General features: G+C 33.3%; 6 protein-coding genes and 1 pseudogene across 7 annotated transcripts; 4 read left to right on the top strand and 3 right to left on the bottom strand.

Annotated features, from left to right (window-relative positions):
• Positions 1-19,348: 19,348 nt before the first annotated feature.
• On the top strand, positions 19,349-21,862 carry LOC143613876 (shikimate O-hydroxycinnamoyltransferase-like). Its single transcript, XM_077087475.1, has 2 exons — positions 19,349-19,829; positions 20,841-21,862. Exons 1-2 carry the CDS (start codon positions 19,410-19,412, stop codon positions 21,720-21,722), a joined length of 1,302 nt encoding a protein of 433 aa, XP_076943590.1. The 5' UTR covers positions 19,349-19,409; the 3' UTR covers positions 21,723-21,862.
• Positions 21,863-26,952: 5,090 nt separating this feature from the next.
• Positions 26,953-28,959, top strand: LOC143613886 (uncharacterized). Its single transcript, XM_077087481.1, has 2 exons — positions 26,953-27,417; positions 28,762-28,959. Exons 1-2 carry the CDS (start codon positions 26,953-26,955, stop codon positions 28,957-28,959), a joined length of 663 nt encoding a protein of 220 aa, XP_076943596.1.
• Positions 28,960-31,494: 2,535 nt separating this feature from the next.
• LOC143613878 (OVARIAN TUMOR DOMAIN-containing deubiquitinating enzyme 5-like) lies at positions 31,495-35,103 on the top strand. Its single transcript, XM_077087476.1, has 3 exons — positions 31,495-31,550; positions 33,846-33,944; positions 34,035-35,103. The coding sequence occupies exons 2-3, from the start codon at positions 33,856-33,858 to the stop codon at positions 34,894-34,896; spliced, it is 951 nt and encodes a 316-aa protein (XP_076943591.1). The 5' UTR covers positions 31,495-31,550; positions 33,846-33,855; the 3' UTR covers positions 34,897-35,103.
• An 819-nt stretch (positions 35,104-35,922) lies between these two features.
• LOC143613884 (uncharacterized) lies at positions 35,923-37,309 on the bottom strand. Its single transcript, XM_077087479.1, has 4 exons — positions 37,265-37,309; positions 36,705-36,775; positions 36,250-36,616; positions 35,923-36,174 (listed from the first exon to the last, which is right to left on the bottom strand). The coding sequence occupies exons 3-4, from the start codon at positions 36,565-36,567 to the stop codon at positions 36,016-36,018; spliced, it is 477 nt and encodes a 158-aa protein (XP_076943594.1). The 5' UTR covers positions 36,568-36,616; positions 36,705-36,775; positions 37,265-37,309; the 3' UTR covers positions 35,923-36,015.
• Positions 37,310-39,940: 2,631 nt separating this feature from the next.
• LOC143613875 (serine carboxypeptidase 24-like) lies at positions 39,941-47,054 on the bottom strand. Its single transcript, XM_077087474.1, has 9 exons — positions 46,814-47,054; positions 42,590-42,697; positions 42,388-42,483; positions 42,122-42,214; positions 41,555-41,640; positions 41,066-41,463; positions 40,603-40,698; positions 40,182-40,287; positions 39,941-40,088 (listed from the first exon to the last, which is right to left on the bottom strand). Exons 1-9 carry the CDS (start codon positions 47,052-47,054, stop codon positions 39,945-39,947), a joined length of 1,368 nt encoding a protein of 455 aa, XP_076943589.1. The 3' UTR covers positions 39,941-39,944.
• Positions 47,055-49,251: 2,197 nt separating this feature from the next.
• Positions 49,252-59,093, bottom strand: LOC143613874 (serine carboxypeptidase 24-like). Its single transcript, XM_077087473.1, has 9 exons — positions 58,840-59,093; positions 56,180-56,287; positions 55,992-56,087; positions 55,749-55,841; positions 51,861-51,946; positions 50,788-51,191; positions 50,588-50,683; positions 49,506-49,611; positions 49,252-49,414 (listed from the first exon to the last, which is right to left on the bottom strand). The coding sequence occupies exons 1-9, from the start codon at positions 59,090-59,092 to the stop codon at positions 49,271-49,273; spliced, it is 1,386 nt and encodes a 461-aa protein (XP_076943588.1). The 5' UTR covers position 59,093; the 3' UTR covers positions 49,252-49,270.
• Positions 59,094-69,720: 10,627 nt separating this feature from the next.
• LOC143613880 (early nodulin-like protein 15 pseudogene) lies at positions 69,721-70,518 on the top strand (annotated as a pseudogene). The gene is made up of 2 exons (XR_013150198.1): positions 69,721-69,910; positions 70,148-70,518. The product of XR_013150198.1 is annotated as an early nodulin-like protein 15 pseudogene (transcript).
• Positions 70,519-72,089: the final 1,571 nt, after the last annotated feature.

Here is a 72,089-nt window from a genome sequence, read left to right as displayed (position 1 = left end):
TATTTTGTCTTGAGCAATTTCTCATCATCCAAGTTTCAAGTTTAGATTATTTGTCACTCAGTTGTCTGCACTCGCATAGAAACATTTTCTTTATTATTAAAAAAATATTACGATAAAATACTTTAAAAAAAGTGATTTATTATGACAGTTATGTTTGAATTTAATTTGTAAAGATAAGTCAAAAGTCACGACAACGTAGAAGACTTATGTGCATAAAAGTGACATAAAATTGAAAAAGAGTGATGACCCAGACGTTGATAGTCGCTATTTTGTTACAGACAAGTAGTTACAAACCAGGGGCAATTTGAACTTAGAAATCAATCCCCAAAAATAAGAACACAAAATTTAATCTCAATCAAGATCACTATTTTTGTTTATTATAATTGTTAGGCACACACGATTGCTTAATCCTAATAATCTATTTATATTAATAACTTTCTAAACATGTTATAACTCAAACTCCTAATATCTAATTATTAAAATAAATAGTTAAACTTGCAAAGCATTAAAAACTAAATAGATAACTATTTAAACTTTTCAAGTTATTAGGCTGAGGGGTGTGGGGCTTCAACGGGGGCGCTAGAGCCCCTCTGCTCGCGCCCTCAGGCGCTAACACCACACCACCAGGGCGCTAGCGGGGGCGCTAACGTGAAAAACAATGCAGGCGTGAGCCGGTTAGCGGAAGAAGAGAGAGGGCTGCACAACTTTTGATGGTTTTTTGACCGTTGGGAGCCGAACAAACAAAAAAAAAATATTTTTTCTTTATAATTATACCCCATTTCACCCATTTTTATACCAAAACTTCAAACCTTCACCCAAAATCAATTCATCTTCTCAACTTTTTTTAAAAAAAAATGGCTGGAAATTGGTTCCCAAACCTTGATTCAGATTATCTTAACGATGATTTATGGTCGTCACCGCACCAACCGATGTTTTATTCGGAGCCGCAAGAATCATCCGGCTTTCAACCATCCAACACACAACCGTCTCCTAACTTTGTTGTTCCGGAGACACAAGAATCACACGGTGAAGCTACGGGACCAAAAAGACGAGTCTACCGGAAAAAACAAGTTGCAACGGACGGGTCGGGACCGGCTTCGACTCCGAGGACGAAACGGAAAGCCACTCCGTGGTCATCGGATGAGAAGGAAGCCTTGTGTCGGGCTTGGATAGTCATTTCTGAGGATCGGCGTTGCGGTAATTGTTTTAACGTTTTTAAAAATGATTTTTAATAAAAAAGTTAAATAAAAAAGTTAAATGGAAATCTAATTTATTTAGTCATTTTGCAGCCGACTACCAAAAGAGCAAGATTTTTTGGACAAAGGTTAGGGAGACGTTCTACATGCTCGTTGGGAGTACAGAGCGGAACGCCGATATGATTTCGGGTCGGTGGTCCGAAATCAGAAAATTTGTCGGCTTGTTTACTAATCTTTCAACAGGAACAGCGGTCGTATGAGACCAAGTGGCAGTGATGATTTGGCGGTTTACAATTTCACGGTCGAAGAGTGGAAGCAGGAGTGTTTGCGGAGGTATGGGATGGTGAAGACGTGGGACGATTTATAGTTGTGGGAGAGGTTGAAAAGGTGTTCCAAGTGGGTTGAGCTGGTGGCGCCGGACTTTGATGCGGAAGTAAGGCCGAAACGGACTAAAACTAGTTCGTCTGGAGCGTATAGCACTTCAACCGGGTCAGATTGCCGCGTTGGATTCGACCTAAACATTGCGGAGGAGGAAACGTCTTCACCGCCGAGGAGGTGGCCATTGGGAAGGGACGCCAGGGGGAAAAAACCGGATGAGGGGGAAGCCGTAAACATCACCAATCTTGTTGAATCCCTCAATAAATTCAACAAAACCATGGATGTGGTCTCTTATGACAAAAAGGAAAAAAGTCGAATGAGAGATTTGGACTTTCTTACTAGAGACTTCAGTAACCTAAATCCGGTCGATCAAATGCTAATGGAAAAGCAAAAGGAACGTATCCGAAAGAGGTTGATCGAAGAAGACCAAGCCGAAGAATAATAAGAATGTTTTTTTAGTACTTTAATTTTTATTTTATTTTTAGATATTAATGTGTTTTTTTATTAATGTGTGTTTTTTAATAATTTATGAGTTTTTTTAATAATACGTTGTTTGAATATATTTATAAAAAAATAAAAAAAAAATTCGCTGGAGCCCCTCCACACCAGGGCCAGAGACTCCAACGGGGGCTCCAACACCCCCCTTATCCAGTTTCTCTCTCTGCCACACGTCATAATATTATTGGTTGGAGCCCCCATTAATGCCCCCCACACCCCCCAGCCTTAGTTACATCATGATTAATTAAATTCTTTTGAAATACCACTTCATCTTTCATTTTCTTTCAAAATTGACTCGTTAACTTTTTTGATGACGCGTTTCAAGATTAACTTCCAATATTGAATACCATAAAAACAGGATTAAAACTATTTCAAGGATTTGTTTTAATCTAGCCAACAAATTTACTACATTTCATAACTCATTTAACATAACCATCTAGAAGGATTCATATAGTGAAGACTAGAGTGGTTAGGTACACATTTCTCATGTTCCTTTTTCTTACAATAAAGACAAATTCTAATTTTATACTTGAGAATCAACAATAAAATTGCCGTATTAATTGTTTATTGGTTACATCGAAACGAGAGTGGCCGTCACGTCTCCATACTCAATTTAATTATGATGCTGACCTTATGTAGAAATAATTGTATTTAATATACTAAAATACTATTAACCACATAATCAACTCAGTGTAAATTAATAAATTATATTTATTTTCCGTCATCCCGCTGTTTGGATCCTTGATTTAATGTTACTAAATTGATCACCATATGACAAGATAATATAAAAATATAATAAACTATTATTCAAGTTATTTTTTTTAATATTAGAACACGTTAAATAATGCTAATTTTTCTTTTGTTTTCAATATCTTATTTCATATAATAATTTGGTTTATACTGGGGGGACATATGTGGAAATGCCTCGAGTACGATTTGCTATCATTTTTTAATTTATAAGTGATTTATTATAAGTCAACCGTTCTAGAAGGCTTCCAATGAAAAAGAGGTTATTATATCAAACTATATTTAACTTTTTAAGATATTTATATGAAGAAACATGTACCGACTTACTTGTATTCGATCTACGTTCCTCGGGTATGAGTGTGCTATATCACCGATGGTTTTCCGAGATACGAGTTCTTCCACCTACAAAACGAACAGCACCGTGAGCTTACCCCTCAGAAAGGGACAGAGGAGTCCTCTTTGGGGTAACCCTCCGGTGTGAGAATAAGATATTGCAGGAGAAGATAAGAATCTGAAAATGAGTAAAGGATTCAGAATATATTTCTTGCCTGACCTCAACTGTGGAGGTGGTGTGGTATTTATAGTATTAGGGTTTCCAATGATTGGGCTCAGACCCAATTAGGGCCTTTTTGGCCTCCTCCTATTGCTTCGCGCCACGTGTACTTAGGACACCTGGTGCTTTTTCATTGATTATTCTCTGACCAAGGTATTTTACCTGACCCATGTGCCATCACGTGGTGGCACATGGGTTTTGCTGAGTTGTCCACCCTTCATTGGCAGCTGTCAACATCAGCACATTCTTTATTCCTTAAAAGATACCTTCTGGAAGGTTGTCTGATTAGTACAATCATGGTTGTCCTTATCCTGATTTGGATTAGACTATTGTCTCATTTGTTGTGTTGTCCTTTATGCGCCTATCCCGGGGATGCGCAAGGTATTCTCTTTATTCTCACGCGCAGATGTTTCATGCGCAGATGTGATATGCGTGAGCATGTGATATGCGTGAGCATATGTGATATGCGTGAGCATATGTGATATGCTCCACGCGCAGATGTGATATGCGTGAGCATATGTGATGCGTGAGCATATGTGATATGCGCCACGCGCATAGGTTTTGGTTTTGTGTCTTCATGACATCCTGATTTCAAGCCTCTTGTCTATATCTTGTGGGTTGACCCGCCCCACTCGATGTTTGGATCCTTGATTTAATGTTACTAAATTGATCACCATATGACAAAATAATATAAAAATATAATAAACTATTATTCAAGTTATTTTTTTTAATATTAGAACACGTTAAATAATGCTAATTTTTCTTTTGTTTTCAATATCTTATTTCATATAATAATTTGGTTTATACTGGGGGGACATATGTGGAAATGCCTCGAGTACGATTTGCTATCATTTTTTAATTTATAAGTGATTTATTATAAGTCAACCGTTCTAGAAGGCTTCCAATGAAAAAGAGGTTATTATATCAAACTATATTTTAACTTTTTAAGATATTTATCAAATCTATAATGTCTGTTATTTATTTTTTAAGTGACTAGGAAAAAAATATATAAAAACCATATATATTTTTTTTCTGTTCAGAACTTTAATAAAATAAAACTATTATTAGAGGACCTTCAATTCAATTGAGATTCTCTATCATTTATTATTATTATTATTAAAAAATGTTGGAAATGAAAATTGAGGTATTTTCAAATTAAGATTTGTTGCCATGAATAACGCGGCATAAGAAGTAAAATAAAAGTCTACTTAAACGATAGTCGGAATGCGAGGTGATTCAAGCTATTGTGTCGATAAAGTGTTGGATGATTTGGTTGACGATAAATGATATGGTGTTTGACAAGAAGGTCTTCTCAATGGTGAAAGTGATAAATGACATTTAAGGTCATGCCATTTATTTAGATGAGCAATCGAAATAAGATCTTGGGCCTAGATTGAGAGAAAGGAGTCATTTTAATTTTGTGAATTTTCCGTTGTAGCATGGTTGTATCGTTTAGATGTGCCGTTTTGTCGTTTCTTTCTTGTATCTTTGCTTCATTTAAGTGGTCATTTTTGTTTCTTTTATAAAATTTGGCCTTTCAAAACTTAAAACTATAATCAATAATCATTTAAAACAACGTATTAGTTTTCAAATATAAGTACATCATCAAAGAAAAAACTCTTAAAAGTTGAAACTATTTTACATGTTTATAAGACTTCATAGCTTCATTATACGACATATGGCAACAAACTCGTTGGATCAAACAAGCATCCTAAATGAAATAGGTTATTTTCTGCCAATTAGAACTGGAAATCAATTTAAAAACAATGTTTTTATATTACTAAGCCTGGAATTAATCAAATATATCAATTTAAAAATTGTTGATTCAGTAAATATATATATTTTGAATGACCATTGTATATACTATTGATGAAATTACAATATTATAATAATACAATTATAATTTTAAAAAATTTACAACAATACTTTATAGAATATTAAAAAGGTGGCTACGACAACCGAGGACAGAATCACAGAGGTTACGGCAGTTCTGTTGTAAACTGATTATGAGGTCCATGTTTTGTGTATATTCTGTTATGAGTTATGATATTAATTATTAAATAATATACATAAAAAAAATGGTAAGAAAAGAAAATTACCAATACATAACATGTCTCTATGTTACAATACGCAACATTTTATTAAATTACATTTAATTCATCACTCGCTTCATAGTCATACATTGAAAATTGTGTATTTTTTTTGGTAAAGAATCCCTTATCGTCTATAATTGTGTATTTCTGTATTTGTTAAGTCTAGCATGTCTCTCTATGTCAACATATTACAATAACGTACTATGAAAATTGTGTAAATTATATTATCCTATCTTACGTGTCTATAACTGTGTATCTTATCTTTTTAACGTTTTTTGTCAACATATACATAATTATGTGTGATTATACACATAACTTTAGGCATTATATACATAGTTTTTAGTTATTGTAAAACACATATCTCGCATAGTTATATTTTAGAACATTCATATCAGAATCAATTCATTGGGAGTATTGTAGGTCCTCTAGATGGATCTCACAACTTGACTCGGATCAATCCGTGTTGTTGGTTAGCGGAAATCACCAACGACACTCGGATCTCGGATCTTAGTTTGTTTATGTAAAAGAGAGAAAAAGGAAAAGTGGAGAGAGAACTTCTTTATTTCCAAAGGAGTTTATCTTGAATTGAAAAAGTTGGAGTGTTGGAGAGTTGGAGAAATGGGTTAAGTGACCCTTTTATAGGGTGTCCATTTCTTCAATACTTACAAAATAAATGTACCGAGTACGCACTATACCGACTAAAGCAAAATAAAACGACATATACAATCCTAAAAACAATATAGAATATTGGCCCTACAATCTCCCTCTAGGATGGAGTATGTCGAGGAACCTTCGTCAAGTTCTTTGCTTCGTCTTTATTTCTTTAAACTTAGTACTTGTCTTGATCCAGGATCTTGAACCAGATTGGATCTTGAACAGTTCTTTATTTTCCAGTCTTATAGACTTGAACTTCATTCTTATTTTCTGGGAAGGATCGGCAACAGCAAATTTTAGAAACATCAGATGCGGGAGGCTCGACATCTAATTTTCTCTTGTTGACTTTCTTGAGCCGGCTGATTTCATTCCTTGTCTTCAGACACAATCAGTTCATCTTTAGGTTCAACCACCAACTTTCACGTTCTCGTCTTCTTTTAAGCGCTTCAGCATCTGCAACTCCAAGCAGACTTGATCTTGATCTACCTGCCCATCTACACCTGCAGAAAACTTAGAACGAATAAGATTCGTTTACAGACCCTCTCAAGGGTCAAAGAAGAATTTTCCTTTTCAAAACAAGCACTTGGTTTAAAGTGTTTGCAGAATAACCTGAAATTTTATTTTCAATCTCTCAACTTGTAAATGATTTGTTTAAGTCCCAGGTTTCCAACAAACATTGCATGAACGACCTTGACAACAAAACACATGATTTTGAATAAAACAACGTTTAATAAAATATGTACGAATATAATAAAAACTTAAAATCTTTTTGGCATTTCATATATTTTAATATTACGAAAATATATACATAATATTTTGAAGTTGAAACAAAAAATAAAACAAAAATAAGATAGGAGTAAAGATGAAATTAATATTATATATCAAAAATATTTACTTTAAAAGTTTACTAAATTATTTTTCTGAGAAAGATCACAACATGGAATCACATTATCTGTTAACGTTCTAGATCACACTTCTATTTTGATATTATTATGCCAAGAACCCAAAGTCGATTGTAGATATAATTTGTCCACTTTAAACTTAACAAGTATTTTGATGTTAACATGATACGTTAAGGTACAATTAGGCACAATGCTTGTGTGGTCCCCATTTAATCCGACAAATTACAGACTCCATCATACATCGGGCTTAATTTGCTTTCACATGTCACCTCAATTTGACTTAAACCTTTCTTAGTTGATCACATAAATCTTATTAACACACTTGACACTTTGACTTTGTGCACTTGAAACTTTGTATGCTTAACTCGATCTAGAAAGATTAAAATAAAGCAGAAGTTCAGGCCATAACAATCAGGTCGGATAGTACCATATTATCACGCAAAGAAAGTCCAAGGCTTGAACAAAAGAAAGAATATAAAACAAAACAGAAGATTCATGGCCTTAACAATCAGGTCGGATAATACCATATTATCGCGCAGGAGAAAGTCCAAGGCTTGAATCAAAATAAATGAAGAAATAACGCAGAAGTTAAAATTCCTAGAACGGACTCTTTTTCTGACTCTTTTTCTTGATTTTTCTTTTTCTTTTCTGGCTCTTTTGTTTTTCTTTTTCTTGCTTTTCTTGACTCTTTACCTGACTCTTTTCTTGACTCAATAAAAATTAAAAATGACACTGATTTTTCATAAGACAACTGTGATAAGGTAAAGAGAGGCTTGGGTATGACATGTTTAATTGCATTTCAGCCTTCATTAATATGACTTTAGTTGGATTCGGCAACCGCTTCATAACGTGTAACCACTAGCATAGGCAGATATTTAAGTTTATATCACTATGACACTTACTCATTTGTCAAGCCTATCTACTCATCAAGCAATGATCTTGTTGGCTTTTGATCTACTCTTTTCATGTGCTAAAATCGTTAGAGATAATTTCTTATCATTTTCCAATGGTCGGATCAATTTCTCAAAATTTTAAAAATTTTAAATATCCGACTCCCTCTAAGCAGGAGCTCCCTCTAAACGGAACAATTCCTTTTAGATTTTCTTAAAAGTAATATAAAATCTTTTTGGTAAATCAAATGATTTTTTTTTTGCTTTTCTTAAGATGAATTGAAAATCTTTTTGGTGAGTTAAACTTAACTCATTTTCTCCCACTAAAATTGTGACATATTTGAAAAATATTTACAATTTTATATACAAAAAGATAGATAGTTTGTTTTAATAAAAATTGATCATGCCGATCCATTAGACCCGAAATTCAAATCGAGCATGATCGATGGTTTTAGTGAAAAGGTCAGCAAAGTTGTTGTCAGATGGACTATCTTAAGCAAACATTATCACATTGTATGACAAAGTTGAGGAGATTCAAATCGAGATCCAACAGCTGATGCTGGATCCATCACTTGAGAGAAGCAGTTGGACGAGATTGGTTTGAGAAACGCTCGAAAAGTTGTTGTTGAACCATTTAAACAAGGCTTCCCTTCCATAACGTTTGTCCTCCCATGTCGCTTATGAAAGACTCGCATCCGCCATCAAATGGTTTAGCATCAAATAGCAAGGGTTCGTATCCCATCATATGCCGGGTGCAATCACTATCTAAGTACCTAATACTATTGATAGTCCTCCTTAATTGACCTTGCATGCACTAAGCTTTCAAATAGACATGGGTTCCCGGGATACTTTTGTCCCGGGAAGGTCAACCGTAAATTGACCAAACTTGATTTATTTCCTGAAAACCATTTATTTCTTGGTGGAGCCTCACTTGATGAAGAACAGTCCTTAGGAATCCAAGCAAAAACTTGTTCCTTGATTTTGTCAGTTTTGGACTTTTCTTTTCTTGATTTTGAAACTATTTTTGGTGAATCCTCAGACTTTATAGTCTTATGATCCTTTTTGATTTTATCCTTTTTGGATTTCCAAAAGGGTTTCTTTTTGTGTTTTGTTTTATTAACTTTGGATCTCACATCCATTTCACTGGGTTCACTATCAGCTTGATCAGTCCTTGAATCAGGGCTACTGAAAGCTTCTTTTGGGGACTGACTAAACCGCCTTTGAATATCAATTTGTTGCTTGAACCAGTGCTTGCAATGTCTTGCATGCAAGATGAGAAGAGTGACCACACATAAACAACACTTTCTCCTAGGAGTGCCATATAACTCATCTGAACTGTAATGTGGTTGGTGTGGTGGGAAAGTTGATCCTTGGAAAGGAACATGATTAAAAAACGCATTTGTATAATATGGATCAACAAAATTTTGTTGATAATGACCATAGTAGTTGTTGTCATAGAAGTTGTATGGCTGAGGATTTCTAAATTGATTGGTTCATGGCCTTAACAATCAGGTCGGATAATACCATATTATCGCGCAGGAGAAAGTCCAAGGCTTGAATCAAAATAAATGAAGAAATAACGCAGAAGTTAAAATTCCTAGAACGGACTCTTTTTCTGACTCTTTTTCTTGATTTTTCTTTTTCTTTTCTGGCTCTTTTGTTTTTCTTTTTCTTGCTTTTCTTGACTCTTTACCTGACTCTTTTCTTGACTCAATAAAAATTAAAAATGACACTGATTTTTCATAAGACAACTGTGATAAGGTAAAGAGAGGCTTGGGTATGACATGTTTAATTGCATTTCTGCCTTCATTAATATGACTTTAGTTGGATTCGGCAACCGCTTCATAACGTGTAACCACTAGCATAGGCAGATATTTAAGTTTATATCACTATGACTCTTACTCATTTGTCAAGCCTATCTACTCATCAAGCAATGATCTTGTTGGCTTTTGATCTACTCTTTTCATGTGCTAAAATCGTTAGAGATAATTTCTTATCATTTTCCAATGGTCGGATCAATTTCTCAAAATTTTAAAAATTTTAAATATCCGACTCCCTCTAAGCAGGAGCTCCCTCTAAACGGAACAATTCCTTTTAGATTTTCTTAAAAGTAATATAAAATCTTTTTGGTAAATCAAATGATTTTTTTTTTGCTTTTCTTAAGATGAATTGAAAATCTTTTTGGTGAGTTAAACTTAACTCATTTTCTCCCACTAAAATTGTGACATATTTGAAAAATATTTACAATTTTATATACAAAAAGATAGATAGTTTGTTTTAATAAAAATTGATCATGCCGATCCATTAGACCCGAAATTCAAATCGAGCATGATCGATGGTTTTAGTGAAAAGGTCAGCAAAGTTGTTGTCAGATGGACTATCTTAAGCAAACATTATCACATTGTATGACAAAGTTGAGGAGATTCAAATCGAGATCCAACAGCTGATGCTGGATCCATCACTTGAGAGAAGCAGTTGGACGAGATTGGTTTGAGAAACGCTCGAAAAGTTGTTGTTGAACCATTTAAACAAGGCTTCCCTTCCATAACGTTTGTCCTCCCATGTCGCTTATGAAAGACTCGCATCCGCCATCAAATGGTTTAGCATCAAATAGCAAGGGTTCGTATCCCATCATATGCCGGGTGCAATCACTATCTAAGTACCTAATACTATTGATAGTCCTCCTTAATTGACCTTGCATGCACTAAGCTTTCAAATAGACATGGGTTCCCGGGATACTTTTGTCCCGGGAAGGTCAACCGTAAATTGACCAAACTTGATTTATTTCCTGAAAACCATTTATTTCTTGGTGGAGCCTCACTTGATGAAGAACAGTCCTTAGGAATCCAAGCAAAAACTTGTTCCTTGATTTTGTCAGTTTTTGACTTTTCTTTTCTTGATTTTGAAACTATTTTTGGTGAATCCTCAGACGTTATAGTCTTATGATCCTTTTTGATTTTATCCTTTTTGGATTTCCAAAAGGGTTTCTTTTTGTGTTTTGTTTTATTAACTTTGGATCTCACATCCATTTCACTGGGTTCACTATCAGCTTGATCAGTCCTTGAATCAGGGCTACTGAAAGCTTCTTTTGGGGACTGACTAAACCGCCTTTGAATATCAATTTGTTGCTTGAACCAGTGCTTGCAATGTCTTGCATGCAAGATGAGAAGAGTGACCACACATAAACAACACTTTCTCCTAGGAGTGCCATATAACTCATCTGAACTGTAATGTGGTTGGTGTGGTGGGAAAGTTGATCCTTGGAAAGGAACATGATTAAAAAACGCATTTGTATAATATGGATCAACAAAATTTTGTTGATAATGACCATAGTAGTTGTTGTCATAGAAGTTGTATGGCTGAGGATTTCTAAATTGATTGGTTCATGGCCTTAACAATCAGGTCGGATAATACCATATTATCGCGCAGGAGAAAGTCCAAGGCTTGAATCAAAATAAATGAAGAAATAACGCAGAAGTTAAAATTCCTAGAACAGACTCTTTTTCTGACTCTTTTTCTTGATTTTTCTTTTTCTTTTCTGGCTCTTTTGTTTTTCTTTTTCTTGCTTTTCTTGACTCTTTACCTGACTCTTTTCTTGACTCAATAAAAATTAAAAATGACACTGATTTTTCATAAGACAACTGTGATAAGGTAAAGAGAGGCTTGGGTATGACATGTTTAATTGCATTTCTGCCTTCATTAATATGACTTTAGTTGGATTCGGCAACCGCTTCATAACGTGTAACCACTAGCATAGGCAGATATTTAAGTTTATATCACTATGACTCTTACTCATTTGTCAAGCCTATCTACTCATCAAGCAATGATCTTGTTGGCTTTTGATCTACTCTTTTCATGTGCTAAAATCGTTAGAGATAATTTCTTATCATTTTCCAATGGTCGGATCAATTTCTCAAAATTTTAAAAATTTTAAATATCCGACTCCCTCTAAGCAGGAGCTCCCTCTAAACGGAACAATTCCTTTTAGATTTTCTTAAAAGTAATATAAAATCTTTTTGGTAAATCAAATGATTTTTTTTTTGCTTTTCTTAAGATGAATTGAAAATCTTTTTGGTGAGTTAAACTTAACTCATTTTCTCCCACTAAAATTGTGACATATTTGAAAAATATTTACAATTTTATATACAAAAAGATAGATAGTTTGTTTTAATAAAAATTGATCATGCCGATCCATTAGACCCGAAATTCAAATCGAGCATGATCGATGGTTTTAGTGAAAAGGTCAGCAAAGTTGTTGTCAGATGGACTATCTTAAGCAAACATTATCACATTGTATGACAAAGTTGAGGAGATTCAAATCGAGATCCAACAGCTGATGCTGGATCCATCACTTGAGAGAAGCAGTTGGACGAGATTGGTTTGAGAAACGCTCGAAAAGTTGTTGTTGAACCATTTAAACAAGGCTTCCCTTCCATAACGTTTGTCCTCCCATGTCGCTTATGAAAGACTCGCATCCGCCATCAAATGGTTTAGCATCAAATAGCAAGGGTTCGTATCCCATCATATGCCGGGTGCAATCACTATCTAAGTACCTAATACTATTGATAGTCCTCCTTAATTGACCTTGCATGCACTAAGCTTTCAAATAGACATGGGTTCCCGGGATACTTTTGTCCCGGGAAGGTCAACCGTAAATTGACCAAACTTGATTTATTTCCTGAAAACCATTTATTTCTTGGTGGAGCCTCACTTGATGAAGAACAGTCCTTAGGAATCCAAGCAAAAACTTGTTCCTTGATTTTGTCAGTTTTGGACTTTTCTTTTCTTGATTTTGAAACTATTTTTGGTGAATCCTCAGACTTTATAGTCTTAGGATCCTTTTTGATTTTATCCTTTTTGGATTTCCAAAAGGGTTTCCTTTTGTGTTTTGTTTTATTAACTTTGGATCTCACATCCATTTCACTGGGTTCACTATCAGCTTGATCAGTCCTTGAATCAGGGCTACTGAAAGCTTCTTTTGGGGACTGACTAAACCGCCTTTGAATATCAATTTGTTGCTTGAACCAGTGCTTGCAATGTCTTGCATGCAAGATGAGAAGAGTGACCACACATAAACAACACTTTCTCCTAGGAGTGCCATATAACTCATCTGAACTGTAATGTGGTTGGTGTGGTGGGAAAGTTGATCCTTGGAAAGGAACATGATTAAAAAACGCATTTGTATAATATGGATCAACAAAATTTTGTTGATAATGACCATAGTAGTTGTTGTCATAGAAGTTGTATGGCTGAGGATTTCTAAATTGATTGGTTGTTTGAGAAAATAATCGTTTATATGATGGAACATATTTACACGAAGTACTTGCCTTTTCATTTTTAAAAACTTTGCTTTTACTTGAATTATCCTCTCACAACTTGATATGTTCACCTCAACAGGCCTACTTTCGTTGACACATTTTTCAACAAAAGTTTCATCACAAATGGTTTCAGAATCTGAGTCAGAGGAAGAACATTCATTTTCATTGCAAACGTTTGTACAACTATCATCACTTGAATTTTCACAAAATACATAATTTGACCATGATTTTAAACTTCCCAACATGGATTCACAAACTTTATTACAAACTGGACTGTTAATAGTTTTGGTTAGATCAACACATGATTCAAAACGTGGTTCTAACTTTCTTTTTAGCTTACAACCCAGGTTAACCGTCCCACATTCACCACCATTTACATCACCTGCTACACAAGACACATTGATGTCAGATTTATCAGATGATGAGACTGGAGCCGCAGTTTGAGAGGCAGCATGAACAAATTTCACAGGCTCTGGTATTCTACCAACCCCGTATTCCATTTCCTCGTCTGGAAAAGTATTATAGCTAAAGTGAGGCAGGCTGGTGTAGTTATCATTGAATGGTGGTGGTACGGCAGTGTAATCATACCCCAACCCCGCTTTAACTTTAGAACTTCTATGGGCTCCAATAAGATCATCTAATTTCTCAGATGATGCTTCAAATCTTTCAACTTGCTTTTCTTTTTCGTTTTTGTCAGAAACTTCAAGTTTTAACTTTTCAATTTCATCTTTTAAATTGTTAATTATGTTCTTGTAATAGATGACATTGTGCTCTTCTTGAAAGATTTTAAGTTTAAGATTTGCAACATCATCGTGATGAGTTTTAATCTTTTCAACATAGATCTTGTCAGCTTTTACATATTCAGCATTTAACTGACGAAGTTTTGCATTTTCTTTCAAAACTTCGTCTTGATGATATCTATAGTATGTGACTTTGTTGATGCATGCTTGAGAACAAAGATTGAGATTTACCTCATCAGCTGGTGATGTGTCGGGAATGATAGGACATGCATGACTACTTTTACCGGCAGCACTTGTCCCAACTTTATTTTCTTTAGACTGATTGTTCATTTGGAGCTTATCTTTCATTATTTCAAAAGACTTGATGGTAGAAGCCAACTCTGTGAGTGTCAAGGTATACAGGTCTGTGGTTCTTTTAATGGTAACCACATTGATGTTCCATGTGTAAGGCAGTGAATTCAACAACTTCATGTTGATCTCAAACAAACTAATGATGATACCGACACTACTCATTTTGGTGATGAGTGACTCAAATCTGTTGATGAGAGAGGCAACCGATTCTCCTTTAATGTGTGTAAACATGTCGAATTCTCCATTTAACATTTTTCGGCTTTCTCCCATAACCAGATTTCCTCCAAGTTTAGGTTCGTAAGACATTTTTTTTAACTCGATAGAATTTTTTATTTTAGGGAAAGAGAAAAAAAATTTTAAGTTTTTTTTTTTGCTACAGTGCCGAGTCGCTACAGTGTTTCGAATGAGTTGCTACAGTACCGAGTTGCTACAGTGCATGCGAAATCCCTTTTTTCACATGAGTTGCTACAGCGCCAAGTTGCTACAGTCCCCCCCCCCCCCCCCCCCCCGCGCGTGATTGCTACAGTACCTCGGAAGCGACTGCTACAGTACCCCCGATGCGATTTTTTTTTTTAGAATATAACACCCAAACTTCCGAAAAGTCAAAAAGACTTTAGTCTAAAAATCAATAAATCGGCCTAGATCTTAGTTTTTAAGCCGAATTTGAGCTCGAACACAAAAACTTAAAACTCTAAAAACTTATATTTGGTGATTCTCGTGTATTTTCAAGGTGTAAGGGACTCCAAAAGAGATGAGTAACACGAAATCAACCTCAAATCCAACACAAACTAAGATTAAAACCCGAAAAGTTTGACCCGAAAACCACAAAAAGTCGAGCCGAAAGCTCTGATACCACTTGTAGGTCCTCTAGATGGATCTCACAACTTGACTCGGATCAATCCGTGTTGTTGGTTAGCGGAAATCACCAACGACACTTGGATCTCGGATCTTAATTTGTTTATGTAAAAGAGGGAAAAAGGAGAAGTGGAGAGAGAACTTCTTTATTTTCAAAGGAGTTTCTCTTGAATTGAAAGAGCTGGAGTGTTGGAGAAATGAGTTAAGTGGCCTTTTTATAGGGTCCTCATTTCTTCAATACTTACAAAATAAACGTACCGAGTACGCACTACACCGACTAAAGCAAAATAAAACGACAAATACAATCCTAAAAACAATATAGAATATTGGTCCTACAAGTATGTATCATCAACATCGATCTATTCCCTATATTTTTTCTCTTTTGTAATTAGTTACGAGATTACTTGTTGTGGTTTAACTAAAAAGGTATTAAACCATGTCACGTAAACAATAAATTTTAATTGTCGCACTGTTTAATTCTCGTTGCATGGTGTAGTGGGGCGGTAACATCATGTGTCGCTACATGTACAACGGCGTTGTAGCCTTGTAGGCGTTAACCTACAATGAATAGTATGAGTGGTGGGTTATAACACCGACTCTTTAATGATTACGAATTTTAATTCTTTTAATGGATTATAATGTGTTATTAAGTTATGGGAAGATCAATTTTCACATGTAACCATCACATTATAATTTATATTATTAATATTATATTTTACAATATCGCCTGATTTTTAAAAAAAATAATACCGTGCACTAAAAAATGTGTGGCCGCTTTAACAACCGTTGTTTTTATAGAAAGTGGTTTTGATAAACATTTTTTTATTTATAATTCTAGAATGTAGATGACTCTATTGTTTTAGAATATACGTAACCGAGTTAATTGTTTATAAATTATAAATTACTTTATATCGGTGTACGAAAGCTCAAGTTGAGTGTAATTGTGGTGAAGGTCATTTGACCATATATATTTTTATCAACTATCAACACTATTTAAGGGTGAATTTTATAGTTACATAAACCGTATATAACTTTGAATGCTAAAGCTTATGTGAACACAATTAGTTTTTTAATTAACAAATAAATCTATCTACCTATTCTAATAAAGTAAAATAAATGGGGACACTTGCCATGTTTTGGTTAATTCTCACATTTTTTTCCCTCCAAAACTAACATACCCTAATATATGTAATAAATCAATAATTATTCACTTTCCTTTTACACTGTATTTATATTTATATAATATCTATATATTTTTATAAATATAAATATTAACATACTATTTTACTATATATTTCAAAATACTTGATGAATTCCAAAAATTAACAACAAATCATGTTTCTCAAATGAAATTGTTTCGGGTTTTTTGTGGAAGTTAAATTTGATTTTATGGGTCAAAAGTTGGTAAATAGATTATTTGATACAAGTTAACTACATTTAGGTCAAAATTTGTTACGGGTCAAAAATGAAAATTTTGAGTATTTTTAAAAGTTTGAGAATGCAAAATAGATTTATCGTCAAATTTGTTATGGGTTCAAAGTGCTGACTTTAAAATGTCAAAGGTATGAAAGTTAGAATTTTAAACATGATTCGGGTTTCAAATTTATTTTTAAGGGCATTTTTTGAAATAATCAAAAGGTTCGGGATTTGGCAAATTGACTATTTTTCCTTCAACTATTAAAATTTAAGAAAAGATTGCAAACACTCTCGACATGCCACCCCCATGCCTATCATTCCTTCTAACTTTTATCAAATTTGAAATATTTATGTTAACATTAATTTTTCCTTCAATAATGATCAAAACGTTGTATGAGAAGTATGTCATTCAAAACTATGCTCAAATGAAACAAAATATTCACAAAATTGAATGGGTTAACATATTATTTTTTATGTTGTCGTTATGACAAAGTCAAGAAGCCCTCTGAAACTTATCAAAATATTTTTTATGGTGTAGCTCAGAAAAACATAGTACTTGAAGAACATCCATTGCTACAATTTAATATCATACTTTCCTTTGATGGGTGGTAAATTGATAAATATATCAATAAAGGTAACGTCTCTTTTGTATTTAGGCTGAGTGGTTAGAACTACTATCATATGAAAAGTCTTATTTTCGAAATTGGTTCATAACCAAAATTCTTTCAATTATACATATATGACACCGAGAATGAATTTTTCAATAGAATAAGCATTCTCGGGTACGATTTTGCACGGACATTTTTTTTATTAAGCTCATTTAAAAAAAATCATTTTGTGATATAAATTAAATTAATTTATGTACACATTTTATAGATACAAACATAGATGTAATACATTTTTTTTTCATATACGCTATGTAATTATTTGTTTATTTTATAATTTGAATTATCCCGTGTGTAGCACGGGCTCTAAAACTAGTAGCTTATAAATTAAACTAATGATTACAAACTTTAGTATATAAAATATTAACTATTTCACATTCTATACGTATTTAATAAATATACTTTTTAAAATTTTTTAAATGTATTTAGAATACATAATATCTTATCACTTATAAATATATAGATAACTCGCAATTCGGTTCGAATTTGAATATCAATTTCAAATTCAACTTTCGAATTCAGATTTTGAGTTTAGTTTAGTGATTTTGGATTCGATTGGAAATTTGAATTGTAAGATTAACTTTTTATATTTGTTTCAATTTAAAAATCTAGCTCTAAACAATATTTATGAGAATTTTTTTATTTTTTTTAAAACAAGCTATTGGTATGTTTGGCAAAACTAGCGGGTGGTTGGTAGCCGGAAGCTGTAGCTTTTAGATATATTTAAGTGTTTGGCAGAGTAGCTTGAGCTTTTAATAAAATGTATAAATGACCAAAATGGGCATAACTAAAAAAAATAATATTATTAAATTTAATTATTTTGGAAGGTTATTTAAGTAATTAAAATACTAAAAGCTTGTTGCTCTTTCTAAACGCTACTAGTTGGAGCTTTAAGCTTTTTTTCATGACCTAAAAGCTTCAAGTTCCTTTAATCAAACAAGGCTTTTAATTGAGTATGAGTTTTTTCTTAAAAGCTTGAAGCTTAAAGCCTTTAAAAGCTCCTAAAAGCTCCTTACCAAACATACCCTATATGTTTTTTGTAAATTCAAACCGAATCATATAGAATTAGTATAGAATTAGAATATACTTTTCTCAAATTTGAATCAATACGTATTTCAAATTCATTCATAGTTATGTATAAAAGTCATCTTGAAGTGTATATTACTTGCAACTATTTGAATTTATTGTCTTTTTAAAGGATATAATCTTGAATTCATATATGAACGTTGATTAAAATAAACAATAGAGAAGTATAAGCCGTGCATCGAATAAATAGTTTATAGATAGAAAGAAGATAAAGATTAGATAATAGTTAAATGGTTAAATTACTATTAGGAGATAATTGTTAGATTTATAGATAGAGTATAAAGTTTATTTTATTATTTTGTTTAAGTATTATTAGGAATTAAAGTTTGAGTAAGAAACAAACTAATGGTGGTATATATAGAGGTGTACAATATTACCAATGGTTGTGGCCTATGGGTTCTGGTCATATTTGAGACATGAGGTAAAACAAATGAAAAAAATTTATTTGCTAAAAAAAGTATAAATCAATAGAGGTGTAGGGCTATCTTACTCCGTATGATTTTTATTTTTATAATAATACTGAAGTGAGTCGAAAAATTGTTGTTCAAATATCATGTTACTTTCAACGTTTTTTTTACTTATAAACATATTCAAATGAATGGCAGGATATATATTTCATTAGAAAACAGTGTTACATCGATACAAAAAGCAAACGAGCAACAATCTGCGCCGCTAGCTCTCTTTTGCTTGCAAAACAAAGTCTTTAAAAATAACATTATAAAACGTGATTCATGATATAAGCATCAAAACCATCAATATGGCTAGCCACGAGAAACATTTTTCTTAGCCTCTTTGGCAGGTCTCATATTCAAACCCCATGAAAAACATTTTTCTTAGCCTCTTAGGTAGGTCTCGTATTCAAACCTTTATAAAAGATAGACTTTAAAATTATCAATGAAGAAAAAAAAATATTAAAATGCTCAGCTGGACACTTTACACCCCTCCAACTCTATATATATGCCACTACCAATGGGATAATACTTGTGAAACAAAACCCAATCCCTTGTGTTCCTTAAGCAGTTACCCCCCAATCACACACATATCTTTGTGTGTAACCTTAAAAAAACATGAAGATGAACATCAATATAACAAACTCATCAATCATTCCTCCATCAGAGACCACACCAAATGCTCCTAAACATCTATACACCTCTAACTTGGATCTTATTGTTGGCAGGATCCATCTATTAACTGTTTACTTCTACCCACCGAACGGATCGGCTAACTTTTTCGATCCGAATGCTATGAAAAAGGCGCTAGCCGATGTACTCGTCTCGTTTTACCCGATGGCAGGGCGGTTGGGTAGAGACGAAACGGGTAGGATCGTTATTAATTGTAATAACAAAGGTGCTTTGTTCGTTGAAGCGGAATCGGATTCGAGTTTGGATGATTTTGGGGAGTTTACGCCGTCACCCGAGTTTCGGAGTCTTACGCCGAATGTTGACTATTCGGGTGATATTTCCTCGTATCCGTTGTTTTTCGCACAGGTAAACTTTTTCTACGAAGACACCTTTTTTTTTGGCAGACAAATTCGTCGGGTGAAAATAAAACCTAGACACGGGCACTTGGGGGGTTACATTTTTGCTATGTTTTTAGGTTTGAATATGTGACCACTAGTACAATGCATTAATTACATGTGACATCAGAAACTTGGGTTAAAAAGTACATATTACTAAAAACTGTCATTTTGATTCAACAACTGAACAAAGTACAAACTTTTTATCCCTAAGTTTATGAGATCTAAATTCACTATCATACTTACTAAGAGATTTTTAGAAAAGATATATTGTATACAACTTGCAGTAGCAATGAATGATAGATCCAACTTGATTATTTAAAAACATATATGGCTCAATAATTGCCTCTAATGTGTCAGTGTGAATTATATATAAAGTTTTTATATATATTTTTTTTCTAAAATATGTCTAGATCCATAAGAGTATCATGGTTGAAATAGTATGAAAGTAACAGATCTGGTTATCACATGCATTTTTAATTTTTACCATAAGACTATGTAATTCATTTATTTACAGTATGTATATATTTCACAGTTAAAACTTAAAACCAAAAACAATATGTTAAAATACATTATGTAATTTTAACACTTCTATGCTAAATTGGAATCATGTGTTACATGTAACTATGAATATTATTTGCCATAAACTTTATTAGGTCAAAGTCATATGTTAGGCTGCTATGCACATTCAAATTTCTATTATGTTATGTGGGTCCAGAGACTTTTATTTGTGTAGAATGAACGGTAGCATTAATATAACAACAAAAACTAAAATTATATTGTGTGACTTAGGTGGCTGTAGCAATATTAAATTGTGAAGTTAAATGTAAATGGCCATCAGCATCAGTTAGATGAAGAGTAGGTAAAACTGACTTTTATTGAAGTAAATAACCAATGTACCAAATTTTGATGTTTTTTTTTTGACTTTTTGAATCAAGTTGATAAAGAAAAATCACTCAAATTAATTTATTTTGTTTTATAGGTAACTCATTTCAAATGTGGAGGAGTAGGTCTTGGTTGCGGTGTATTCCATACATTATCCGATGGTTTATCTTCCCTTCATTTCATAAACACATGGTCTGATATGGCTCGTGGGTTGTCCGTAGCCATCCCACCGTTCATTGACCGGACCCTACTACGTGCACGCGAGCCACCCACCCCAACCCATGGCCATGTCGAATACCACCCACCACCCACTATGGTCACAAAAAATGTGGGTTCGCTTTCTAAGTCCTCCACCGCCATGCTAAAACTCACACTAGACCAACTCAACACTCTCAAAGCCAAAGCCAAGAATGACGGTGGACCCAACCATAGCACGTACGCTGTCCTAGCCGCTCATATATGGCGGTGCGCGTGCAAGGCTCGTGGGCTCTCAGATGACCAGTTGACCAAACTATACGTAGCCACAGATGGGAGGTCGAGACTTAGTCCCCAACTCCCACCTAGCTACCTTGGGAATGTGATCTTTACAGCCACCCCAGTAGCAAAATCAGGTGATCTGACATCACGATCATTGTCGAGCACTGCAAAACTTATTCACACCACATTAAGCAAAATGGACAATGATTATTTGAGATCGGCTATTGATTACCTCGAGTTACAACCTGACTTGTCAGCTCTTATTCGTGGACCTAGCTACTTTGCTAGCCCAAACCTGAACATAAATGCTTGGACTAGACTTCCTGTCCATGACGCTGATTTTGGGTGGGGTCGGCCGATTTTTATGGGGCCCGCGATCATATTGTACGAGGGGACCGTATATGTTCTACCTAGCCCAAACAATGATAGGAGTGTGTCTTTGGCTGTTTGTTTAGATGCAAATCAACAACCACTTTTTGAGAAGTACTTGTATGAGATTTAAGGTTTTTGAACCAAACAAGTTGTGGGCTGTTTGGTTTGAGTTTTCTTTTTTTTTTTTGTGATAATAAGAATGTATTAGGACTTTAGGAGCCCATGATGATTGTAAATTATGAGTGATTGAGTAGAAGTTTATTAACTTGTGTTTAAACAAGATCTTGAAAGTAGTCTGGTTAAACAAAATGGCATTACTTTCTTCATTATATTTGCAACATTCGGCAATGATTACAATAGTGAGACGAACGTATAAAGTTGGATGTATCGGTTTGATGAACCATTATATGCTGGTGATTACTAAGCATGCAAAAGTTGGATATGCCATTTTAATCTTTTGATGCACTCAGGCATGTAAACGAGTGTTCGTTTGGTTTGCTTAATTGAGCAAACGACCAAACACGAACAATTGAACGATCAAGATTTCATTTTGTGTGTCCGTACATTAAAATGAAGCATGCATATCAAAAAGAAATTCAATTATGCAGTTTTATTTTATTGTAAGGTTGTTTCGGGTTCCTCCACATTTTGTATTGTGATTTGTAATCAATATTAATGAAAATCTAAAGTTTATTGTTATGCTTTAATTTTGTGAACGCTGGTTCCACATATTTACAAGACCCGTATGTAGTGGACTAGTGGACGAAAAAATCAAAGTGGGCTGTAAAGTTTGAAAGGGGGCATAAAATTGGCCTGCTAATACATAAAATTTAAAATCATTTTTTGTTTTGCATTTGGGCTTTGACATAACAAGCCTGAATATATGAAACCAAAATATGCTTTGAATTAATAATAGTAAGAAATGAACTTGAATGGGTTGTCCAACAAACATAATAGATGTACATAAGTGAATGCACACGAAGGTAGATGGACGAACGATATATGTATTATTCATGTGTGTTTGTTAAATAAATGAACTTGAACGAACTTTTTGTGGAATAGTTTATGACAAATGTTATTTAAACCCAATTATATTCCTAATTCTATAAAAGCTGATTTACTTTTACTATATACGATATAATATATTAATATATTATACCCAAAACTAACATGTATGCTTGATGTCTAGTGAGTAATTACCAATCGATACCCCACTTATCTGGGACAAACTTTTTATAATCAAGTATAGACTTGGGATGATATATGTATTTGTTTCAAACCCGGTTCATTATAATCTCTAGGTAGCGTTTGGTACGCATGAATGGAGGGCAGAATGGAATGATCCATTGTGAGGGAATGGAGAAAAATATGTTTGGTTGACCAAAGGAATGGAATGACTCATTACCTAGTTCATTCCATTCCCTCCAAAACACCCTAAGGGTATGTTTGGTTGGAGGTAATGGAATGAAGGGGGAATGGAATGGGAGAAGGAATGGAATGGACAATGGAATGAAATGGATCATTGCCATTTATTTGTTTTGTTTGGTTAACCTATAGGAATGAAATCAATTATTAATTTTTATTGTTTGGTATCCAAAAAAATTGTAGAAATGAAATAGAAATAATAAAAACACTCATATCTCAAAATACTTTTTAACCAAAAAAAATAACCCCTACAATGGCGACGGTGGTAGCTCCAGCGACGAAAATGGTGGTGGCGGGTGGCGATGGTGGAGGCGGCGGTGGTGGTGTCAGCGGAGTTGGTGGTGGTGCCAATGATAGTGGTGGTGGTGGTTATTAGGTGGTAGTGTTGTTGAGAAGGTAGGGTAAAGGAGGAATAGAATGAAAACAAAGAATAGGGTGGGAATGAATGGTTTTGATGGAATGGGATTCCATGTGTGATGGATGATTCCATTCCCTTGAGCAACCAAACACCACTTTTTTCATTCTCACGTAATGAATCATTCCATTCATATTGTCATTTCTGCATACCAAACACTACCTAATTTCATTCCATCTATACCCCATGTTTTTTTTTTCATTCCATTCTCTCTTTCACCCTACATCACCACCACCACCAACCACCGCCACCACCAACCACCACCATTGTCATCCACCGCCGCCGTTACCGCCACCATCGCCACCAACCATCACCATCAGTGCCAGACGCCCACCACTGCCACCCGCCCGCCGCCACCATCAACTGTCGCCCCCGCCCCTCACCACCACCACCTGCCACCCACTACCCATCGTCACCGCTACCTACCACCGTCGCCCACCACCGCCTGCTACCTCCACCGTTACCGCCACCGCCCACCTCCAACTACCATTATCTCTTGTCACCCACCTACCTCCCACCACCACTGCCACTCACTACCATTTTAATTTAATTTAATTTTTTTTATCATACCTACCAAACAACACAAAGTAATCATTAATTTCATTTCCATGTGGTAACCAAATATCTCATTGGAATGGTAATAAACCATTCCATTCCTTTGTCCATTCCATCACCACGTTCATTCCATTCCTTTGTTCATTCCATTACCTCATACCAAACAGACCCCTATAGTTTTTCGTATTTTAAATATAACTTACTAACTTTAGAACCCATATAATACACGAGATTTGTGAAATGTTAAATAAGATGAGTGATTTGAAACAAACTAACAAAATTAAAGGTAAAATATAAATCAAATATATATTTCAAATAATAAAATGTCTACAATATAAAACTTATAATTTTGAGAAAATCGTTTTATATACAACACTAGGATAGTTACCCGTGTAGCACACAGATTAGAAAAATAAATTTATTTAAACAATAACACAATGTAAAATATAAAGAATATTATAAAAGATATAAAGATATATTATATGGTAGAATAAATTACACATTACATAATACGGAAATAAAAAGTTAGAAAATTTACAAATCTTTAAATATTTCTTTATACACAATATTTGTATTTTTATTTGTAATTTTACTTTCTATATAAAAACTTAGTAGTTTCACGCTGTTTCTGTTTACAACTCTAGATAATGCAACACATATCTTACAATGAGTCAAAATACATTGTCTATAAAACAAATCAACCATTTATAAATGATTGACCTTAGCTTTTATTAATCTTAAATGCAAAATAAAAAAAAGTGAAAATTTCATACTTTGAAATTAATCATTTTATCTAATGGTAGAGGATTTTTTTTATTAATCTTCCGGATATGATTTCGGCTTCTATAACGTGGTTATCATATTGTATGTTCACATATAGTTTAGTTTCATTGCATAAACCAGTTTTCAAGTTAATATTTTAAGCAACATCACTTCAACATCAACTTTTACGACCTATCTATAACTTGATAACCTTAGATTTTGAGGTCATTTAAAATATCAAGAAGCTAATACTTTTATTTAATGTCTAATAGATACCGTATGAAGAATGATAATATTTTTTTTATCTCCCAGAAACATTGATAGCAAACGCTTGCTAATTTCTTGAACAACCTCATTTTTCGGTGCAAGTATACCTCGCTTACTAAAGAAATCTATATTTTTGAAATCTTCAATAGTAGAAGAATATACAAAGTCAGTTTATCATATGATTAATAGTGTGCTAATGTCTAACATTTGTACTCCAAAGATAGGCTGTTTTATCCACCTGAAAAACCAAAATATGTAGTCTAGTGTTTATATTTTTGTGGATTTTTAAGATGATGAACTTAACATAAATGATAAATCGATTACATAGTAAATTAAAAAAGAAGTTGTAAATGTCTATTTTTTTGAACCAACCCGTGGACCGAAACTCATTCAAATCATAAACTGCTTTGACCTAAACCATGTTTGATATTTTTACTGGTTAAATAAACCTGCTCGTGTAAGTTAACATAAACACTTATAATACATTAATAGTGAATTTGTCTTTTCAAATAATCCTATACATATTTAATAAGTTAAAGTTTACTGAAATTTATTCTAAATTAATCTTGCCTCTTCATCTAATAATATCATTTCTTATAAAACCTTAATTTTTGCAATCATTATTCAAAATCAATGTAAAAATTGGTTACTTATAAAAACCTAATATTAATAACTAATATAATATATTTATATAATACAAAATAACATATTTATATTGGTATTAAATTGTTAAATCATGAAATACTTATTAAAAAGATGAAAGAATAAAAAGTAAAAAAATGAATAACAAAATTATTAATAAGAAAAAGAAAATGCCAAACTTATTTAATATGAGAGAGAGAAGGGAAAATTTTTGTAAGTATTAATTTGGTGATGACATGTGACACTTAGTAAGTTTTATTTATTATATAGTATAGATTTGTTGGTTTATATCTTTATCAAATATCAGAAGTTTCAAACAACGTCTGCTAGTTATTCTGGGTGACGTAACATATAGTTGTCCATACGAAAAAATTTGACATCAAAGTAACAAACCAATCTAAAAAAGATATTGCCCTCAACAATCGTTTATTGTCATAGCAAAGCACATCAAAAAGGAAGATTATCTTCTTTGTAGTTTGAATAGAAAGTTCTTGTCATGATACAGGAACATAAAAGGAAATAAATATCACTCATCTTTAAGATTCAAAATCATCTTCAATATGGCAATATCCATGTAGTAGGGATGAGGGTACTGGTACCGAAAATTCTTATACTGATTTTCTTAAATTATTGGAAATGGTATTGATGTCGAAATGTTTGTTCGGTATCAGTATTTAGGGATACAAACGAGTCAAGTTGCTCTCGACCGGCTCTTAAGAAATCTCGTTCCAGCCAAACTTAAACGAGCCTGATCTCAGGCCTAAAAGTAAGCTCGTTTAATAAACGAACCCGAGTTTCACTTGTCGAGCTCAATCCAGCTACTATATATATATATATATATAAAATTCCTAATTAAACATATAATATTATGATAAAAATAACTAAATAATATATATTATGTTATATATAGAACTATAATTGAAAAAAACATATAAAAATAATTATAAATACATAAAATTAATTAATAAATAGTAAACGAGTCGAGTCCGATTCAAACTCGAGCTTTAAAAACTACTCACGAGCTAAGCTCGATCTTCATAAATGAAAATCGAAACGAACCGAACTCAGTTCCGAAAACTCAAAAATTTGTATTAATCAATGCCTTATCGATACCGGTATTCGTTTTACTCGTCTATATATCCTATCCATCCACGTATCAAAAGCTTACAAAATCCACGTCACCTTTATTTCTGGCAAACACCGATATCCAACGCACACCACTATTCAAATTTCAAACCTTCAATAATATAATAATCTCAACAGTCACCACAGTAAACCCTACATCAACCACTCAATGGCCTTCAATGTCCATCGATTCAACACACACAGTCACTACCACCACGTTCATCCCATCAGTAAGCTTACAGTAGAACCAATTGTAACTTGCGACGCCTTACGGCGAGAGCTCGAGAAAGAGATAATCCGAGAGGAGATTCTCGCCGGAGAAATTGAGCGGCGGCGGCGCGAGATTTTGGAACTGGAAGTGCGTAGGGAGATGATATTAGAACGACGTGAGGTGACGTCATTGCCGAGAATTGGTGGAGTTGGATTTACGTCGTCGGCGTTATGGTTAGGGTTAGGTCAGGCTGTGAGTACTCGTTGTTATGAGTATGAGTCGGAGATGTTGCCGTACGGTGGATTTGAGAGGCGTGACGTCAGCGGAGGTTGCCGTGGTGAGGTCGGTGGAGTTGAGGCGGTTCGGTTGCAGCGGAGAGTTTGGTCTCTGGAGAATGATGACAAAAAGGAAATGATCGGTTTGGTGAGTATTAGTTTTTGATTGTCCCGAGCTTGAATAGGCTAGAGCTCTGCTTGTTTTGATTTACGAGTAGGGGTGGCAATGAAACCCGAACCTGATGGGAAAACCCGAAACCTGACATAATTGGGTTGGGTAATACCCGACCCATTAGGGTTTGGGATTAGTTTCGAAAATTTTCATGGGTTTGGGACGGGTTTGGGATTTGTAATATATCCGATTACCCGACCCGATAACCCGATAATATTGACCCATTTATCCGATTATATACCTGATGTACCCGACATAAACTTTTTTATATTTATTTATAGTATACTCTAAATATTTTAAATATATTATTTGTTGAAATTTGTTTATGGCAATTATGTGAGACAATTTATTTTCATGCTAATCATTATCTGTAGTCGATTAGTTATATTTTGTCAAAACCCGATAGAAACCCAATGGGTTTTGGGTCAAGTATACCCAATGGGTCTTTTGACAAAACCCGATTGGAAACCCGAAACCCGATGGGAAAACGTGAAACCCGACGGGTAATTACCCGATTAAAACCCGATGGGTTTGGGACAGACTTTCATAACCGGGTATGGGTTTGGAAATACCTAAACCCGACCCAAACCCGACCCATTGCCATCCCTATTTACGAGAGCTTGAGCTTCGCTAGTTTCAAGCTTCTTTTGATTAAACTATTCTGTTTGAATGTTTATTAGTTTTTAAAAATTAAATTACATCGAAACAGAAGGCAAGCGGACAATAAGCTGTGCCGCTGTCCCCTTTTGAATTGCAAAGGGGCTATTTTTATAAAGCTCGAGCTCGTCTTGTTTTGAGGTTTTCTTTTTCTTTTCTTTTTAATTTCTAAAGCTCGAACTCGGCTCGTGAGTCTTTATTTTCATGCTCAGCTTAGGTTCGGCTTGTTTATTATTTTTACTTGTTTTTTATATGTTTTTAATGCTCAGGTTTATGTTTAATTGTTTTTTATATGTTTTTAATAAATGCCTTAAACGAGCTTACAGTTGGCTTGAGCTTGTGCAGTATGTTAAACGAGCCAAAGTTCAACATAAGCTCGGCTTTGTAGTGTGAAATACATACATAGAAAATGAGCTTCCCATACAAGGCTTTATCTGAGGCTCGATAATTAAACAAGCTTTATTTGAGAAATGGTTTGGGTTGAGTTTTTATTGATTTGATCTCAAGTAGCTCGCGAGTGGCTTGGCTAAATAAGCTTTCCATACAAGGCTTGAGCTGAGACTTGGCTGGACTCCAGTAGCTTGATGCGGCTCGTGTATTGATATATAAGAGGTAATATAGGGGATGCGTTTATACTTTATACGAAACAATTGTCTTTTGTAGGGGCTTCCCTCTTGCTCAAAACGGAAGGCACCATCACCACGATTGCCTTCAAATAAGGAGGATTTTAGGTGTGCGGATTGCAATATCAAAGCTCCATCCGCGAAAGGTTTGGAACAACATTTAAAAGGAAGGAAACACCTTGCTATGAGAAAGAAAATCAAGAAGAGGCCTAAGCCTAAGAAAGGAAAGAAACATTAGTGTTTGGTTTGTGTTTGTTGGAATTTGAATGGGGTAGTAATTAATCAGGACTATAATTATGGTTTGGTATGTTTTGTTTGAAGACAATGTGCTCATGGTTTCTTGATGTGAACGTTCCTTGTTCATAAGTAAATATGAATAACTTGTGATTTCCACCTCAAATCTAGTTTACTGTCTTACAATGCATATTAATAGTATATTAAAATTAGCTTGTCTACTGACACCAACTCTAATACTTCAACATGAAGAGACATGCGTTGTCTAAACAACAAAGATGGTTCGAGCTAGTGCACAATGCATCCATGGCGACTTCTTAGTGTTTGCGCTGGGCGCCCAGGTACAATGGGTGGGTTGTTCACAACTTACGCACTCATAAAGACAAGTATGACGCGTTTTGATTACCAACTTCATATTTTCTCTTATAAATTACTACACCAAACGTTTCAGAGTTTTACATCAAATAATGGATGTTATACAGACACCACCCCAAGGTGTTTGTAAAGACCCATCAAGACCGGCCCTTACGTTTAACCAACCCAAGCACTTGCTTAGGGCCATCACATTTTAAAGGCCTCAAAAACTAGGTCCAACCCTTACCTAGTATTGATACGTGTGGTGCATGTAAGGATGAGCAAATTTTGATTTATTTCGTACCCTTCGCTCAATGAGAAAATGAGTCCAATTCTAAGGGATCAAACCTATGGGACTTAAGGAATAATATAAAAAAAGAGAGGGAAAAATATTCATATTAAATAAATCAAAATCAATCAAATAAGTAAATAAAAATGAAGTAGAAGAACTCAGATTCCAAATGAACAAATTCAAACTTGAAAAGGATCTTTCTGATTCTCGAAGAATGAGGGGCAAGGGGATTGATCGAGAAAGATCTCTTGTTCTTATTATAAGATCGTGATTGGATCCGCATATGTTTGGTAAAGAGAATAATCTTCTCCTTTGAGAATACTCAAAAACGGAAAGTGTTCAATTGGAACATGAAAACGTGACTAAATTGGTCCTAGTTACTCTTCGGGACGGAGTGGAAGAAGGGAGGGGATTCTCGAACGCGGAGAGGAATCAGCAAAGAAAAGAAAAGAAGGGTGTCAAGACATCTATATGACCAAGATGGCCATCTCACGAAGTGGATTCGAACCAATATCAAGCCCTCCCAAAAAACCGACCCGAGAGCGCTTCCCTTTTTTCTATTCCATCTCATTCCATTCCGGGGCAGGCGGCACCGGTGCGACCACTAAAGAATTGCTTATACACTAAACAGCTGCTTATACACGCTTACTAAAAGACTGACTTTTATTCATATTCAATTCATTAGGCCAGCGTGAAACTAAGAAAGATAGATGTGCCTAAGGCGTAAGCAAACTGTGCACGACTTTGTTGCCTGCTTGACTGCTTTCATCTCCTGATGTCAGAAAAGGTGTTCTATCGCATTCTTTTAGCTGCAAGGGGACCGTCAGGTTGTAGTGGTTGAAGTAGAGCCAAGCAGCTATGGACTAAGCGAGTCAAATAACGCTGGTGCGAACCATGTTGGATGACGGGTGAGGGTGAATGTCATTCAGCTCGACTGAAAGAAAGGAAAGGGACAAATCCGCCTTAGCCTCAGGTAGTTGATACTTTCAGGGGGAGCAGGATCATCATTTCCACTAAAGTCGTGGAACCGGCTTCCATCTAAAAAAAGATGATTAGTTTCATCTATGAGAATGTATATAACCCTATTCCGGTCTGGTCCGGTATGAAATGAACTTATAATCATAGAATCGACTTGATCATCAGATTATAGATTATAAGTTCATAACCCAAGCCCATTGCCATTTTGGGCGGAACAGATCTACTAATTCTTTGATTCCAGTTAGTAAGAAGGATCTTGAACTAAGAAATAGACCCTAGAAACTAAAAAAGTATTGGTACCGATTCGTACTAGTACTGAAAACGGTACCAAATTTTGAGTTTTTGGTATAGGTACGGTACCGGTACCAGTACCGTACAATACCTGCATTTCCCGAATTTTACCTTAAATACCAATACCGAACCGATATCGAACCGAACATTCTCGAATTTTACCTTAAATACTAATTATTTTTCACGAAAGGGCCCCGATTTTAGAATTTGTATTCTGTCACAAAAATCATTGAGCCGACCCTGAGACTTAAAAAAATAATATAATATAAATTAAAAAATGTTTGTATATTCAATACAAGTTACATGTGAAATCAAACATGAAGTATATGCCATAGCATATGAAACAATTACAATTTTTAAAAAAAATATCCGAATATACGACCCCCATATAAGCTATGCGACCCATATAGACATTGCGTGTCTGAGATATATACAGAGAAATCAGAGTCACAACTTTTTGCGGCCTATACGACTCGTACAAACCTTCCGATTTCCGAACATCTCATGCCTAAAATAACAGTTCACAAAATGTACAGGGTCTATTTAATATCTTTTATAAAACTCAAAGGACTCCCAAATAAAAACTAAAATACGCCGGATCGCTTAATAAAACCCTGCTTATCGTGTGCACAGCATAGCTTGCTTGCTCTTCAGTACGCCATTGAAGATCCATCATTACGGTAATAATAATTTCATATTATTCTTAATTTTCTTTCAATTAACCGATTCAACATGTTACACACGCTTTTAATTCTGTTTGAATCGAATCTGTAGTACTCGATTGATAGTGTATTGATGTTAGGTATTCAATTAGGGTTTATTTTAGTTAAATTGACTGCAATTCGTAATATTCATTGATTCGCCTCTAGTTTGATGGCGATTGAATGCGTATAGTGGAAGTTTAATCGGTAGAGATTGAATATCACTTTTGTTGTTCGGTCGGTGTTCGTGTTCGGACGTTAAGCTTTTATCGGAAAATAGAACGGTTCATGTATAGTTAACGGTTGCTCGTTAAGAAAATGAACTTGTTCGTGAACGTTTAATTACGTGATACTTATGTTTAGTTTTGTTTTATAGTTAATAAGTTTGGTTTAAGTCTATATGATATTATAAACAAATTATGAATAAATGGTAACGGATGTAAATGAACGTAAATGAACACGTTATTGAACGCTCACGGGCACAATTAAAAGTCATAATCTCGTTTTCTTCTTTCGATTCCTTCAATCGAATCGAATCTGTAGTACTCGATTGATTGATGTTAGGTATTCAGTTAGGTTTATTTTAGTTAAATTGATTGTAATTTATAATATTCATTTATTAAGAAAATAAATTTGTTCGTGAACGTTTAATTACGTGATACTTATGTTTATTCTTGTTTTATAGTTAATAAATTTGCTTAAGTCTATATGATAAGATTAGGAAAGTCATAAAAAGATATTAAAAACAAATAATAAATAAACGTTAATGGACGTAAATGAACACATTATTGAACGTTCATGGGCACAATTAAAAGTCGTAATCTTGTTTTCTTCTTTCGATTTCTTCAATTGATCGATTCAACATCCTAAACATGCTTCTAATTCCTATCTCTGTAGTACACGATTGATGGTATTTTGATGTTAGGTATTCAATTAGAGTTTATTTTAGTTATTTGATTGTAATTCATAATATTCATTGATTGCCTCTAATTTGACGATGATTGATTGTGTTTTGAATCTGTAAATGAACCGGACGAGGCCTTGTTCATGTTCGTCTGTTAAGCTTTTATTGGACTAGTGAACGGTTCACGAATGGTTAACGGTTGTTCATTAAGAAAATAAACTTATTCGTGAACGTTTAATTACATGATACTTATGTTTAGTTTTGTTTTATAGTTAATAAGTTTGGTTAAGTCTATATGATAAGATTAGGAAAGTCATAAAAAGATATTAAAAACAAATAATGAATAAATGGTAACGGACATAAACGGGCGTAAATGAATAGATTATCGAATGTTCACGGACACAATTGAGTGGGCATGGCCTCTGTTTGTGTTCGTTTGATTAGTTAAGCAAACGGAAATCCTTGGTCATTGTTGTTCATTTATTAAACGCACGTAAATAACTGAACTTCTCACCGAACAATTCGCTGAATGTTCGGTTCGTTTGCGGCCCTATTCAAAATTACTATTTTTGACATCTGCTGAATTTCACTTTTGTTATTGATCTGCATGATTGCATTGTGTACTCCTGTGGAAAGTTTCTCAAGTTTTTATCATCTAAATGCAGAAAAGTATATAAATTGCTTACATATTTGACACACATGTTAGTCTATGTCCTTTTTCTTTTCTTGAAATTATATGTAAGTTTTGAAAAATCAGTTTAGAAGTTGTATGTAATCCTACAAAGTCAAAGTACACATTCTTTGTATGATTGTATCTGTATCCATCTTCAGACTGTGAGTTCACCAGTGCATCCTATTTTGTATGAACTAATTCACTGTAAACAACCACTTGCGGACTAATGCTGTTTAATAAAAGCTCTAAAACAACTAGGTATTCTTGTATGGCTGTTTAATTTGACAGAACCAAATTTGAACTATTTGGCTGTTAAAATCTGTCTGATCATGATAGATTAACCATAGTCCATACAATATGTTTTATACTACTAGCTAATATTTATTGGAAACAATTTTTGAGTTTAAGGGGAGTCTTTTCATGGTGTAGAATAATTGATGTATGATTTATGATGGTTCTTGTGATATTACATGGCCGACACCATCAAACTATGCTAGTGTTTTCCTGAAGATGCTTATTGTTCGGTTCAGTTATTGCTAAAACGAGCATTTTTTGTTACAGAACACTAAATTAGTGCAATAAGAAAAAGAACAAACCTAAGTCATTTTTTTATCGTTGATTCATACTTTTTTCTTTTGGTACGTTCTACATGCAATTACGCATGCTATGTACATAGTTGATAGTTATATATTTACAGAGTTCCTAGAATGGAAAATACACAAGATTTGGAGGAAACTCAGACTAAGGAGATCCAAGCAGAAAAAGAAACGCGTGAGGAGATGCTTTCAAGGCACAGGTATAATAGCAAAAGTATATAACTACTATGATAATCTTGTCTTTTTAACAAGTAAATTATGCAACTTGATTTTCAAAAACATACATACAGGAAAGAGATCACTCAGCTACAAAACAAGGAAATTGCACTAAAAAAAGCAGCTGCAAAAGGAAGCAAAGCCGAGCAGAAAGCCAAAAAGAAACAAGTGGAAGAACAAGTAACTCAACTCACTGCCGAACTTAAGGAGAAACAGCTAACCGAGCTTACTTCTGCAGGTTATGCTAATAGTATAAGCACTAGTGGAAACAACAAAGAAAGTAATATTGACATTTTAGCAAAAGCCATTGCCGGGGTCTCGGTTACCAACCAAACCGAGCACGCAAAGCCCACTAAGAGTGCAAAACGGAAAGAAAAACGGGCCCAACAAGAAGCAGCCCGAGAGCAAAGAATACAAGAAGAACAAAACAATATTGTAAGCGATCGAATGGTTGAAAATGAGAAATTAGAGAAAAAGCTTGAACCTTTAGGTTTAGTGATTAACGAGATTAAACCAGATGGCCATTGTCTCTACAGAGCAGTTGAAGACCAGCTAAAAGTCAAAGGTTTCACCTTTTACACATTTCAAGAACTTAGAAACTTAGTGGCTGATTACATGAGGAAAAACTCATCCGATTTTCTTCCGTTTTTTCTATCGGAAACCGTTGCAGATGGAGATATTGATGACCCTGAAAAGAGGTTCGAGAGTTATTGTAACGAAATCGAATCAACTGCTGCGTGGGGTGGTCAACTTGAACTCGGCGCTTTGACTCATTGCTTGAAGAAACATATCATGATATATTCAGGGTCTTTTCCTGATGTGGAGATGGGTAAAGAGTATAAATCTGGCGAGTCTTTGGGTTCAAGTATCATGCTGTCGTATCATAAGCATGCGTTTGGGCTCGGTGAGCATTACAATTCTGTTGTTCCTGTTTGAAAAGAGGTTAAAACCGGTCGGATATCGTGTCATACTTTAAGTCAATACCTTTTTTTCTCATAATTTTGTTTTGTAATGGCAATAGAAATCATGGTCAAACTTTTATATTAGTTTGTAACAGAGGATTGCTTTGAAATATTTTTGAATTTGAACTTGTATCATCCAAATAATATTTATTGATGTCATAAATCTTGGATGGTATGTCAGGTTTGGTGTTTGATTTGAATTTATAATATATGTGTTTTGACTTTGTTTCAACATTGACCGGTTACTTGGGCGTTACTGAGTCACGTCGAGCTGAACTTCTCTAAGCTTTAATTTGACTCGTTTAACTTGATAGTGGCTTAATCTTAGCTCGCGCTATATTTTTGAAGCTCAAATTTGGCCTGTCTTGTTTCAAGGTTTATGCTTGAACCTCGAGCTTAGCTCTTTTCAAACTAGGCTTAGTTTGTGAGCAATAATAAAATTCGGGTCTGGCTCATATTATTTAATTCACACACAATTATTTTTATACTGTATGCAACATTATATTACATAATTATTTTTATGTTAGATCGAAATTGTTATATTTACGAAAAAAATAAGCATGCTTAGTCTCACTACCTTAGTTAACCTCAATATATGAAGCCTAGGTACAAGCTCGTTTATTAAATGAGCTTCCGTTTAGATTCAAACCCGTTAACATTAACACGATTCAAACTCTCATCGACCCTACCCGCGTGAAGACATTTAATGGTAGAAGACAGACTTGTTCATCAATATTATCAACCTAGACTTTAAATAAGTTGATGAAAACAACATGCATAGTAGAAAGCATTACTTTTTTAATGACAGAAGACAGTTTTGTTTCTTGTTCTTACAAAAACAAAAAAACAAAAAACAAAAAAATTATAAAAAGATCAAATTCATATTGTTTTCTAGTTAAAAACCAAAAAAATAATAAAAAGATGACTAATCTCACAAACCATTATTTACACAAACTTCTTTGAAACCATAGTTTCAAACTTTCAATGTCAAAAGTCAACATATAACCACAACCAAATACCAAATCAAGATCAAAGTCTTGTTCTTTAAGTATATAATTATAGATTAACCTAATTTATCTAATTAACCTTTAATTCATACCCGTAACGCCACAGGATCTTGCCACGAAATCTTCCTCTTCCCGGACCGATTCGTTGAACCATCGCAAACGTTTCTACATATCGATAGCATTAAATCATTTTGGTGTTCTTTCCGTTGATCATCGAAGCTCTCTTGCATTTCTTCTTCTTCCATCTAAAAAACCACAAACAAAACTTTAACAAACTTTTTAACCATTTCAAAAAGAGTTTAATAGTTAACCAAACTTACCGATATCTGGTTCAAGTCGAATATAGGAGCACGGGCTCGACCTGACACTTTCTCGCCACTTAAACCGCCATCTTTCTGGTTGAATTCGGTCATTGGAGACGAGTTGTTTCCAAGAAATCTTTGGTTTAGATTGGCAGCATGCGAATTTACATTTTTGCCCAAGTCAACCGCAAGAGGTGGTTGACTCGGAACTATGTTTTTCTTCTTTGCATACATTTTCCCTCTTTGATATAGGTTGGGAACCAAGGGCAAATTGGGCAAAGTTGCAGCCTTTTTCACGTTAACCTTCTCGTTTTTCCTGTATTGGATTGTTTCCATATTCTATGATTTGGTTTTTAACAAAAATTTGCGCCTTCGCCTCAAGAATCTGAAATTATCAAGAACAAGAATTAAAATTTTTGATTAATATTTAAATTTCTTGAATGCAAAATGCACGAACTGAACCGATTCTTTACCTAACTTCAGCATCTAAAGTTTGTTTCTTTTGCTTCATAACCTCCAACTGGTTTCTTGCAGCTTCTGTTTCCTGTATATATTTAGAAAAATATTCAATAACACATTTAATGGTAACTCGAACCGGTTTGCGGGCTTTGTAGCTTTAAGATCACAAAAAATTTACCAAGAAAATTGGGAAACTAAACAAGATTACCAAGAATATTATACAAAAAAGTGATCTTTTTTTTTTTGCATCTTTCAATCCAAATTCAAACCCTAACCCTAAAAATTTGTGATCAATTGAATCAACCAACAATTAAGAGGACAAAATACATCAAGAAAATCATGGGCAAGCATAGATCAAGGATAAAATTCAATAATTGCAAAAAAAATCTTTTTTTAATTTTTTTTTATGTAAATCTTGAAGAAAACAATAGATCTAATAGATGACATAAAGATTCAAGAAACACATAAGATATCATAACAAACAATCAAACCAACAAGAACCCAATAACAAATCAAGCAATAACATACCAAAGATCCAATCTTTAACCATAAAATATTAAATCAAGAAAGTTACCTTTTGCAAGACATGATAATCTTGAACAAGGGTTTGATGCTCAAAAACAACTCCTTTCATCTTCTTACTCATCAGATCTCAACTTTCTTAAACCCCACTAAGAAAAAGATTAAATTTTTATAAAAAGATTAAAACTTTATAAAAAAGATAGATGGGAGAAAGAAGGGTGTGGAAGAAAGTGTTTAATAAAAGAAAGAAAGAAGATTAATGTGTGTGGGGGAGAGAAGGTGAAGGTGAAGGTGAAGGTGAAGGTGAAGGTGAAGGTGAAGGTATTTACTTTTCCTGTTTTCTCTGTTGATGTTGATGAAACTGACCAAAATGAAATCCCCAAAAGGCCCATGGATTTGGGAGACAATGGAGTGATGAAGATGGAGAATTTTGGGGGGTTGCAGAAGGGTATTTGGGGAATAAACATAATTAATTGGTCTGTATGTGAGATTTGTTTTTGTGTGTGTGACTGTGAGTGTGAGGTGGGTTTGGTTGGAGTTTGAAGACATCTTCCTTGTTTCTCTCTCTCTCTCTGATGATTTCTTTCAAAGGTTTTTTTTTTAATTATTTTTTTATGATGATGGTATGACAAATCTTCCATTTTTCTTGACTCTTGTTTGTGGGTGTTGTATGTATATTACAAAATACATAAATAAATAATAGAAAAATAAAAATTTCTAGAGAGAAAGGGTATGAGAGAGAGAGACAGGTGCTTTCTGATGAGTTGCGGTTGGTGGTGGTACCTTATTTTAGGCCTGGGTTGAGGTTGCATAGGTAACCCTTGTGAAATTACAATTTTAGCCACTACTTCATCTTTTTAAAATATTCCTTATTTTTTTTAACTAAAACCCATAAATTATAATAAAATATAATGTTTATAAAAGACATAAAACGAACAGGCAATAGGCTGCATCGCACGCTTTTTGAACTATAAAACTATAGGTTTTGGAGTCATGACATCACTATACATGACTCGTTAAACTCGGCTAAGTAGCTTATTCGTTTGGATTTCGTTCTTTATTATATACCTAGAAGACTTTTTTCCCTCGTCTTTAGGGATAAAAGGGTAATTTGCAATACTCATGGAAGATAGGGGGCCTGGTTTTGCAGGTAGCATATGAAATTACAATTTTAGCCACTGCTTCATCTTTCGGAAAGATTCTCAAGGTGTCCAAGGGCAAAATGGTAATTTGAAATAATAATGGAAGAGGAAGATAGAGGTCAATTCTACAACTTTCTGGTTGGGTATCACTGTATGTATTATCTTGTCACCAAATAATAATGAGTGAGGTGGAGGAAGGTGCATTTAAAAGTAACAAAAGGATCATTTAAGCCCTTGCATTATTGACTAGATTACTCTCTAGACACCCTATTAATATTTTTCCTTAATTTTCATCCTCTATCTTTACCATAAATGTTAATATCACCACCCCAAATCCCGTGGCACATAGATAATGGGAAAATTCCAAAAATAAACGTTTATAAAAACAAATTTCAAGTTTTAGGCGTCATTTGCAAGAAATTCCAAAAATAAGTATTATAAACTAATCGTGACGAGTAGTTTATAGAACCAATTAAAACTTTTCATGTGCCCTTAAACTAACCGTAATGAGCATGCTCACTAATAATTTACTCGTCACGACTAAATAAATTTCATGCCTCGTAATCAACGCCGTCCACGAGTAATTCATAAGTCCTTTAATCGTGATGAGTAGATTGTAAGGTTAAACTAGTCGCGACGAGTTAACTACAAATAAACTACTCCTGTAGGGAATGTAAACCATGTAAACTAGTCGTCACGACTAAAGGAGTTATGAATTACTCGTGGGCGTTGATTACGAGGCATGAAACTTATTTAGTCGTGACGAATAAATGATTAGTGAACCTGCTCGTTACGGTTAGTTTAAGGACATGTGGCATGTTTTAATTGGTTCTACAAACTACTCGTGTGTTATCATAATATACTCGTCACGACTAGTTTATAATACTTATTTCTAGAATTTCTTGCAAATAACACGTAAAACTTGAAACTTGTTTTCATAAACGCTTATTTTTGAAAATTTCCCATAATTTTTTTGACAAACAACTATCAAAACCAATAAACTTTTAAAGATTTAAATCTGTATCAAGAAAATTAGTTTTATATAATACGAAATAGTTTGAATAAAATTAATACGAATAACATATAATGCATTTGTCTTCCCGCGTACAACCGAAATAGACATTGATTTTGAGTGTACATATGATTTTTAAGATATTGCTGCTCGAATGTTATTGGAGCACAACATACATAGACGACATATACAAGGGGAATGAAGTAATAAACACTTTCAACAAGCTTTATTTTTTTAAGAGCATCTTCAATGAAAGAGGTCGGATGACAATCTCTTTCATGCTTGAGGAGAAAGAAGGATAATGCTGGAAACACAAAAAACCGAGCCAAAGGGTATTGCATCTATCTAAATTCTAATCCAAGTGGAAATATATTAATAACTAATTTAATAACCAAGAATACACATAAATTATTTAGTATGTTTTATCTTACATATATCATAGGTTCTGAAATCATATCAACACAATAATTTTCATGTAAACTTGAATCAATCATATTCATGCATGTTTAATTAATTACCAACCCACAATTTTCTTTTTCAGCAAACTGATCATATATGAATAACCTAACCTTACAAAATCATGACCTTGGCAAACTTTTGCCAGTTAAGAATGAGTCAAATAGAAGAAACCCTCTTTCAGGCTGAAACAACGGGACCTCATGACCTGCTCCTCTAACCGTTGCGAACGTCAGCCCATCATACACTTCAGTCCATCCTCCTACCTATAATTATCATGCATTAACACTAGCATTACACATATGACACATATTACATATACACCCGTGTTTCGGTTATAGTGGCTCAAGTATTAGTACCTGGCCATCAGTGTACCACGGGTACCATTGGGTCTTTACCGTTAGATTGAGTTGGCTCAACGATAATCTTGTTGCAGTAACTGGTACAACCGAATCTGTATCACCACTGTATTTCAAAACACAATATAAAATTAGTTATAGTGTGTTTGGATGTTCTTTTTTTTTAGTTTCCTAGGCTTTCACCACTGTACATATTTCAACACATAAATCGTCGATTGACTTAATTTACGCATTTATTTTTGCTTTTACTTTTAATATTAGTTTGTATGTAATTTCGAAAATTTGGCAAATTCCATATAAAAGGACCTTATGTAATGTTTTCATAATTCAGAAATGTATTAATTAATTTACTTGAGAATTCGTTGGTTATTTCTGTGCTTTCGCTTTACGTCATTTTGAACATGATGTTCGAGCAATTTACCTAAACACCCATATTCTGTAACCGGCCGCTATTAGTTTCTTGTATATTGGTAGCATCGAAAACTCAGAATCCTTCCAGTTGTCTAGAAGTTCATCACTACAAAACAATCAAAAGCCAAAATGTTTAACACTAATGCATGCATGATATTGATCACATTTTATTTGTTTGATACTTTGATCTATGCATATATATATATATATGTATGTATGTATGTATGTATGTATGTATAGGTTTTGATCAAATACAAATAAAATTAATGTGCTAATTGTGAGAATCAAGTATAGTAATTATATACAAGTATAGTAATTACGTAATTACACCTTAGAGTAATTTACGTAATTACTTTATGATGTAATTACATAATCACTCTACTTGTATATATAATTACTCTACTTGATTCTCACAATTAGCATGTTAATTTCATTTATACGTTAACTTTCCCCTATAAATATAACCTAGCTACCTGCAAGCAGTCCACTTATATGGAATCCCAGTGTAATTTGCATGCATTGCTTGTTGCACATCAGGCCGGTTATAATACTTCTCAGCTCTCCTCTCAACGCATGGATCATAACCTGAAGCTCGTCTACGCACAAGTGTGTTTTTGAGCCTGCTTAATGTAAAATTACCTGATGTTTTGTTACAAGATGGTGTATAAATACTATACTGATCAATCTCTCCAAACTCATGACTCCATGCATAGTTTATAGCATTATCACAATTTTCGCTATATTTTGGTGTTGTGAAATTGCAATGACTCGTGATTGATTTGTAGGTTGCGTCTGATATGATCGAATGAGTCCACCAATATTCTATTGTGCCAATGTTATCATACTTGTTATCCGTCACGGCATTTCCTACCTACATCAAGAAGTTGCACACTGTGTTTGTAGGTTAGCTGTTACTTTGTACAATAATCAGATGACGCAATGTTATGAAGAACATAACTTACCATAAACCCTTTTAGATTGATGATTGGATTGGAGTGATTCATGTTGTAATTATGGATTTTTTCGGCTAATTGAGGAACGTAATGACCTATAAAAGATAGCAAAATTAAGGAAGTGTTGGAAATAATCCCGATCTCGTTAAATATCTCATTTGTTTATTATAGTTTAGTTAAACTTTGTTAAATAGTTCAGTTAACAAAGTTAGGGTGCAAATTGTAATTAGTTAATAGTTTGTGTAAATATTGTAACTAGTTAGAAAAATAAGTGAAGCGTTGCGTTCATTCATGGAACCATTGTGACGGTAGAATTGTACCCGCTGGCGGGTACCATCACCGGCCAACTTTGTAATCCATCCCGTTTCAAACAAAATCATTAATACAAATTCGTTCTTACTAAATTGTGTTCATATATATTCAGTTTTTTTAACAGATCACATTCCTCTAGATTGTTTATAATTATTTTTCATTCATATTATTTTTTTTAACAGATTTCATTCCTCTAGATTACAAATTAGTTATTTAGTTTTATTTTTCACATCTATTTTGTGGTTGTAGATAAATTAAGATTACCTGCATAACTCTCTCCAGATATATAAAACTCTCTATATTTGTATTGTGGAAATCTTGACATCCATCTTTTGAGGAATTTTAGTGCATCACTAGCTGCATCACAAAATACAATAATAATAATAACAATAATAATAATAATAATAATAATAATTATTATTATTAGCAAGCAGCATAATTATATTGTGCAATATAATACAAATTACACTTATCTTATATTAATCTAACGTCATACATAAAACTGGTTTATATCGAATATAGAAATCTACCCGTCCTCTTGTCACCCGAGTCTTTGAGGTTTGAGCTTGTATTCGTGTACGAGAAACCAACACCGGCTGGAGACTCCAGAAATAGAATATTTGCCCCTGGGTATCATATAAACTTGGTTTAGTATTAATTTAAAAAATATCACTATGTTCTAATTAACTAAAAGTGTAGTTTATTGATGTAACTAGAACTTATTTAATTTGCCTTTATTCCAAGAATACTTATTGAGTGAGAGGGAAGATGCATTCTTGTTAATTCTGAATGGTCCAATTTCTTCTGATGCACCATATGCAATTGATGAGCAACCAGGTCCTGCAATTAAATACAAGTATATTATTTTAATATGTGCATATTATTTACTTAAAAAGATAAGAATTAAATATTCTAATTGGTATATGAAATAAAATGATTAAATGAATATATATGTTGAAAATTGAAAATCTACTAAAGTGAGCATAATCAATTCAAAAATATAAGTCACTGGGTCCGGATCACGTGAACGGGTTTTTAAAGTCACATCATTATCAGGGCTAGTTTAATAATTCTGGAAGCTTAAATCGAAAGACCTGCAACTAAGCAACATACAGCTTTATCACCAGACCTATACATATTTTTTGTGTAATTTGCCAATTATAATGTATCTATATATAATGTTTTATTTTTTGTTTGATTTGGAGGCCTTAATTAAGTGTGAACCTAAAACCCTTACTTAGGTTGAAGTTTGCTGACCACGGGCTGGACCTGATCGTAAGCCATATATTACAAGTTAGCAAGTGATAGGTATTTTAAGGAAAAACCCTACAGAGATAAGGGGTCAGAGTCCGTTAGAGTGAACCAAAGACGAGGGAAGGGTGCTTGTGACACATTTGGTAAATCAGAGTACTAGATTGTTATCTTCTCACACGGGTAACATATATATTAACTCCTTGTGGGAAACATTGGTCTGTGTAAGAGGCCGAATGCTATAATGTTATTGAGAAGGTGGGTGTTGGGTATTGGGAGGGGCATGCCAAAAACATGTGCATTAGTCAGGGGCGTGTGTGTTATTATGAATTATAACCATAACTTTTCAATTTTCATTATACAATGTGTAATTTCAAACATAAGAAGTGCTTACAAATTCTAGAAATTTAACTATTTTAATTTTTCATCATATATATTACACGAATTTCTAATCTAGTTTTTAACATATATGATCTATGATACAACAAGTTGAATGACTTTGTAAGATTTTGGACAAAAATAAACATACACAATTGCAGTATTTTGTAAGTTGAATGACTTTGTAACAACATAAAATATTTGATCGAATTGCTAATTCTATCACTCCAAATAATACTTTACGAACAAAATTTTGGATGTCGCCAGATGCAATTTAAAAGAAAATTAAACATGACACTCAAGTTGAAATTAATATTATTAGAACTCATACGAAGTTACTTTTTTTCTTTTTTGGAAATGCAGGCATTTTATTTACAACAACCTAGCAAATACTAGAGCCGAGTAAATACTTAAAGAGAAAATTATCTTACTTGTGTATAATTCAAATCTACACTAACTATCCTAAGTCAAAGGCCTTATTCCTACACTTAAAAACTTCCAAGTATTTTCATAGCAACGGCCTAGCAAATACTAGAGCCGAGTAAGTACAAGAGAATTACCTTGTTTAACATTCAAATTTATCCCAAGTCAAAAGACTCAAAACGCCTTATTTCTACACCGAACTTCAAGTATTTTGATTTTTTTTGAACGACAAAATGTTGTATCTTACCATCTCAACAAGGTGAGAATGACCTTCTAATATTTTGATAATTTAAACTTAATACATTGTTTAAAAAAAGTAATGTTATATAATATAAACATTCTCCAAAATTATATAATAATAATAATAATCTATAATATATATAAACCAAAACCCTAAAATCTTATGTGGTCGCTCCCCCTTTTATGAAAGCCACCAGATTCCTTAATTTTTAAATAGAGATCTCTCATTGATTTAACCAAAATTTATGGGTATGGGTCTTACCAAAACCAGATAGCTCTTAAACGGGTTATAGCATCTCATTAAATTAAAAATTAATCTTACCAATTATTTGATGTGAAAATCCTATAAAATAGGGATATACTAAAATTTAATATCCAATTTAAAAAGAAAAAGATACTATTTATAATTAATAAACGATTTTATAGTAAAAAACATAAGTGGGTCATGGATCACCAAATCCATATAGCTTTTAAACGGGCTATAACATATCATTTATTTATGAAACTCTTTCATCATCAAACCCTAGGTATATTATTAACTTTCTTACAATAAAGAAAATTAAAATCTCAAAAATAAATATTAAAAAATGAAAAATGTAAAAAAACCATTCTCTCAAGCCATCAGATTACTTTATTCGTAAATGAAGGCTTCTCACGCATTTGACCCGAATTCACGGGTAAAGGTCTCACCAAACCCAGAGAGCTCTTAAACGGGGTATAACGTCTCATTATATTAAAAATTAATCTCAAAAAATATTTGATATGAAAATCCTATAAAACAAGGATATACTAAAAATTAATATCATATTTTATTTAAAAAAAAGATATTATTTATAATTAAAAAATAATTTTATAATAAAGAAAATAAACGGGTAATGAGTATCACCAAACCCAGATAGCTTTTAAACCGGATTATAACATATCATGTATTTATGAAACCATTTTTTCATTAAACCTCATGTATATTAATTATTAACTTTGTTACAATAAATAAAATTAAAATCCAAATAGACATATATAAATACTGACAACGAAAATGTAAAACAACCCCCATAATACGGGGGATAAAATCTAGTAGCGAATATTTGTTAAAATTTAATACTAACAGAACAAGGCGTCACGGTTTGGGTAAAAAATTTCCTTTTTACTGACAATTCTTTCTTAAAATTCTCATATTTATTTCATAGCTACCTACCAATCATTTAAGTTTAATTAATTTGATTGAATTCAATATTCTTATTTTTTATATTATTTATTCTGACCGGTCACTTTTCTTCACATAATAACTAGAACATAAATATGACGCAAGCCTATGCATAATAACTGTATAAATACTTGTGCAGTTTTAGTAACTTTTTATTTAAACTTATTAATTATTATTATATATTAACATATATATTAACCTGTCATGTACGTATAGATGTAGATGCATAAAGGGAGAGAGATACAAGTACTTTTGAATGTTATAATAAGAGCATTCTTAGGGGGTTCTTCAAATTATGTGAGGGAGTTCTTTATATTTTAGAGATGGTTGAAAATGGTTGTGAGAGAATGAGAGAGAAAATGTTACTGTTCATGGTTAAATTTGGAGAAACACACTGTTCACATCTATAATTTTATAATGTTTTTTAAAGTGGTTGTGAGTGAATGAGAGAGAAAAGATAATGATAAAAGTATAAAAATATATTATTTAATTGAAAATGAGAGAGAAAATATAGTGTTTTTAGTGTAATTATAGGGATGAAGATGGAGAATGAACTAGGAATGCTCTAACTTGTTCTGAAAATAAAGAATACAAACACATTATATGATTGCAGAATTATTAAATTTTGCAAGATATATAACACACAAACGCACTCATTGTGTGTATTCAATCAAGTGTAAAGTGACATGTGATCGAGGTTGGGTAGGGGTTGATTTAAGCCTATTAAAGGCTTGAATCAACTAACTAAACTCATGAGATACTTGAACACGATCTTGATAGATGTACGAAGATAAAAAATTGTTAAAAGCATCACTAGTTTTGTCATTGTATCTTTCTGAATACATCTATATGTGTAATAACAAAAAGCTTGTAGTCTAGTAGCATCAATGTACGTAAAAAATAAGAATTAAAGTCCCATGATAACCATAGATGTAGATTTAAAGTAAGAATTATAGGATGTGTGAGTTAGCCGTTAAAATAAAATCTATGTAAATAATGTATATAAACCATTCTAGATTAGGGTTGTTGAGTTTAACCAATTATGTGGATGTTGTTGAGCAATTAGAAACCGGTGTATGAGGAGAACATGCATTAAATATGGTGAAGTAAATACACATCATAACTCATATATCCTAAGGTAGATAAATGAGACAATAATTGTGGTTGGAATTAGGTTAATCATCAACGTTAGCCAAACAAACTAATTATTACCAAATCATTTTTTTGTTTTATCTAATTTTTGTTTTAATTACACCAAAAAAATATTTAACATACATATAAGCTTTATTTAATTAATACACACAATGTCTAATATCACTGGCATAATGATTGGTCATTGACAAAAAAATCATCAAATTGAGTCGTTTATATATTTACTTTAAGTATTCATATGTGAAAAATTAAAAAGAAACATTATAAGATGACTGCATGCCATGTAACAATTAGTAAAATAATATTACCTCCATTTAACCAAAGTACAAGAGGCTTGAGGAGTGGATTAGGAGTTGCAGCTTCAGTTAACCAGTAGAAGAGTGCTCGACCATGTTTCTTGTGGACGGTAATGTAGCCGGAAAACTGCGAAAACACGACCTCTGGCTGCCCTGGCAACGTGATAATTCGATCGTTTTCTTGTTCTTGAGTTAGTGAAATTGTGTTGGTGAACATGAAAGTGAAAACCATACACATAATAAGGAGACCCATCTCTCCCTCCTTTCCTAAAGTCTCTCTCTCTCTCACACACACTCACTATACACACATAAATAAGTGTGTGAATGGATTATTGTTAAATACTTAAATGACTTATCCTAGAAAAGTAAAAGAAGGATATTTTGTGTGTCACACCGTTAGAAAAATATGTTCTCACATTAGAAAAGAACACATTTTTAAAATATTTGTTGAAGAACATGACCACTACCTATGAGTTGAAAATATGAAGTGGAAATAAAGTACTTTTTCAATATTTTGTGCATCACGTATATGAATATCTATTACTTTTTTATAAACCTCTTGGGGGTGATACATTTTTAACACGTGTAGAAGATTCTAAGTTATAAGTGGGTGATACCTCTTTTTTTTTTCTTTTTTTTGGGTTTAAGGTTACTAGACCAAACCTAATGGCCGCTCCAGAGGTTTTGAGGCGGTTTGGCCTTCAAAACATCTCCCAGCATTTTGTACGAAACGCTTAATGAAGATCAGAAGGTGGGGCCAGGGAGAAAACCAACCAATGGAGAGGAAGATGGGGGCGCTTTGAGGGTTTCCCACTACATATGTTCTTATAGCTTTAACTTAGGAGTTGGTTCTTAATTATAGTAGATCGTTGGGCAAACTGGGCATTAGGACTTGGGTGTGTATGAACTACTCGTCTAGGTTGCTCTATAGCGAGCTCCTCGCCTTGTAAGGAACAACCATCATTATTAAAAAGTCACATAGCATAGTCATTCATATTTAAAAGGATTCGAAGCCTAGGTGATATGAAGAAAAAAGAGCCTCTGTCATGATCAATATTGTTAGATAATATTTAATTCATAACATTGGTGAAGCTATTGTGTTTGATTTTGGTTTAGTTGTATTTTGAATGGGTTTTGTTTGTTCAAAAGTGATTTGTATTTTTCTTGGAATGCTTTGTTTCCACATTTTCAATGAAGGTGTATGGGACAATCATAAGTTAAATTGTGTATTATAAAGAATTGGGGCTTCATATTATTGGGTAATTGAGATTCATTTAAGACGAAATGAGAAAATAGAATATACTTTGCTATATGTTACGTAGGGGTGCAAACGAGCCGAGCCGAGCCCGAGCTCGACTAGGCTTGAGCTCGGCTCGTTTAACTTACACAGAGCTCGAGCTCGAGCTCGGCTCGTTTCGAGCTCTATTTTCAAAGCTCGAGCTCGAGCTCATGAGTTGATTCTCAAGCTCGAGCTTGGCTCGGGCTCAGCTCGTTTATTATTTATCAATTATTTTTTATACAATTTTATAATTATTTTTATATATTTTTTTCTATTATAATTTTATGTATAAAAAATATATATTATTTAGTTATTTTTATTTATTTTTTATGACATTATATATATTAATTAATTATTATTGAATATATTTTTTAAAAAAATATATAAATGACAGACTCGTTTAGGCTCGCGAGCCGGCTCGAGCTCGATAAGTGAAGCTCGGGCTCGGGCTCGATTATTAAACGAGCTTACTTTTAGGCTCGAGCTTGGGCTCAGGCTCGATTAAGCTCAGCTCGATTGAGCTTTTTAACGAGGCGATCTCAAGTAGCTCGCGAGCAGCTCGGCTCGTTTGCACCCCTTATGTTACGTAGTCTAGAGTGCACACTTTATTAAGACCATTCTATTTTTCTAAGGCTGGTATTGCACCTCAGTAGTTCAAGGGGCGAAGCCCCCCTGTACAACAAGGGTAAGAGGCAACGCCCTTTGTAGTGGTCTGATTTGAGATGTGGCCTGATTAATTGAGATATTGAGTTCATTCAAATTATGGTTCGACTTTCAACAGACTTTCATACAGTATTCATTCTTTTGTTACATGTGTCTTATCTGATTAAAGATTTTGAAGTAACACTAAAATAATGCCAATCTAGAAGTGATCGTAGTATTTAAAGGTTATCCTGGAAAACTCCAAACAAAAAACACAACATGTAATTCGATCTACCAAGGCTAGAAGCATGAAATGCAAACATAAAAACTTCATATTCTTCTAGGACAAGTAGTAATTGAAAAGTAGAAGATCTCTCTAAAATTCTATGAATTTTTTTCCATTTTGGTATAATTCATTTTCATTTTCATTTTCTCAACTTTGTGTTTGAAGCATGTCAAATCAATCATCAGTTATTGTATTTGTTACAGAATATGATCGTTTATAATATAAAAATATATCTTATCAACTCACCATTTTTCATTTAAACTCATGCCCCTGGTAAGTTTCTACCAGTCAAGAACGATTCGAATAGAAGAAACCCTCTTTCAGGCTGAAACAAAGGGACCTCATGACCAGCTCCCCTGACCGTTGCAAACGTTAGCCCATCGTACACTTCAGTCCATCCCCCTACCTGTTATTGTTAATACCCCATTGCATGCTTAAATAATATAGTTGTGTTTAGGTTAAGAATAAAACTTTATGACCAAGATTGTATTGAGTACCTGGCCATTCACATACCACGGGTACCACTGGGTCTTAACTGTCAGGTTGAGATGGCTCAACGATAATCTTGTCGCGGTAACTGGCACATTCGAATCTGTATCACCACTGCGTTTCAAAATACAACACAGAGATAGTTAAGATGGTGTTTATGATATAAAGTTGATCCAAGAGTGAAACACGTCAAAAGAATGGGAAAAATCGGATTCAGTTGTCAACTGTCCCTATCGGAAATAGGATTGACTACGGATTCGAGCCATAGCACATGGTTTCATAAAACCACACGATTTTCCCGATCTAAATCAAGCAGGTTTTACATGAAGAAGATTTGGCTCAGCGTGTTCTATTCGATACGGGTAGGAGAAGAACCCAAATGTTACATGAAAAAATTGCATAACTTAAAGTCTTAAAACGATAGTCAACAAGTAGAGTTACAAAAACATAGCCAAGAAGCTAGCAGAAAAGCTTCGATGCGTCGGTCATGCGACAAAAACACCATAGGTGGTGTCACTCAACTCCACAACCTAAATTCCATCCTTCAATAGGCTATAATTATATATTTTTTTTGAAAAAATTTCCTCAATTTTAGTAATTAACTAGCCTTTCCTTAAGTATAAAACATGCAAGCCATTTATTCCCCTACATTACAGTTTTGTAGTATTTTTTTTGATAATTAGATGTAGTATTTTTTTGACAATTAGTAATTTTTGTATTAGGATTTCTAAAATAGAAAAAGAAAAAAAGAAAGCTGCAATGATTCTCTAAATATGGAGTATCACTATTCATATTTTATTCTTTATATATATTACTTACATTATTTATGAGTGGGAAAAGAAAATATTACTTAATTCATAGAGAAATATATGAAATGAGATGCGAAAAGGTTTTAAATACTAATCAAATTTTATGAATACATGTGTTTTTTTAGTTAAATTATATGGATATAGAAAGAGAGAATTTTTTACTTGAATAGAGATAAATATATGATTTTTATTTTCAAAAATTCTAATTATTTTTGTGTTACCCTTATATGTAGTTTGGAATTTGGATGTTGGGTTTGAAACATGATGGTTGACCAATTTACCTAAACACCCATATTCTATAACCAGCCGACATTAGTTTCTTGTATGTTGGCAGCATTGAAAATTGAGAATCCTTCCAGTTTTCCAATATTTCAATACTGCAAGCAAAAAACATGAATAATATTTGTTAAATATATTTTCCCATGCATGCATCATCACATTTCTAATTTTAATTGGCATGTTTTTGCATCATCACATCTACCTGCAAGCAGTCCACTTATATGGAATCCCAGTGTAATTTGCATGCATTGCGTGTAGTACCTCTGGACGGTTATAATACTTCTCGGCTCTCTTCTCAACGCATGGATCATAACCCGAAGCGCGTCTACGCACCAGGGTATTTTTGAGCCTCCTTGATTTATGATTACGATTACGTGAGAATTTGTTGCAAGATGGTGTATAAATGTTATACTCATCTATCTCTCCAAACTCATGATCCCGTGCATAATATAACGCATTGTCGCATTTTTCGTCGTATTTTCGTGATGTGAAGTTGCAAGAATTCATAATTGATTTGTAGGTTGTGTCTGATATGATCGAATGAGTCCACCAATATTCTACTGTTCCAATGTTGTCATACTTGAAATCAGTCACGGCATTCCCTGCCTGCACCAAGAAGTTGTGCATCCTTAGAAGAGCCGTCTCCGAAGATTTAAATACCTCGGTCGAGTTCAAATAAAAAGGCCCATAGGCCTTAACGAATAATGCAATATATAAGTTAATTTTTTTAAACGACGATTAATTTTATAACTATAAATATAACAAAATATAATATGAATGTAATACCCAAATTTTCGAAACCCCCCTAAAACTTAATACTTTACGAGTTATTATACAAATTATTAAAATTAATATAGTTATTTTAATATATACTCATTTTTTTAAAATTGTTTAAAGTATTTGAAATGCTATGTTGAAATAAAAGTTACGGGTGAAGTATAACTAAAACAAAACTAAAAGGGGTGAGTATGTAAATAATATATTTAATTGTGAAATAAAGAGCAAGACTTTACGGCAAAGTTATCCGGTGAATCTATTTTTCTAGTGATTTTTAAACACCAAAATTAACGACCGATTCAACCAATTGACGATGTCGTTTGACTCAAGATCTTTTATATATCAAACATATATATGTATAAAAAGTTTGGGCCTCCGAAACTTACGTGCCCCGGCCATGGGTGCGGCTCGCACACCGCCGGGCCGACCCTGATCTTTAGGTTAATTAACTACTTAATTGTTATTATGTACTATCATGGCATCCAAAATGAAACTTACCACGAACCCTTTTAGATTGATAACTGGATTGTGGTGGTTCTTGTTGTAGTTATGGATTTTCTCGGCTAATTGAGGAACGTAATGGCCTATAGAAGATAGCAAAATGCAATAAAGACATAAGAAATAAGTAATCATATCTCATGAATGAACTGATAATAAAAAACACAAAAAAGAAAACACACAACTTAACCGGACTATCGCATTATTATAATCAAGAAATTTGCTCAAACTTGATTACAATAACCCTACTCCTGGCAATGTATATATAAGGGTGACCCGACTTGGCATACAAGGAATACCATTATTAATGAATTTCATAGGCGCAAATAGGTCTAGCCCTATCAACTACATGTGACTTGCCTAATGATAGGGAAATTACCAATAATGCCCCCTAATTTCTGACTTGAAACCAAAAGGTCTTCAACACCGAGCAAACTTCGCATTTCATCGAACTTGACTCCCGCAAGTGCTTTCGAAAGAATGCCGGCTAGTTGTTCCTTATCACGAATGTGCTCCATTGCTAACTCGTTCAATTCCACACATGAGTATATAGTAAAACCAAGACTTTATATGCTTGCTCCGGCTATGAAATTAGGGACTTTTAATTAAGAAATCACGGCTCCACCATAATAAAAACCCATATGACCAATACTGCTTGTTTCATCATCAATAGTATTATGGCTCTTATCGCTATACCGATCAACACCTTTGATCAACCTCATTTATACTTGATCCGCTATTCAACAGTTTCTTGAATAAATTGGAGAATTTGTTTAATTGCTTCAAAATGAGACTTCTTTTGGAGTTTGCATGTATATACTAACCATGACAACTGAAAACACCATATTGGTCCCATCGATTGTTTAGTGAAATATTTAGGGATTTCATTTTCCTTGCCACAATCGTACACATGAGGCCTTGGCCGTGCCCTTGGAACTGAAATCATTGATCTCTCGGTTGAACGCTATTGGTCATGACTACCACCTTGTCTAGCCGTAGGCACTTTGGCTACATTGTTCAACAAAGCTTTGATACGAAGTACTAAAAGGTAAATCCCATGACTTGTGAACTAATCTATTGTATGCATAACAAAAGAAACAATACCCGATTTTGTGATCAATCTTAATTAATCAAGACTTTTAACTTTTTTATAAATGAATAATGAAAACAATATACAAGGGGTATTTAACTACACAAACTCGAAAGAGAAGTCACTTGTCTAAACTCAAATTCTAATTCCTACTACTTAGAAATGATAGTAATAGTAATAAACTTGATCATTCACTACTTAAATTATTCTTCGCTTAATTCGACTAGATTTACTATGTTCACATGTGAATCCGAATTATCTCCATTGAATCGGGACTATCTCTAGGTTAGGTATGCACATGTAGTTATAACCAAGCCATATGTGACATTCGTTAATTTCGGGTCTTGTTTGTATTCGTTTTTGTATCTGTTTATTATGTAAACCGACCCGATTTGTAAACCGAAGCTTATGTTATAATCAAAATGATGGATTTATGTAACAATATTGTTTCACACTTGTTGGGTCTTGATAACATCCTACATTTATTTTTATTTTTATTTATTTATTTATTTATTTTTTATTATTTTTTTTGTTGTTTTGTGTTTTTGTCTTGATCCATTTTGCATGAAAACTCTTGTGTCTCACACCCATGTTTGACCACCAACATTACCCTATATATACACCACCTTACCACTTCATTTTCCCTTGCTACAACTCCCCAAAAAAAAACTCACTCAAACATTAAAGATTCAAGGTTATCTTCTTAAGTGTTCTTGAAGGTTTTTAGTCTTTCATCTTAATTAGTTTATGTAGCCTTATTAATACTTGTTTATGGTTGTGCAACATATATATAATATACACCCCTTGTTTACCTTTGGTAGTTACTTCTCCGATTCCGGTCGGTGATGTTTCGGACCTCATAAGGCAAGGCTTCATGGAGGACTTCGTGTCCTCGATATATATACATCTATATAACTTGTTCATACATATTAATCTTGCTTATTTTAGTTTGTTGGTCATGTTTACAAGTTCCATGGTTATGGGTTTTTAAGAGTCTATGCTTCGGTTTAACCGTAAATAGCTTTAAACCGTAAACCGAACTTTGTTACTAGTTTTGTTAAATAATTGTTTAAACATACTTATTGTTAGATCTAAGTTTCTAAAATCATTTTTACAAATTCTATGGTTATGGGTTTGTAGAATCTTACCTCGGTCTTAACCCGAAACACGATCCGAACCGAAAACCGAACTTTTGTTTAAAGACTTTATTGTTAACTTTTGGTTGTAAAACTTAAAATATTTTTTTATTTGTACATTATTATACAAGTTCTTTAGTGTTTGGACATGTGGAAACCAAACCGATTCTTACTCTCTTAAAACACACAAGTGTGTTTTTTTTTAGCCATCAAGACTTGTATATTTCTTTAAAAATAGTTACAAATTGATTTTTAAATATTTTCTTAAGTACTTGAAAATGTTGGATCCAACTTGATCTCATAACAAAGTTTGGACCGACAAAACCGAACACTCGCTTAACGTGCATTGTTAGACTACATACTTGGTTAAGTCTTATTAAATTTTATTGAGTTATCTCATAACATTCAATATTTTGGAAAGTTGACTTTGGGTTTGACCAATTATCAAGACCCGAACCGACAACCTGAACACTCGATAAAAAAAACCCGTTTTAGTATCTTTATTCTAAAGGGATTTGCATTCTTGCATTTTATCCACCTTATTACTTAACATAGGTTGAGTAAATATTAAGGTTAGATACTTTAACTCGGTTTTCAGCAAACTTACATTTTTAAAGGGTTATTATTATAAATTCTTAAATAGTTACATTTTAAAACCTTGAACTTTAATTATTTACATTTCTCAACATTTATTTTGTTTAAAGACCTTCAAGACAACCTTTTTAAATTTAAGACTTCTTTTCTTTTTAGGCATTGTGCGTTAAACTCGTCGTTCCGACAAATCTCCAAATTATCATCTTTCAAGTTTACTACTTGAAGGTGAGTACTTCATACCCTATTTTCCATCTTTTATTTTGGGGGTGACATTTCATACTTATTCAACAAAATGCTTTATATTTGAATCTTAAACCACAAACGTAGTTGTATACTTTACCTAAATAATTGCTCGATTTGGTGTTCTATGCTTATATGCCTATGTGTTTATCGCTTTTGGTTGGTGGAACTATAAAATCCTAGACTATTTGGCTTCCCCTTATAGCAAGGTGTCGTTAACGTAATGCAATTAACGATAACTATAAAATCCTATACTATTTGGCATCCCCTTATAGCTATGTGTCGCTAATGTGTTTAGCGATATCTATTTATCCAAATTATCACTTTTATTTATCGTTTCGTATGCAAGTTTTGTGGCTATCCTTATTATATACTAATATGATTAAACTTATGAATTGCTCACCAACCTTTGTGTTGACAAACTTTATTTTATGAAATGTTGTAGTTTTGCATCTTGGTTGATTTATGATTGTGAAGAAACGACATCAAAGACCTTAGGATATTAGTAAAAATGAACAATATCAAATTTGCCATATTTTGTGATATCTTGTTTAAGGTTATTTTATGGATAATTGTTATGTGACATTTCGATGTTGTGAAATGAAATGAGTTTATTAAATACTGTCACTTTAATTAGTGTCATGTGCTTATGGACAATCGTTACACCTCGGCATGTTCCGCCGTCCTTGGTCGGGGTGTGACACCATAAAAATGAGTTATCAAAAATGATAAATAAATCACCGGTTTCAAAACCAGTTCAGCGGTTATGATTTAACTATTCAGTTTGTCTCCACAACATATATGTGTTTATGGTTAAAACAATAATACCTGCATAACTCTCTCCAGCCATATAGAACTCTCTATATTTGTATTGCGGAAATCTTGCCATCCATCTTATGAGGAATCTTAGCGCATCGCTAGCTGCGTCGTGGAAGGAAATACGTCAATAACGAATTGTACATTATAAAACACAGATTATGCATGAAAGTGTACATATATCTAACTTTATTGAGTAAAAAATATGAGAGATAATTTTTATACCATCTTAATTATTCATCGATAGAAATATACCCGTTCTCTTGTCACCCGAGTCTTTGAGGTTTGAGCTTGTATTCGTGTATGAGAAACCAACACCAGCCGGAGACTCAAGAAATAGAATATTTGCCTCTGTAATTAGTATTAGTTTAACAAGTATCACGTACTATTTTAAATTAGAAGGCTTTTAGAGATGTAACTTAAAGTTAATGAACTTAAAATACCTTTGTTCCAAGAATATATATTGAGAGAAAGGGAAGATGCATTCTTGTTAATTCTGAAAGGTCCAATTTCTTCTGATGCTCCATATGCTATTGATGAACAACCTGGTCCTGCATTTAGATAGCAAGTATATGGTTTTAATATGCTTACACTACTTAGTTCAAAAAGTAATTATATGTAGTTGTTAAATATACTTGGTAATTAAGATGCATATGATCTCCATTGTGAGAGCTTTGCAACAAACTAAGGAGTGTCCGTAATCTCGCTAACACGAATGAGATATCAACGTTAAATTCGATGTGGTTGAAATGAGACATGAGTATTTTTTTTTTCCAGTGCACGCAATAAAGCGGTTCATTAACCACGTACTTTATTAAATCTAAATTCCTGCTTTAAAAGTTACTTTATTGTACTAGTGAACTCATTCATAATATCGGTCATGTTTCATTTTCATAGATCGACAATAACTTAAACTTGTTTAAAGGTTCGTGAGCTTAAAAAAGGTTTGTGGGTTTTATTGTAATTTGTTTAAACTTTAAAGGTTTATAAAAGAGTAAACTGCTCAAATCTGCGGTTTTAGTCAAATAGTTTCAAATTTGTAATTTTGTCTCTGTGGTTTCATTTCACTTACAATTAAACCCGAATTCACTAATCCTGTTAAGTCTGGTCGTTAAACTCATCAGCGTGTCCTTCACGTGAGGGGCAGTTTTGTCATTTTTCTCCCCAAATAAACCCAGACCTAATTCGCAAGCCCTTTCACGTGAGGGGATGAGGTGTATTTTGGGGAAAAAAGGATAAAACTGCCTCTCACGTGAATGACACACTTATGAGTTTGATGACAAAACTTAACATGATTAGTAAATCCGGGTTTAATTGCAAGTGAAATGAAACTACAGGGATTAAAATCCCAAATTTGAAACTATTAGACTAAAATCTGAGATTTGGACAAACCACATGGACAAAAACCGCAGGTCTCTCTTTTGTTCGTAGACGAGCTCCTTGGTGGGTTTAACTGTAGTTTGTTTAAAGGTATAAAATGACGGGTCCGCTATGGTTGGACTAAGCCCGTTGGATGTTCAAATCAAGTGCACTCACGTGGTACTTGACCTTACGGGACCAACCCTTAAGATATGACACCATCCATGTCACCTTTAGGTGTTGGGTCAAATGACCACACGTTTTGTTTAACATGTTTTCTTAACGACGGAAATTTTATTAAGAAAAAAAAATGTTTGTGGTAATAACTTGACCGACGCGTTGCATCAATAAAATGACCGGCGTAATTTCTGGTAATAACTACTGGAATATTGTTTTTGTTTTTTAACTAGTATTTCGGACCCGTGCGTTATGGCGGTGGCGTTAAACCATACTAAATTGATGTTTCAGCTTGTTATAGTGCCGTAAATCGTATAGCAATCAAAAGAGAAAACCCAAAAATGAAATGACAGTATGTTCAAAAGGAATGGACATGCATTTTATATCAATCTAAACTCTATATATAACATAATAAAAACCTTTAAGTAAACTCACTAACTATAATTTAATTTATACTATGACTATTATTTTATATAATAAATATTTTGATAAAATAATTTAAAGATAGATGATTTGTCAATAAAATTTACGAATGACTAAGCAACTCATATCATTTAACACGATTGACACATGAACTTAGATTTCTTAGCATATAAAAACATTCACGCGCCTTTTGTTTGGTTGTATAAATTAAAAAAAAAAAATTATTTGTGATGTAACAAAACTTGTTGGGGGGGGGGGGGGGGGGGAGTGTCATTAGATTTTGCAAGAGATTGAAGGGGCATTTTTTAAATTTATCACATGAAATTTGTTAAAGTCATGGAGAGATTGTCATGAACCCTACTAGATTTTGACCTTACCTATGTTAACTAACTTATCTTAGTACAAATAAATAACATGCGGTACAAATGAATTAAGCAAGAAAAATCAAGTGAAAAGTAAGTTTGTGAGATAACTTCTTTTTGTAATTGTTATATATATAATTTAACAGTGCTGGAACAACCCCCCCTCACCCCCACCCCCTCCAAAATAAAAAGTGAGTATTACCGAAGCGGGATTACAATCGTCTATACTGATTTTGACGCTCTAAACATGTCTCACTTAGTAACACAATCAAGAAAAAAACCAGCCACCGTAAGAAAACCCGTTAGATTACAAATCGGTGTATGATCTAGAAGTGTCTTTAGAAAATGAGAAAAGCATGCATTGAATTAATATGGTGTGGTATAAACAACTACACATCGTAGTATGATTAGAAAACAAAGTCATAAGCAATGATTATTGCCAAATATCAATTTTATTTTTATTTTTTAAATATATTTAACAAAAATATATAGTTTTAATTAACACATATAACAATAATTATATCCAGTAAATCTCATAAATAGTTTTAGTTAACACATACCATGTGTAGTATTTATAAAACGACTGATAGGAAGTTTTGAATTCAATTCTTATGTCATTAATTAGAAAACTTGTGTGGTTAAAGAGTACCGTAGATTGCCGGTTGAAGAGTTGAGTGAGGTTGTTTGACTCTCAAACGGATGATTTATGTATTTTTTTTTAATTCTTACATGAATAACAAAACAAAAAATGATGCATGGAATAATGAGTAAAATAATATTACCTCCATTTAACCAAAGTACAAGAGGCTTAAGGAGTGGATTAAGAGTTGCAGCTTCAGTTAGCCAGTAGAATAGTGCCCGACCATGTTTCTTGTTGACGGTAATGTAGCCGGAAAACTGCGAAAACGCCACCTTCGGCTGCCCTGGCAACGCGATGATTCGATCGTTTTCTTGTTCTTTAGTTAGTGAAAGTGTGTTGGTGAACATGGAAGTGAAAACTAGACACATAACAAGGAGACTCATGGCATTTATCATCCTTATAAAAGTCTCTCTCTCTCTCTCTAAATCTCTCTTTTAACACATATATATACACACACAAGTGTGAAAATGAGAAAGATTTTTTGTTTATTTATTATCTCAACCAATAACATTATCTATAATTTGTTTTGTATTTAATATATTTTAAAGGTATGTTACTTGAAATTATGATTCCTTTATTTTCTCTCCACACAATTGTTGTCTAATCATCTAAATCAATTTCACTAGAACTTTCTCATTTGTTTATCATTGTGCAATGTTTCAAGGTATGATGGGAGGTATTTGCAAGGTATTTTCTTAACTATTTCACTTAATTATTTCTTAATTATTCCACTGATTTCACCAATACGAAGAAATTGTTCATCAGGTTATTTAGCATTATAGCACACAAAAAATACAATGATAATTTTACTATCATCACGCATGTCATTTTATTATTATATGTGCGACTATGTTATTACGTATATGTAAAATTATTATTACATAGAACACAATAATGATTGTATTATTACACATACGTTTATGTTATTACAAATATGTAATTATTCTAATGCAATTATATAAATTAACATGCTCAAATAAAACCCTAGTAATTATATAGAATGGTTTGTTGTCGTTTTTAATTAATATCATACTATTAATTAAATTAACACACATTGCGAATGAAAATAGTTGAATGTCAACATATTCCAATATTTAATTGTTACAAGGATTACATACATGCACATACCCATTTTACTTACTAATCAATTTACTTGGGGAGTCTTCTAATAATAGAGGCCATCGGTAGTATTTTTTATGGAAGTTTCATGAAAATGGAAGTAGGGGAGATATAGGAGGATCCCATTAATTTAAGCCATAAACTTTTTTCTTAATTACCAAAATATCATCACTAGTTTAGAATTTAAAGTATACATATGTGTAATAAGACGTGACTTTAAAGCATACATATGTGTAACAAGACGTTGCACATGCTATATGTGTAACAATCAAAATGTTACACACAATATAACTTATAGGTAAATTATTATTATTCTTTTGTTAATTTTTGTCTTAATATTAATAATAACATGTATTACATTGTGTAAAATCATTAATTCCAAAAAAAAAAAAGATTGTAACACTAGGTTTTCAGAAGTTTTGTTAACTCTTAAGTTTTCATTATATATACATATATATATATATATGCCCATATATGTGTGTTATGGGTTGTCACGTGTTTCTCGGTTGTCAGCGTATTTCAATACATGTAAAAAATACCCGTACTTATTATTGAAATTGTTGATCATCTCAATATTGGTTATAAAAATGTTTTCAATACAAGTAATAAAGTTCCATCAGAGTCAAAAGAGGAGAAAACTTGATGCATCATTGTCATTTGTTCATGAGGATTACGCCATAGATGGTGATCATGAAGCAATAGATATGATGAAACAACATATAATGGTCCAACCCAATTAGGTGAACAAAAGTTTGTTGTTGAAGATCAAATTAGTGGTTTACCTGGGCAAAACAAATAAGAAAGAGCCTTTCGTACAAACAAATACTCGTGGGCGTCCAAATTTCAAGGTCCAATGACAAAATAGGAAACAACTTGCGAGGTATAGTTCATTCATGAGCTCGCAGGAACAAAACATGTAGAACTCTGCGAGGCATATGCTAAGCAGTTTGGTGTGATTGTTCAAGATTTAGGCAATAACGATAGTTATACTTCACTTTATGCTCACCATCATCATTTCCCTCATTGGGTTGTTTCATTTGTTATTGTTAATGGTAACCATTATAACATGGTTAAGTTAGGCCCAAACGAGTCATATATATCCACACACAAGACAACATTTGACACCATTGCACCAATACGAGTCGTATAGTCAGTGACGTCCAAAGAATGCTACCTAGTGTCCAAATAACCGAGCCAATAAGAAAAAACCTTACCTGTGTACGACTTAAATATATCAATTTTCTGTTTTCCATGTCATTTTCAAATTATATATATGGGCCATCCCTACAAATAATCAATGTTTTCAAAATAGAGGTTACATGGTTGGTAACGGAAAATTGACTAATTGGATTCAGTATACGAGAGAGCCCACATGTGGGGGTTGGTCCCGACCTCGACCTTGAACATAACTAATCTTTATGGCACCTATCGATTTCATAACCAATAATTCATTTAGGTATGTTTTTCTCATATTTGATTCTTCACTAAAACGTATCATAAACACTATGTTTTTCTAATAAAACGTTTATGCATTGTTTTTTAACAACAAAATTCCCCAACACCTAAATTTCATCTTTCACCTTGCAATAATTTGAACTAATGACCTCACATTTGTAAGAGCGACATCATACGTATCACAGATCTAGAGTACGTTGTTTGTAATAATAGTGGCTAGCTTTAAATTTTATGGGCATATTTTTTAAATGATAGTTATTATCATACAAATATTAAAAAAGAAAGCTAACAAATATTAAACCAGTGGGAGATCAAAAAATAATACAACGTATTTGAATGTTTAAAGAATATTAGATACTACATGTTATATTTTTATTAGATAAAAACTACATTAAATGCAAAATGTAAAGAAAAAAAAAATAAAATAAAATAATAAAATAATAATGTGTTATATTGTTATTAGATAAACATTAAATGCAAAATGAAAAGGCAAAAAAAAAATAATAATAATAACGATAAAATAATAATAATAATAATGTGTTAAAAGAGATGAAGCATAGCGGCACTAGGAATGTATCTCGCAGGAACCTGCCTAACATCGAACCAAATGTGTACCCATCATATTTAACCTTTCGGAACACGTCGAAACCCTCATCATCAGCAAAGGTGAACAGTCACTACTCGTGTATCCAATCATCGGTATTCCTTCACAAACACACACAAGCCTCCTAATCTTTCTTTGGTGAGTGAAACCCGTAGTTAGAACCCACACAACCTACCCGAAAGGGTGGTGGCAGCGTCATCGCTCGGGTTATGCTACCCGGACAAAGGTACTCAAGGAGGGCCCATACACCCTAATTAAGTGCAACAACCCTTTTTGTGAAAATGTTTAAAAAAAAGACCTCTTATTTCATCATCGGATTTAAAAACTACTCATTTATAAAAGACATAGTTATAGCTGTATATGCACATGTACATAGTGGTAATTAGATTTAGCGTGAGAGAAAAAAAGATAACAGAGTCATATGATTATATCAGCGTCCTATCAGGTTCAAAATAATATTTAAATTACTTAACTGTTTCTTATAATTTTCTTTTTTAAAATGGAAAGATTTAAATATTCGGAATATCCTATTGTGGGCACATAATGAAATTAATTATATTTAAATTCCAATACTACCCCACAACCTCAATTGAATGTCATTAACGAATCTGGCCGACTACTTTGAATTTACATCTAAATAAATGTTTTGTAATGTGTCGGTATACTCGTCTTAGGTCGTTCTACATTTTATTAAGTGCGGATATAAATAGTATAATACTCATGAATCATGATGAAGTATTAAGTAAAGTAATAATAATGAAACAATACTTGGTAAATTTAAACAAGTAACAATAAAATATATATATAATACTAGGGGTGAGCAGAAAACCGAATTAACCGAATCGAAACCAAACAAACCGAAAAGACCGAACCGAAAAAAACCGAACCGAAGCATTAACCGATGGTTAATTTTTTAGTTTTTTGAAAAAACCGATTTTTCGGTTTAGGTTCGATTATCCCTTTTAAAAAAACCGAAAAAAACCGAACCGAACCGATTAACCCGACACGGTATGAATCAACGGTTTTGCAAGATTCTAATGTGTATGGTCAACAATTAGAGACTTTGATTGAAAGGTTGGAGAACATAGAAATTGGTAATAATGTTTATTTACGACGTGTTTTGACTTTTCAATATTTACTTAAATATTAATACAATTGTACGCGTTTTTTTTTTAGATGTTATGACCAGAAACAAAACTCCAAAAGAATCTACTATTGACGGTGATGAAGATTATGAAGATGATGACGATTGGGTCTAAACACTTTGAAGATGACTAAGATAATGAATGAAGCTTCAAACCAAACTTTTAGTATTTTTTTATTAAGAACTTTGTTTATTTTGTTTAATTTTAAATTCTACTACTCAAGAATGTATTTGTTTGGTTCCACGTAACACGTGCCTATTTTTGTATTTTGAATTCAATATACATGTGATACTCTATTTTTGTGATTTTTTTTTTGCAATGTCTACATGCAATACAAAAACCGAAAATAACCGAAAACCGAATAACTGAATAACCGAAGAACCGAAAACCGAGTGGTTGGTATTATAAAATAACCGATGGATTTGGTTTCGGTTTGGGTTTCACCAAATAACCGAGCCGTGCTCACCCCTATATAATACACATAAGTAACTAGGGGGGACTAAAACCATATTTTACGGCAGGTATTGGTGCAGATGATGTAACGACTTGAGAGCATTCATATCTCTTTCTATATCTTCAAATATAAAATTACATTAAAAATCATTATATTGTCTTTCATTTTCAATGTAATAATATTTTTATGCATTTATCAATATTTTTTTCTCTCTCATTCATTCACAATCATTTTCAACAAACATTAAAAACTTAATATGGTGAACGGTAAATTTTCAAATGCACAGAAACAAATCATTGCATTTTTTATTTTTTCAACTCACAACACCTAAACTACTCTCTACATTATAAAAACATTTCTCACAAAAAATAAGGGATAAGACATGAATGCTCTAAGAAAGATGAGAAGTTACTAAAGAGATATGGTCTCGAATTCAGTTTTTGACTTTTTTCATTTACAGGAAAAACAAATAGATATCTGAAGAGGTAGGTCCCAGCAAAGTCCAGTTGGACCCGCAAGACACACCTTGAAAAGGTACGTCTGCGCAAAGACCAACTGGTTCCGCAGGACCCACCATGCTCAGAGAGATGAAGACCTTACACGCAGTAAGCCAGCTGTTCCAGCAGGAAAGCCTCCCTTGGTACAGTACCCTACGTGTTCCCGCAATGTGGGTACATACCAAGAAGGAAGGCTACCCGCACTAACGGTAAGGCTACACGCATAAGGCACTAACTCTTACACTTCAGCAATGTCACCTGAGGAAGGAATGAGCAAGGCGGGAATACGCCCGCCTAAATGAGCCAGTCCGTACGCTTCTGGAAGATCTTTTGTACTATACCTGCCAAGGTATGGACAAAATAGACAAGATCTGACCAAAGCAGCCCATGAACCAATCACAGGGTGACAGCTCACCGACAATAGTACGAGGAGGAGCATGCTCCAGTACAAAATGTCACTATCAGCCGCTGCCTACCCACCAACCACCAGCATGGCACGTACGTAGCCCACAGTTGGTGGAAAATGAATATTATACAGCTGGCTGTACCTGCTTGAAAACCTACCTTCGGCTATAAATACTCCAACACCTTGGAACGGTATCATCATCATATATCATCTGATATTATCTTATCGTCTCTAGTTATTTCTCTTAATATACACTTGTATTCAGAGCAATCTAGTCTGATTCTCACGCCGGAGGATGGTCACAAGGAGGAACCCCCCTTCTCAGTGACGAGCTCACGGTGTCTGTTTTGCAGGTTGAGAAGAATAACCATCTTTGCCGGACCTAACCCTCGTGGGGAACATCTACTTAACCCTGAGATTATCCTTAATCTGCCGGGGTCACTTAGTGTTTCTTCAATATCTATAAGAGAAGGATAACCTCAAAATGAATTAGCCAGATTATATGGTTGGGCACCACGTTCTTTCAACCTCACACCAACTCTTATTTGTGTTCATATTGCCCTTGCATCATATAGCAAAACAAGAATTTAATTGATATAATTGAAGTAGGATGAGAAAAATATCTTTTATCGATGGCTCTTTGCTAGTGGCATCAATGTTTATCATTACTATAAACATTACTAAAATGGTGTAGGTTTGAGTCTCACAAAACATACATTAAATAAATTTTTATAAGTAGGTTTGAGGAATGTGTAGGTTCAGCCTTCCCTTGCCTAAATTAAAAAAAATGAAAGAATTTATTAGAAACCAGAAAGAAATGTGAACACAAGATGAAATACATATATTTTATGTAGTTATGATGCTTAACAAGTAACAACTACTCTTAAGTCAATAACTTTATAAAAAGAAACTTCATTCATGCTTTTAGAAAATCACACTGAAATGCTTTCCAAATTCATATCTTGAAACATCTTTCAAAATTCAGGGCCTAATACCCAGGGCCGGCTTAGACCTAATCCTGGGCTCAACGACTGTTTAGGACACGGTTTTGGTCTAAGGCACAAATTAACAAGTGAAATTGGCCAAAATAAGTGAAAAGTTGGCCTAGTTTAGTTTGTTTATGTTTAATTGAGCTAAAAACTGCAAAAGGACTTGATAACAAGTGAAAAGTTCAACCAAAATAACTAAAAAAAGGGCATAGTTTAGTTTGTTTATGTTTAATTGGTCCAAAAAGCTGCAAAAATGGCCCAGTATCAAGTGAAATTGGGAAAAAAAAACAAAAATAATTATATAAGGCCCATTTTTTATACTCGTTTTGTGCGTTTGAATTCTCGAAATATCGAAGACGGCCCTGCTAATACTTGTATACATAGTTCTTGAAAGTTTGAATCCGAACAACCTCATTTAGTTACGCATATTTGTCTCTGATTCATCATGTGAGAGAGAATTCAAACTAATTCAGTGGCTCGTTCCCATGGTGGTCCAACTATACACAGGGCCGACCCTAAGGGGGGATGGGTGGTCGAAGGCCCGTGGCTCGACACCCCGCTAGGCCTGGATTTTTTTAAAATTATATGTATTTTTATGAAAAACGATATGTATATTTAATGTTTAAACTCAATTATATAACAACTCGTTTGGTCTAGTGTCAAGGGTTATGACTTTCAACCAAAAGGTTGTGGTTCTTGTCTTTGAGACATGTTTAAGACTATTTTATACAAAAGTTTTTTACCTATCTCACATCATAACCAAGTAAGTCTATTTAAAAATTAAATTGTTTAAACCCAACAAAATACTTCTTTTACTTAATGCCCAAAATATTTTTCTCCTTCGGCCCAATTTTTTTTTTCAATTCTCGGAGCCGCCCTAACTATACAGATTCAACAACGCCCATCAAACTTTTTTTTATGGTAAACTAGCGTTTTTAACCGGCGCGTTAAGACGCTAAGTTGATGCAAATTCGGTCGGTTACAGTTACGTGCGTTATTCTACTGGAACTAAAACAAAAAAAATTATAAAAAAGGTGGACCAACGGGGTAGTGTCGGTAGCTAAAATGCGAGCGTTGGTAAAACCTGACCATTATCGATTTCAGGCGTTGAGACGGTGAGTCTACACAAATTCGGTCGGTTTTTGTCACGTTCGTTACAGTACCGGAACTAAAACAAAAAAAAGTCGATCGGTTTTCGTTACGTTCGTTAAGGTACCGGAACTAAAATAAAACATGGTGAGTTTACGCGAATTCAATCAGTTTCCTTAACGTTTCTTTCGATATCAGAACAAAAACAACAAAAATTAGCATTCAGTCGTTTTCATTACATTCGTAACGAACCAAAACTAAAAAAAACCACTGAAGTGGCCACACAGAATTGGTGCCACATGAAACCAATCAAGATCCAGCGACATCAAACCTTTTAATTGTTATATATATATATAATAATATGTCTTCTCTTTAGATGTGTGATTTTTTTTCACTTAACATGAAAATTTTTGTGATTATTTTATTATAATATGAAAACTTGGAATTTTCAAGGGTAAAGTAAAAGTACCTATCACCTTTAACAACTTCAACTATCTTCAAGTCAATAACCTTATAAAAATAAACCCCACCCACACTTTTAAAACATGCAAAAATAAAATGCTTTTCAACTATAAATCTTAAAAAAAAATGTTCTAAAATTTATGAATGTTTAAAACATGTATCACCTAGTTCGTGTATATAGTTCTAGAAAGGTTCAATCTTGCCTACCTCATATTAGTTACACTAAACTATATCAAACTCATCATGTAATAGTAACTTCAGTTCATTGCGTGTTAATCGATCCAATAGAATTCTAATGCTCGAGCAAAACTGGCAGCGACAGTAGATTCATGTACGACATGCATTTTATGTGACTAGAATTTGATACGCGAGCGAGAGTTGATACACGACTGTCTAGTTGCATATTGCATGGATGCACGCGTGGTTTTTCTCACACGATTATAGATGCATACACATGAAAAAATTGCTTGTGATTATCTTATTAAATTTTTAGGGGTAACATACTTAAGTTATGGCGTTGAACTATTCAAGTCTTCTTGAAGTCAATATAACTTTATAAAAAGAAACCCACTGGTATATTTTTTGGGTTTATTCTTTGTTTGGTACCCGCCGCAACATGCAAGTTTGGTAGCGTAATTTTCGATGCTACGTAGTAATAATAATAATAATAATAATAATAATAATAATAATAATAATAATAATAATAAAAAAGAAACAAAACGAGCATGCGTTGATACACTTTGGCTTATATTGTGACTATATTGAAACATGTTCGTTTCTTTGATTTTAATTAGGGCTGTGCAACGGTTCGGAACCGCGAGAACCGAACCGGAACCGTTAAATGCTAAATATAAGAACCGGAACCGAACTGTATTTTAAAGGTTCCAGTTCGGTTCGGAACCGAGTTAAACGGTTCTTGTGTAAACGGTTCTTGCAAGAACCTGTTTTCAATAAAAATATTAAATATGAAATATTAGAAGGTGCAAGAAACAAACGACAGCCCATAAAATAAAACATTATCTTATAAACATTTAATATTTTAATGAAGGGAATTGAGAATATATTAAATGACTCAAAATATTTTAGAAAACAATTATTTTTTAAAACAGATTTAGGGTAGTGGAAGATAATTATCATTTATGATATTGTAAGGGATTAAATGTAACCGGAAAAGTGAGAACATGGATGGTCGCTCGTACATGAAAGTATGAAAGCCTACTAAATAAATAGGTTTTTAAATATAATCTTCAAAGTTTAAACCTAAATCGGTTCTAGTGGTTCTATAAATAGAACCGTCGGTTCTAACCGGGAACCGTTTTCATCCAAATTTAAGAACCGGAACCGGACCCGAAATATAATAATACGGTACGGACCTAGCGGTTCGGTTTCGGTTCCCCCGTTCTTGCGGTTCGAAACTGCGAATTGCTCGCCCCTAATTTTAATTATTATGTAACGTCCAAACAGAATAAATACGCAACCCGGTCAAAACTAAACTGAAACCAATTGAATAAAACTGGTTTGAAACCGAATCAATTTTATAAACCGGTTTCAAACCAAGCCCAACAAGTTTCACAAAAAACCAGTGTTGACCGACTGACCAAACTAAGCCGATTCGGGCCCACAAACCGATCCACACACCTTCAAGCTCCAGCCCTTTAGGTACTTGGTTTTGAACTTTGAAGATGTCTTTGAGGCCCATTGCTTAATCTATTGATAGAGATTAGTTGGGCTAATGCCTAATGCCGAATTCCCCTTTACATATTATAGTGTGTCTCCGGAACCACGGGATTTTATACGTTGGTTAAATAAATAAACTACATAAAATTTTCTTTTTGAATGGTATCCTTCAACTTCATTTAACTAATTTAAAACTTTAAAAAGTTATAACATAAAATAGTTAACCTACAACAATTTGGTTGTGTATTGCCTAATCTATTTTTTTCTAACTCGTGTTGATCGGTAATTATGTGGTATTCAGGATGGTGGGGGTGCAACCCTAATTTCCTAAGCATTTTAAACTACAATAATACCCGATCAATCCTGTTCTGTCATCTCAATTTTACCTTGAATTACCATAGACTACCTAAAGGAGTGGCGCCACTCATATCAATCACTCTAAAATTTTTTTTTTTAATTAAAGTTTATTAAAAAATTCTAAATTTTAAAACCAAAAATAGATAAAAATCAATATATGTCATTTTAAAAATACATAAATAATAAACAATACTTTATTCATTAAAAATACATACAAATACATTTTTTTAAAATTCACTCAACTTTTAACGTTCGTTTTCATTATCGATAAATAAAATTTTGACTGAACAATTTCATTATCGATTAACAAATAAAATTTTGACCAAGCAATTAATAGCCAAACTTTATTCCAATAAACACAAACAAGACTCATTTCCAATCAAATTTAAAATTCTAAGAAGTTAAAAACACTTGCAATGTATTAAATTCCATTATTTACTTCTAAATTGACCAAATGTATACCCACTTAAGTATTATATTTATTGTTTTTTTTTACCAACCTTTTTTTTATTGTCATTTAAGATTTAAGATAAATAGTTTAAAATGAAACGGCTTAATCCTCTTTTCAACTTTCAAATTTTGTTTTGATTTTGAATTACATGATAATTCGTTAATCAAGTACGAAATATCCTCCAATCCCAAACGGCTACAACATCTATAAATTGGTGTCTCACCACATGCAAAACCCTACAATTCTTAAGTTTAAAAAACTTTTGCTTAGAAAAATATTTCATTCAATCAAGTTATTTTTATATTGCGTTCTTGGCAAATGGGTTCAACTAAGTTCTCTCTATTATGTTTCGTTACGTGTTTAGTTTTGTTTTCGCTAAACTTTGACGCGAATGAAGCGAAAGAGTTTGCAGTTGGTGGAAAAGAGAACTCCTGGAGTATCCCTACGTCTCCTAACGCGTTAAACGTGTGGGCTCAACATGAACGGTTCAAGATCGGGGATTCGCTAGGTAAATGTCGATTTTCTTTATTTTATTTTATATATTTTTTTTGTTACTTTTATGAATATTTGTACATATGTTAATGTAACATTTTATTTTTTTTATAATATTTTGTTACTTTTATAAATATTTGTACATATGATAATGTAACATTTTATTTTTTTATAATATTTTGTTACTTTTATAAATATTTGTACATATGTTAATTATGTAACATTTTATGTTTAATTAATATTTGTGAATCAGTGTTTAAATATGATTTGAAGAACGATTCGGTGTTACGAGTAGAGGAAGGGGATTACAAGAAATGCATTAAAACGAAGCCGATGCAAGAGTACAAAGACGGTAACACCGTGATCAAGGTTAACGAGTCAGGTGCATTCTTTTTCATTAGTGGTGCTGATGGACGTTGTGAGAAGGGTGAGAAGCTTGAGGTTATTGTGTTGTCTGATCACAAACATAGCTCGCCGCCGCCGGCTTTGTCGCCTAATGATTCTCCAGCCGTAACTTCACCAGTAGTAGAATCTCCAAAATCTAGTGCGATCGGGTTAGACCCTTGGATCATTGATGTTTTCATCGTTGCTGTGGCTACCTTGGTTGGAATTGCTATGTTTTGAAGATAATAATGTTCAAGGTTTTGTGTTTTTTGAATTTTGGTTTAGCTTTTTATGTTAATTTGAAGGTTTTGTTTGAAGTATGCTGTTTGAAGACCATTTGGAATTCTTTTTTTTATCTTAATACTATTGTTTCCTTGTATTGATTTATTATGATTATGGTATGGTTATCATTTTATTATTTATTTGTTGATAACTTTTAGAGGTGTTGATGGTTTAGTTTGAAACCGTGAAATTAACAGCATGTAGTTTTGCTGTTAGTGTATAGTTTTGTGCTGAATTTAAGTTTTTTTGCTTGCCATCTTAGAGCATTTTAAAACATATCAAATGGGTGGTTTACAATACAATATAAAATTAAGCAAAATAATGTTTTTTTTTTCTTAAGTAGTTGAAACATTACTATACTTACTTATTTTTTGATGATTTAGTTTGAAACCGTGAAACAGTCTACGTACTGTTAGTGTAGTTTTGCGATGAATTTAAGTTTTTTTGCTTACCATCTTAGAACAATTTAAAACATGTCAAACGAGTTGGTTTACAATACATATAAAATTAAGCATAATAACTTTTCTTATTTTTTTTCTTAAGCGGTTGAAACACTACTACTTATTCATTTCTACACGGGTAATAAGGGAGAAGCCAAGCAAGTCGCGTGACAACTAATAATTGGTTACTGCCATGAGCTCATTGGATCCATCAATTAATGTGAACCCACCTGACATGCAACAAAGAAAAAGTGAGAGAATTAAAGTTAGGCCTAAACGATTTGAAGACCATGTGATGGGAGCCACGTCAACATTAGCGTGACATAATTCATTTTCTAGTGCTATTTAAAGTAATTAATTATTGAGAGAGCATAAGATAGGCATGAATTTGTTAGATCTAAGTAATTTCTGTAATCTGTGATTCCCACCTCCTATCCTTCTCAAGTTAATAATAAAAACCATCCTAACTTCCATCTTCAAAGTTTACTCATTCCAGTTACACTGACCCGAATTTGTTTGCCGATTTCACAAAACCGAGTGAGATCCCTATAATATGGTCTTTTTATTTGGTTTTATTTATTACATATAAAAACACAATTAAATAAACATTTAAATTTAAATAAAAAGTTTGTGATACCTGAATCTAGAAAGTACCATAACATACGCAAAGGCGGTTTTTAAAACAATACAACGTTAAACAACCAAACCAAATCTGAACACTTTTCGTTTCACATCGGACTTACCAAATCTGGAAACCTTTTTTCCCATTTGTTTCTTGTCCTTGATTCTCTCTCTCTCTCTCTCTCTCTCTCTCTCTCTCTTCTTTCAACAACATAACTAAATCATCTCCAATGATCATGTTGTTTTTTTAGTTTCAACTGTAAGTCCGGTTTCTACTCATGTTTCTTCTTATTATTGTTTCACTGTTGATATGTTTGGTTTTATTAGATTTATTTTTAGGTTTTGGGTTTTGGTTAATTTTGTTTTTAGCCAAGTTCATCAACATGCATTTGGTTAAAAACAATTAATATAAAGTCACATGTATACCAGATTTATTAAATATTAATTATCTCAATGTATATTAGTTAA

The sequence above is a fragment of the Bidens hawaiensis genome, unplaced genomic scaffold (genome assembly GCF_021521415.1).
Source record: "Bidens hawaiensis isolate Kalapana, Puna unplaced genomic scaffold, B.hawaiensis_p1.1 tig00038512_1, whole genome shotgun sequence".
NCBI lineage: Eukaryota > Viridiplantae > Streptophyta > Magnoliopsida > Asterales > Asteraceae > Bidens > Bidens hawaiensis.
This window is presented reverse-complemented; position numbering and strand designations above follow the sequence as displayed.

Bases quoted from the DNA above. Each gene is read 5' to 3' on its own strand.
- LOC143613876 (XM_077087475.1), top strand. From the start codon at position 19,410: ATGAAGATGAACATCAATATAACAAACTCATCAATCATTCCTCCATCA. The intron at 19,830-20,840 runs GTAAACTTTTTC...TTTGTTTTATAG, and splicing joins ATCCGTTGTTTTTCGCACAG to GTAACTCATTTCAAATGTGG.
- LOC143613878 (XM_077087476.1), top strand. From the start codon at position 33,856: ATGGAAAATACACAAGATTTGGAGGAAACTCAGACTAAGGAGATCCAA. The intron at 33,945-34,034 runs GTATAATAGCAA...ACATACATACAG, and splicing joins GAGATGCTTTCAAGGCACAG to GAAAGAGATCACTCAGCTAC.
- LOC143613886 (XM_077087481.1), top strand. From the start codon at position 26,953: ATGGCCTTCAATGTCCATCGATTCAACACACACAGTCACTACCACCAC. The intron at 27,418-28,761 runs GTGAGTATTAGT...TGTCTTTTGTAG, and splicing joins AAAAGGAAATGATCGGTTTG to GGGCTTCCCTCTTGCTCAAA.
- LOC143613875 (XM_077087474.1), bottom strand. From the start codon at position 47,054: ATGGGTCTCCTTATTATGTGTATGGTTTTCACTTTCATGTTCACCAAC. The intron at 40,699-41,065 runs GTAGCTAGGTTA...ATTGTTTTGTAG, and splicing joins TATAAGTGGACTGCTTGCAG to TGATGAACTTCTAGACAACT. The intron at 40,288-40,602 runs GTAAATTGCTCG...TTTGAAATACAG, and splicing joins TACAGAATATGGGTGTTTAG to TGGTGATACAGATTCGGTTG.
- LOC143613874 (XM_077087473.1), bottom strand. From the start codon at position 59,092: ATGATAAATGCCATGAGTCTCCTTGTTATGTGTCTAGTTTTCACTTCC. The intron at 56,288-58,839 runs GTAATATTATTT...ATCTAAATGCAG, and splicing joins TGTACTTTGGTTAAATGGAG to GACCAGGTTGTTCATCAATA. The intron at 55,842-55,991 runs GTATATTTCTAT...TCCACGACGCAG, and splicing joins CTCGGGTGACAAGAGAACGG to CTAGCGATGCGCTAAGATTC.
- LOC143613884 (XM_077087479.1), bottom strand. From the start codon at position 36,567: ATGGAAACAATCCAATACAGGAAAAACGAGAAGGTTAACGTGAAAAAG. The intron at 36,175-36,249 runs GTAAGTTTGGTT...GTGGTTTTTTAG, and splicing joins TCGACTTGAACCAGATATCG to ATGGAAGAAGAAGAAATGCA.